The following is a 65,930-nucleotide window of genomic DNA, read 5'->3' as shown; positions in this document are numbered from 1 at the left end:
GGGGGGCCAGTTCTGCAGGGAACCTCGAGACTAAATTGCTGCCCCTGGTTAAGGGGGGGTGTGTGTGGATGCCACCTCACTGCCTTTGAGCAGGCTGGAGATTTGAACCAGGGGGACCCTGCGGAAAAGCCCCGGTGTCTAGCTCCCTTGCTGGGTCCCAAGGCCACAGACTCCGTCAGCCAGATGGGAGGGGAGATGGACAGGCTCCCACTCCTGACCCCAACCTATATGTCTGTGTGGAGTTTCCTGGGGCCAGGCCCCTCAGACCCCCAGTGGGAGTGGAAGGTGATGGTCAATGGGGAGACATTCCTGGGGTGGTGAGATCTGGGGACAGAGAGAACTGGTGTCAGGCCCTGGGTGGTGCAGCCTCAGAGGCTGAGGGGCTGGGTGAGCTGGGTGAGGGTCCCAGGGACGAAGCCCCTCGCCCTGCCGATGGCCCAGATCCCTGTGCAGACCCAGGAGGGGTGGGCCTGGCTGGTCCTTGGGGTTCTCCGGGACACCAGCTGAGAGACCCTGTTGTGGGGCGACTGTGTCTCTTTGGGACAGGATCCAGGCCCTGCTCCTGTAACGGCCAAGGGTTTGAATTTGAATCCAGGGAAATGGTCAGTGAAAATGCAGATGACCTGGCTGGCAGCGGGGAGGAGCTGCTAGGCTCAGGCTACCTGCCTGCCTGTAACCAGCCCCCTGGGGCTGGGTGGGACAGAGGGATGCTCCCTGCCCCCTTGCACACCGGAGAGGGGGCTCCCGCTGGCTCTGATGCAGTGAGGAAAGCAGGGAGCTCTCTGCCTACCCCCACTGGGACAGCAAGGACAGCGCTGAGCAGTGGGAGCTGAGACCCCAGCGGAGACCCAAGGGGCCTGGCTGGCTTGGGACAGGGGGGCAGGGAATGAGACTTGGGGCCTTTCCCCTCCTGGGGGTGCTGGCCCTGATCCGGACCCCAGAGTCGCTGCTGTCCAGGACACGGCCCAGCCTGCAGTGATGCCGGGGGTCCCGAGTGGGACCCTGTCCTGGGCTGGCTTCAAACGCAACTTGTCTGAAGGGGCCCAGCTGAGCCAGCAACCCCGAGCACTGTGTGGGGCTGCCCTGAAAGGGACGCAGGGCCCTTCCCTTCCTGGGGGCGCTGGCCCTGATCCCGCCCCCGGGCAGGGGCCTGGCTGGCTTGGGACGGGGGGCAGGGAATGGGACATGGGGACTTTCCCCTCCTGGGGACCCTGGCCCTGATCCTGCCCCAGGGTGGGGGACTGGCTGGTTTGGGACAGGGGGGCAGGGAATGGGACGTGGGGCCTTTCCCCTCCTGGGGGCGCTGGCCCTGATCCTGCCCCAGGGTGGGGGCCTGGCTGGCTTGGGACAGGGGGGCAGGGAATGGGACATGGGGACTTTCCCCTCCTGGGGGTGCTGGCCCTGATTCCGCCCCAGGGCGGGGGCCTGGCTGGCTTGGGACAGGGGGGCAGGGAATGGGACATGGGGACTTTCCCCTCCTGGGGGTGCTGGCCCTGATCCTGCCCCAGGGTGGGGGCCTGGCTGGCTTGGGACAGGGGGGCAGGGAATGGGACATGGGGACTTTCCCCTCCTGGGGGTGCTGGCCCTGATTCCGCCCCAGGGCAGGGGACTGGCTGGTTTGGGACAGGGGGGCAGGGAATGGGACGTGGGGCCTTTCCCCTCCTGGGGGCGCTGGCCCTGATCCTGCCCCAGGGTGGGGGCCTGGCTGGCTTGGGACAGGGGGGCAGGGAATGGGACATGGGGACTTTCCCCTCCTGGGGGTGCTGGCCCTGATCCCGCCCCAGGGCGGGGGCCTGGCTGGCTTGGGACAGGGGGGCAGGGAATGGGACGTGGGGCCTTTCCCCTCCTGGGGGCGCTGGCCCTGATCCGGCCCCAGGGCAGGGGACTGGCTGGTTTGGGGAGGCCCCTTCCCTGATGACTCTGACCAACGGGCCCATCCAGTGCGGCCTCCCGTCTCTGACAGCTCCAGGGAACGCGGCAGGAAATGCTGCAACTGGCTGGTTTGGCAATAACCGGGCTGAGGGTTGTTTCTACCCTGTCAGCTGCGGTGTGTGTATGTGCATACTCAAAGCCCGGGGCTGTGAGCTCCCCCCCAGCAGTGCCCCCAGCCAGGGATCCCAGGGCTGTGAGCTCCCCCCAGCAGTGCCCTCTCAGCACCCCCTGCATGCCCAAAGGGCCGGTGACGTCGTTCATGGCGCCGGCCAGCACCGGGCGGATGCGGTTCAGGGAGGTGTCGTTCCAGCCGGGACGGGCCCATTGGTGAGGGGGATGTGCCATAAATCGGGGCAATTTATAGGGTGAGTCCATGGGAAACTGCCCCCCCCCGTGACCTCTCCTTTATGTCCCTCCCCAGGGTGCGACCTACCCTGTAAACAGCCCCATAGAACAGCTCCAGGGACGGTGAAGGGTTGGTGGGGGGGCAGGAGAATCTCTGCCCTAGAGATGGGGGAGGGGGCAGGACTGGGGGGCACCAGGGGGACTGGGAAGTGAGGGCGGGCCAGATTCTCCCACCACTAATGATACCACTCTGCCTGGCCCCCCTTTGCCATCCCCTGCAGGCCCCACAGCACGTCCCAGGCTTTCCCAACCCACCCCCCAGGTTCCCACCAGCCCCCTCCCCTCCTCCATCCAGCCCCCCACTTCCCCTTCCCCTCTATTATCACACGGGCCAGCCACTCCCCTCCCCCATCCACCCCCCATCCACTCCCCTCCCCTCCTCCATCCAGCCCCCCACTTCCCCTTCCCTACCGTTATCACATGGGGCCAGCCACTCCCCTCCCCACATCGTCCTCCCGTCCACCCCACTTCCCTCCTCCATCCAGCCCCCCACTTCCCCTTCCCCTCTGTTATCACACGGGCCAGCCACTCCCCCCCACCCCCATCCACTCCCCTCCCCTCCTTGGGCTGGGGGGGGCAGGGGATCCCTTGGCCCCCTGTGCTGGGTGTCCCCCCTGCGGGGGCACAGAGTATCCAAACCTGCCCCCCCATCCATCTGTGCCAGCCCCAGGCAGGGCGGGGGCGCAGGGGGGTAATTACCCTGCAATAAGGAAACAGCCCAAGGCCATTAACCGGTCAAAGTCCCATGGGTTGGGGGGTGGTGCATGGTGACGTCTGTTCCAGGGTGGCACTGCCAGGGGACCCAGGCGTCCGGGGCGTGGATGGGCAGGCACCCCTCCCCCAGTCACATTCCCTCTGGCCTATTCCCAGGATTGGGGGAGGGGTCACGAGGTGGCTCTTCATCTTGGGGACCCAGGTATCCAGGCCCTGCCCCCCCAGCCTGTCACATTCCCCGGTAGCCTGTCCCCCCAGGCGGGGGTTGTGTGTGTGGACAGGAGTCACTGGGGGGGGGGCAGACTCGTGTGGGAACCGAGCCGCACCCAGTCTCGGAAGAGCCGGCGGGGGGGTGGGGGAGGGAAGTTGGGGTTTGGCTCCTCGCTGCAAGTTTCACAGATGGAAACCTCCCCTCCCCCAATGGCCAGGTCTGCACGTCCGTCCATCTGTCTGGGGGGCAGGGATGTGTCCGTCCATCCGACCGTCTTGGGGGGGCAGGGACGTGTCCATCTGTCCGTCTGGTGGGGGTGGGGCCGTGTCCATCCGTCCGACCATCTGGGGGTCAGGGGCATGTCTGTCTGTCTGTCTGTCTGGGGGGGCGGGGGTGTGTCTGTCCGTCCATCTGTCTGGGGGGGCACGGAGGTGTCCTTCCACCCGGGGGGCAGGGGCGTGTCCATCCGTCCGACTGTCTGGGGGGCAGGGGCGTGTCCGTCTGTCTGGGGGGAGGGGTGTGTCTGTCCGACCGTCTTGGGGGGGCAGGGGTGTGTCTGTCCGTCCATCTGTCTGTGGGGGCAGGGAGGTGTCCTTCTGGCCGTGGGGCAGGGACGTGTCCATCCGTCCGACCGTCTGGGGGAGGGGTGTGTCTGTCCGACCGTCTGGTGGGGGCGGGGTCGTGTCCGTCTGTCTGTCGGGGGGGCGGGGGCATCTGTCTGTCTTGGGGGGGCGGAGGCGTGTCCGTCTGTCTGTCTGTCTCTGGGCCGGCTGCAGTTCACACCCCTGCGAAGCGAGTGAACCGTGACCCGCCCAGCGCCCCCCGTCCTGCGCTCCCTCTGCCTGGGGGTGTTAGTCGCTGGGGGGTGTCGGGGGGGTTCATGCCCAGCCCAAGGCAGCTTCCCCAGGGCCCGGCTCCCTCGTGCCCCCCGTGCAAGGGGGAAGGGGGGAGGGGTCTGGGTGGGATGTGGGGGGAGGTGCGGGGGGAGGGGTCTGGGTGGGATGTGGGGGCATGAGGGGGAGGGGTCTGGGTGGGATGTGGGGACACGAGGGGGGGGCTTGCACACTTGTGGGGCGGGGGGGCTGCCTTGGGCGCAGCCGCCCGGTTTCATTGGGGTTTTTTTTCTCCCAATTTCCTGCTATTGAAGCTAAACAAACAGGTGGCACAAGAGTTTTTCTTCCTGTCTGAAGCTGCTGAGGGTGCCCCGGGGTGGGCGGGGGCCAGGACTCCTGGGTTCTGGCCCAGCTCTGGGAGGGGGAGATGGGTGGGGTGGGGGTGATGTGCAGGGTCTGGCGGTGGCCGGATTTCCAGGTATCTGGTCTTCTCACAATTTCTACTTCTGCTCGTGTCCCCCCCGTGTCTTCCCCCCCGTGTCCGGCTTGTTCGGCCGGGATCCTTCCAGTCAATCTCTGTAAAGGGGAACCAGAGACACCAGCCATCCGCGCGCAGCCACCTGGCCAGCAAAACATCCACCAGCCAGTGCCCACTGCCAGCCGAGGGACCCAGGAGTCCGGGCTCCCAGCCCCGGCTCTAACCCACTGGACCCCACTCCCCTCCCAGAGCCAGGATAGAACCCAGGAGTCCTGGCTCCCCACCCCCCGGCCTTCTGCTCTCCCTTAGCCCCCCACCCCCAGCCCAGGGCCTGCAGCGGGAGGCTGCAGGGCAGGGAAGTGCCTCCCCCCAGCCCTGTCCCGGGGCCGGCCGTGAGTGTGTCTGTCTCGGCTCCCCAGGGTGCTCTGTGCCCTGGCCGTCACCCTGCGCCTCAGGCAGGGCCCCTGCACTGTGCCAGGCCCCCACTGCTCTGAGCTAGGCCCTGCAGCCCCCCCCCCCGCGCTCCCCAGGGGGCCCCAGCCGGCCAAGCTGAGCCCGGGCCCCGGCAGAGACGCCCCCTCCAGGGAGCGGCTCCAGGAAGCCTGTGACGACCAGCCGGCGCGTCCAAGTCCCCGGGGTGTCCTGGCCCAGCTGCTGCTGGTGAGAGACGCTCCCCAGGGCCCTTCCTCAGCAGGTCACGGCCCTGCAGCAGCCAAAGGGGCGTCCACGGAGACCCCCCCGGCCGGCCTGCACCGAGCTCAGCCGCGGGCAGCGCTGGGGGGGGCCTTGGGGTCACACCTGGAACCGTCCCCCAGTTCTGCCCCCTTTGGCGCTTGCTGGGGCGTGAGCGCACTGAGCTCATCCCTGCGGCCAGGGAACGGCGCCCCGTTACCCCCAGCCCCGGCTCCCACCGGCCGAGCCCCTGAGTCCAACCGGACACGAGCCCCGTGCCTGGGGCGGGGACCCGGCGACCAGCCCGTCCTGTGCCCGGGGTCCTGCCCGTCGCCCCAGTGTCCTCCCATCCCTGTGTCCGTCTGTGTGTCCCCGTGTCCGTGTCTGCTTGTGCCATGTCCCCGTGCCCCACCCCCAGCGGCGGCCCGTCTCTGCCCTCCCCCTCACACCGGGCTGTCCTGGGGGCAGTTTTGACATTTTGTTTTATTACAAACAGCGTCAATCACGGTACAACCCCCCCCAGTCAGCCATTCCCACCCGCTGCGAGCGACACCCCCCACCCCGCACAATCATCGCACCCCCCCCCCCCGAGCAACACAACCGCCCTGCACCTCGGAGGCTGTCCGACAGCAGCAGGCTTGGGGAGGGGCCTGCGGAGAGCTGGGGGCGGAGCTGGGGGGCACAGAGCTGTGGGCTGAGATGCTATGGGGTGACTCACTGCCTCACCCCTGCCCCGGGGCTGCCCAGATCCACACCCCGCGCCAGCCAGCACCGACAGCGCGGCCTGGGGTGGGGGTGTCACCTGTTATCCTTCAGCCCCACACACCGACCATCCCCCTCTGCATAGCACACCCCCTCCAGCCCCGACCCCTGTGCAAAGCAGAGGTGAACCCAGGAGTCCTGGCTCCCAGCCCCCTGCTCTAACCACTCGACGCCCCTCCCCTCCCAGAGCCCCTCAGGAGTCCTGACGGCCCTCACGCGGGGAGGGGACCACACTCATTGTGCCCAGTGGGCAGTGACCCTGCATGGGGGGGAGGGTGTAGGTGGGACTGGAGCTGCCCCCCAGCAAGTCCTGCATGGGCGGGGGGGGGGCGACGGCAGATGCTCCCCTGGGTGGGGGCGGGAGGGGTGGGGGGGGTGCAATAATTCCCGAGAGTCCCAAGCAAATCACAGTCATTTCTTTCTGATTTCCGAGTAGACGGTGCCGCTCTCTGGGCGGGGCTGGGACCCGGGTGGCGGCTTCTGGTCTCCTGCGGTGAAGGCTAGAGTAGAATATTGAATGTTCTCATCACCCTGGAAAACAGGAAAGCCAGATCAAGGACTGCACCAGGGAGAGAACCCAGGAGTCCTGGCTCCCAGCCCCCCCCTGCTCTAACCACCAGACCCCACTCCCCTGCCAGGTCCAGAGATAGAACCCAGGAGTCCTGGCTCCCAGCCCCCACCACTCCGTGCTCTAATCCTCCAGACCCCACTCCCCTGCCAGGGCCAGGAACGAACCCAGGAGTCCTGCTCCCAGTCCCCCCTGCTCCCCTCCCCTCCCACCAGCGGAATAGAACCCAGGAGTCCTGCGGCCGGACAGGAAGGCTCCTTACCAAGGTAGGTTTGTTGTCACCGACACCCTGGTCTGAAGGACAGAGACAGGAGACAGACGGGGTTAGAAACACGACAGTCCCGGGGTGCAGGCCCCCCCCTCCCCCCAGCCAAGCAGTGACCCACCCCCCAGGGGCAGCAGGGCCCATGCAGAGTTAGTGCCAGCAGGCAAAGCAGCACCAGCTGGGTTAGCGGCTGCAGCCGGCGTGGGGTCCTCAGGGTGGGGGGCTCCTTGCACCAGGGTGGTGAACCCGGGAGGGGGAGGAGGAGGGGAGGGAAGGGAAGGGGAAGCGGGCGTGAGGGGAGTGGAGAAGCGGGGGGGGATGGGGAGGGAATAAGCAGGGAACCCCTTGGCCACGTGACCCCCAGCCTGTGTCTCCGCGGTGCAGTCCCCGATTCCCAGCACCAGTGGGTTGGGTTGGGTTGGGCAAGGGGGGGCTGAGAGAGGAAAGGGGGGGGGGATCGGAGAAGCAGGGAACCCCAGGCCCCAAGTGCCCCCTCGCCCCATCTCCGCAGTTGCTCCCGAAGTTCCCGACACTGGGGGTGGGGGGCACCCGGAGCCCGTGACACCCACAGCCCAGAGCAGCCACGGGGGACCCGGGACCCAGCCCGGGGGAAGAGAATCCCAGACGGGCTCTTGGAAACTGGGGCGGCTGCGATGTCACTTCCTGTCTGGCCGGGGAGTTTCCCATCATGCCCCGGGGCTTGGCCGTCCATCACACTGTCACATGGGGGAGCAACAGCAGCACTGGCAGCGGTGCAGGCCCCGCCCACACAGCTCGCAGGCCCCGCCCATGCAGCTCGCAGGCCCCGCCCACGCGGCACGTGCCATGCAGCTGCGAGGGGCGGGGCTGCTACTTACTGTGGGCGGGCGCGGCCTGGCCTCCGACGGACGGGCGCTGCTTGGGCCCCCTGGGGAAACAGCAGATTCCACATGACGCCGGCGGGGGGGGTGTAGGGTGGGACAGGGCAGGGGGATGGGCCGTCCCCCATGCTAGAGACAGGGGGCAGCAACCAGCCGGCTTCCCCAAAACTGCAGATCTGTCCCCCGCTCCTCTCGTCTCTCCACGGCCCACCCACCCCCCCCCACACCTACTGAACCCCATGCCCATCCATCCCCCTCACCTCTCTATCCATCCACCGATCCTCTCCCACACGCCCCATTCATCCAACCATCCACCCAACCCCACATGCACCCACCAATCCATCCACCCCCACTTACCTATCCATCCACCCCCACAAGCACCTACCCTACCCCATATGCATCCATCTATCCCCCTCACCCCTCTATCCATCCACCCATCCTCCCCCATACATGCCATTCATCCCTCCATCCCCACACACACCTACTCCATCCATTCATCCCCATTCACATCCACCCATCCCCACATGCACCCATCCATCCCTACAACCACCCCCATCCATCCATCCCCCGCACTCCTCTAGCCATCCATCCATCAACTCCCATTCACACCCATCCATCTGCCCACCCCCCCGCACAAACCCACCCCACCACCCATCCCTCCTTCTTTCCCTCCCTCTCTCTTTCTCTTGCCTCTTCTCCCCAGGCCCCCACAATGGGGGCTGCTCCCTCCGGGATATGCCCCACACTCAGCCCCTGGCTCTCCCTGTGGGGATGGGTAGCTCCGGGGTGGCTCAGGGCGCTGGGTGCCAGCCTGGGCAGGGATTGTTCCCTAGGAGACCTGACACTGTTTCCAAGAAGCGTGTGGGGAGAGATCCCATCCTGGCGGGCAGAGAGGTGGAAGGACCCTTCACCACAGAGCGAGTGACAAGCAGAGACCCTGAAGTGCAGAGACCTGGGGCTGGGGGGCAGAGAGAGTGACCCCCTCCAGCACCCAGGGGCAGCTCCCAACCCCTCTCCTCACCAGCACTCGGGGCAGCCCCCAGCCCCAGGGACCCCCGGTTACCCGAGCTGTTACCCTCCAGTTTTGCAGAGCAGGAAGTAGAGCAGGCCCCCGAGCAACGCCGCCCCGGCCAGCGACCCGATGACGATCCCGGCGATGGCTCCAGGTGACAGGTCTGAGTTGGGGTCAGCGTCTGGAGTTGTAGATAATGGAAAAGAAGAGGGAGGAGGGTGTGTGTGACGTTATTGACATAAACGGGACCATATAGATCATTGTTGCAACCAAGGTCCAATAGTTGCACCAAATCTTGTACAAAGGAGGTCCAGTAAGGTGTCTATGAAAAGGTTGTGATTTGCTGGTTATAATTATGCCGTCTGTACGTGTGTATCATTTTGTAGTTGAAGTTATGAATATTGGCTACGTACTTGTATCTCAGTGTGTTTGATTCTAAGTAGCCTCAGTGAAGCATTTGCTCAGTTTCTTGAGAAAGGACTATTCTCAGTAAGTGCCCAATCAAGAAACACTTAACTGTCTCTAAGGTGCCACAAGTACTCCTTTTCTTTTTACTTAACTGACAATGGACTTTGGGAGATGCCAATCCACATCTGAGCTTTCCTGGGAACCTTCAAACTAACATGTAAACAATGGCGTTGGCCTGTAAAGAATTGAGTCAGGCATGGAGATGTGACTTGCCCATGTTACTCCAAACTCCATCTTGCTGCTGTGACTTTCCACAGTAAGAACAAAGGGGCATCTTTCCATGGGCAGAGGATATAAAAGGCTCTGGGAGCCCCTGCATCTTGTCTTCAATCCTGCTTCTGACCTCTGGAGGAACCTTGCTACAAACTGAAGCTCTGGACAAAGGACTGATGACCCATCCCAGCTATGGATGATCTCCAGAGACTTGATTTGAACCTGCCGTTTATTCCATCACTGCTACAAGCCTGAACCAAGAACTTTGCCATTACTGGTCATGACCCGGTTATGTAATTGATTCCATTTAACCAATTCTTGCTCTCATCTATATCTTTTTACTTTTATGAATAAACCTTTAGATTCTAAAGGATTGGCAACAGCGTTTTTTTGTGGGTAAGATCTGATTTGTATATTGACCTGGGTCTGGGGCTTGGTCCTTAGGGATCAAGAGAACCTTTTTTCTTTTACTGGGGTGTTGGTTTTCATCACCATTTGTCCCCGTAATGAGTGGCACTGGTGGGGATACTGGGAAACTGGAGTGTCGAAGGGAATTGCTTGTGTGACTTGTGGTTAGCTGGTGGGGTGAGACCGAAGTCCTCTCTGTCTGGCTGGTTTGGTTTGTCTTAGAAGTGGAGAAACCCCAGCCTTGGGCTGTAACTGCCCTTCTCCAAGCAATTTGTCCTGAATTGATACTCTCAGTTGTGTCCCGCCAGAGGCCGCATTGTTACAGTGGGTATATCAGGGAGCTCAGCCATGACCACCCCCCATGCCCCAGGCTTCCCAATGCTGTTCCCTCTCGGTGCTCAACGTGAGGCCCTGGGGGCTGGAACCCACATCTGACCCCTGCGCCGAGGCATTGGGGGCAGCTCCGCCAGGGGTCCCCTGAGCCTGAGGGGTTTGGGCCCAAGACAGGACCCTGGATGCGGTGGGCTGAGGGGGGGTCCAAAGGTCAGGAACTGGGAGGTCTCCTGGTGCTGCCCAGCCCCCTTGGGAGCAGGGGGGGGTTGGGGCTCCTCAGGGGTCTCAGCTCTATCACTGGCTGGTGTCGGGGGGATTCGGGAGACCATGGGGCTGGACGATGCATTGACAGATCCCCTGCCCCCCAGCCATGGGGGAGATGGACCCCAAGGCTAGCCCCAGTCTGGGCCCCCAGCACCTGGCCCTAGAGAGAAGCAGGGCTGAGCAGGAGTGGGAGGGATCATGTACAGAGGCACCAACACCAAAGGGTCCCCTGAGTGCCACTGGCAGCCCACAGCCCACCCCCCCACCCCCCCACCCCAAACCTGGCCCTAGCTCCAGTCCCAGCCCCACCAGCACCTCGCCCCCAGCAGGAAACACTGCTGGGGTCCACCCCCCAGGGACTCACTTAACCACACGGCGACAGATGCCCAGGCCATGCGGCTGGTGATGGGGTTGTGAGCCTGCCACACGTACGTGCCCTGCTGAGCCCAGGTGGTTAGTGTTGGTATCATTGCACGAGGGCGGGACAGACTCAAAGACACATGTCAGGGTCAGAGGGGACCCCAGGGGAGGGTGAGGTTTCCTGGTGGGTCTATCTGGGCAGAGTCCAGCCCATCTACACAGAGAGTTAGAGCATCAGTGGAGGGACGGTACCAGCAAAGGATCCCTGTATAAACAATCCCAGCGCCCCACCCCAGAAGTGATCACATTTCCATGGCGATGCCGGCAGGGCCGGGGGCAGCGCGGCCGGGGGACGGGGCTGCAGTTACTCACAGGCCACCGTCACGGTGCTGGGCTCGCTGCGTTCGGTGCTGACGGGGTTCCTGACCTCGCACTGGTAGGCGCCGGCATCGCCCTGGGTGACACCCGACACCGTGAGGGTCCGGTTGTCAGGGGACAGCCCCAGCCGGTCACTGGGCGCGAGGGACGCCCCGTCCCGGAGCCAGAGCAGGGTGTCGGCGTGGGGGGAGCTGTTACACGTGAGGGTGAAGGTCCCGTTCTCCGGCACCTGGATTTGGTTTGGCGTCACTGTGGGCTTGGGCAGCATTTCTGTGCAGGGGACAGAGAGAGCGTCAGTGTGTGTCCTGGCCCTCCGTTCGCCTGGGGTTGGGGCCGTCGCCCTAAGGGAAAGGTCCTGCTATCCCTGTCCTGCCGTATCATGGGAAGGGTCCTTCACCCTTTGCACCTCAGACCAGGATGGAGCAGCCCATCCCAGACCCAGGCCGGGGGCGGGGGGGAGGGGCTCGCTGGTGCATCATGGGCAGTCAGCCAGAGCTGCTCTCGCTGACCCTGGGGAGATTAGGGTGACCCAGTGGGGGGGCAGGAGGTAACTCCAGCCTAGTGCTGCCCCATATTCCTCCAGAGCCCCATAGCTCAGCAAGGGCCTCACAGCCCCAGGCCCCTGGGTTCTCCCCACGAGAGTCCAAAGGGGAGGGGGTGTCCGGACTCCAGGGGTAGCGCCAAGGAGACTCCTCCAGTCTGTACCCCCTTCCCTGGGGGGCTAGGAACATCCCCTCCCATCTGTTCCCTCAGGGCACCCCCAATCCCCTTGTCCCTCTCTGAGCTCCCTGTCCTGCCTGCTGGTTAATTCACTCTCCAGCACCCCTTGCTGGGGGGCACCAAGCAGCGCGGGGGCCGTGGGGGGCAGGTGCACCAGGAAGGCGCCGGTAAGTCACAGGAGAGAAACAACAGAGCGAAGGAGGAAACCGGCTCAGAGAGAGGGTGCCTCCCCGCACCCCCCACCATCTGCCCCATCTGCTACCCACCCCCAGGAGACAGCGCTGGGACACAGAGCCAGTGTGTGTGGGGGCCTGGAGCCGACAGCAAGTACAGACTGATATCCCCCCACCCTCAATGCCATGGCCACAAGCCCGGCCCAGGTGGGAATCAGCCGGAGGTGCCAGGTGGGCAGGAGGTTGCTGTCTGAGCTGCAGTGGGGCGTTATGGGGCATCCCATGGAGGACAGAGACCGTTGGTGGGGGGGCCGGGGGCAGAAACAGAACGGCACTGGGAGGGAGAGACAGGCACAGAGCATGGCGCACAACACGCTGATCGCAGGAACTGGGGCATGGCTTGGAAGACGACAGGTAGCGTCCGGCCCAGCTGCAGCACGGCTGGGAGCAGCCCCCACAGGACAGAGCCCACAGGGTGGAGCTGAGCCCTGGACAGGACCAGAGCGCAGGGGGATGTGGCTGGAGAGACAGTGAAATAGCCGAGAACGCCCAGCCCGGGGAGCAGGCTTGGTACATGGCGTGCCAGGTGACAGGGGGTGTCTGATCCAGACTGGAGACTGATGGGAGCGTCCCCTGGAGAACAGAGCCCAGGGGGTGAATCCAGAACTGAGCTGAAGTCCCCAGACCCGGCCGCGTTGATGGGGAGAGCCCAGGGCGCAGGAACGGTGCTGACCCGTGGGGTTGGTGCACAGAGTGACAGGTGACAGGGGACGTCCCATGCAGACAGGGAGCCTGGCTGGAGAAAGGACAGATCCGGAGTGGCCAGGGCGCAGGCTGGAAAGACAATGACGGAGCCCCTGGTGCTCTGTGGGCCTCAGACAGAGGCAGGCATGGGGCGCGGTGCCTGGTTACTCACCGAGCACCTTGATCTCCACTTCATCAGTGAGGCCGGTGACAGAGTTGTCAGCCTGGCACTTATATGTGCCCAGCTGATCCAAGGTTGTGAGGTTAATGGTCAGGCTGCTCCCGGTCTGGAGTAATATGGTGCCGTTGAAAAACCAGCGATAGCTCGGGGCTGGGACGGAGTCGGCGACACACGTCAGGGTCAGAGAGGATCCAAGGGTCAGGCCGATGGGTCCTGGAGGGTCTATCCTGGTGGAGTCTGGCCCATCTATATACAGAGGAGAGGATCATTGGGAGGGAGGGCACTAGCAGGACAAGTTATAAACAGGTGCCTGCCCCACTCCAGAGGTGGCTGCATCTCCGCGGCTGGGCGATGCCGGCAGGGCCGGGGGCAGCGCGGCCGGGGGACGGGGCTGCAGTTACTCACAGGCCTCCGTCACGTTGCTGGGCTCGCTGCGTTCGGTGCTGACGGGGTTCCTGACCTCGCACTGGTAGGCGCCGGCATCGGCTTGGGTGAAATTCAGCACTGTGAGGGTCCGGTTGTCAGGAGACAGCCCCAGCCGGTCACTGGGTGCGAGGAACACCCCGTCCCGGAGCCAGAGCACGGTGTCGGCGCTCACAGAAGTGTTGCACGTGAGGGTGAAGGTCCCATTCTCCAGCACCTGGGTTTCGCTGGGCATCACCGTGGGCTTGGACAGCATTTCTGGGAACAGAGAGAGCGTTACCGTGTGTCCCTGGCCCTCTGTTCGCCCAGGATCTGGGCCACCGCCCTGCGGGACCGGGGAAAGGTCCCAGCACTGCCGTCTTATGGCATTGTGAGGAGGTTCCCAGCATAGTCATCCAACAGCATTGTGGGAAGGGTCCCGGTGTCGCCGCCATGCGGGACCATGGGAAGGATCCCGGCATGGCCGTTCTGAAGCGTTGTGGGAAGGGTCCTGTCACAGCGACCCCGGGCGATGCTCTGGAACTGCTCCCCATGAAGCCAGTCAGGACTCTGGGGAAGTCTCCTCTCTGGGAGCAGCCTGTCTTCAGGACACAGTTCACCCGGCTTCCCCCTTCCTGGGTCTGACCTCGGAGCATTCAGCATCCTCTGCCCCTCCGTGCGCTTCCCCCAGCGAGTCCACTCAGGCGGGGCTCCTGGGGAAGCCAGAGGGTCCTGCCCCCCAACTTCGCAGTCAGACGTGACTCTCAGCCAGCCAGTAACCACAGAAGGTTTATTAGACGACAGGAACATGGTCTAAAACAGAGCTTGCAGGTGCAGAGAACGGGACCCCTCAGCTGGGTCCATTTTGGGGGGCAGTGAGCCAGACAACCACGTCTGCACTTCACTCCATGTCCCAGCCAGCCCCAAACCGAAAACCCTCCAGCCCCTCCTCCTCTGGGCTTTGTTCCTTTCCCGGGCCAGGTGGTCACCTGATTCCTTTGTTCTCCAACCCTTCAGCTCTCACCTTGCAGGGGGGAAGGGCCCAGGCCATCAGTGGCCAGGAGACAGGGTGTCGGCCATTCTCTGTGTCCAGACTCCTGCACACACCTGCCCTCTAGGGCTCTGCAATGATCATACACCCTTACTCCACCCCCTACATACTTAAGAACTGCCTAGGGGAAACTGAGGCACCCCCACACTATTCAGAGGAAGCATTAAGAACAGTCCCACTTCGTCACATCTCTCCCCCCTTTGAGATCGAACTGAGCGGGGTCACTTTAGCCGGTGACCTGGGGAAGTTCAAAGCCACCAACGTTCCCATGGATGCCCCAGCATCTCTCCCGTTCCTTGGTAGGAGTTACACCAGGCCCTTCCAGTTTCACGCCCTCCCTTAGGTCAGGGGTGGTCGATAGCACTCGCAGGCCGCATGTGGGAAGGTTTATGCAGCCCCTGCCCTTTGGCCACCCCAAGAATGTCTCCCCATTGACCATCACCTTCTGCTCCCACTGGAGATCCGAGGGGTCTGGCCCCAGGAAACTCCACACAGACATATAGGTTGGGACCAGGAGTGGGAGCCTGTCCACATCCCCAACCATCTGGCTGACGGAGTCTATGGCCTTGGGACCCAGCAAGGGAGCTAGACACCGGGGCTTTTCCGCAGGGTCCCCTTGGTTCAAATCGCCAGCCTGCTCAAAGGCAGTGAGGTGGGCATCCACACCCCCCCCCTCCTTAACCAGGGGCAGCAATTTAGTCTCGAGGTTCCCTGCGGAACTGGCCCCCCGGGGTCTATCCCCACTCACCCCCGGGGAGGTCCCCTAGGCGTCTCCGCTCCCCCACCGCCAGTTCATCCTGCTGCTGCTTCTGCAGCTCTTTCTCGGGCTCTCGCTGTCTCCCACAGTCCTCTTGCTCTCTCGGACTCAGCTCAAATCCCGTCCGTCTCGATCCCCCGATGGGGAACCCGATCGTGAAGACCCTCGTCTGGTCGGGGACAGGAGTCTTGGCGATGCCTGGCTCCCACTCCAGCTGCTCCCAGATCCTGCGATAGCCCCATTTGGGGTCAGGAATCTGTTCCTTAGAGCGGTCATCCTCCTCCAGCTGCACGATTAACTCTGCTTTGGTGAACTTCCCAATGCTCAACCCTCTCTTTTTGCACAGGGTTACAATGTCCTTCTTAAGGAGACGGTGACAGACCATCACTCTGCTCTTCCCAAGTTGTTGTGGACTCACAGGCCCGTGTGTTCTCAGCTCCCCACGGTTTCCAGAGAGAACCCCTAGTGTGCCAGCCCTTCTCGAGGTCACCACCTCTTTGCCAGGGTCGAGCTGCAGACTCCTCCGCCCCTGGGACCGCTCACTGCAATCCCCAGGGGAACCCTGTTACTGCAAAAGTCCTTCTCTCTCCCCGGGCCAAGCTGCAGGCTCCTCCGCCCCTGAGACTGCTCACTGCAGTTCCCAGGGGGACCCCATTACTGCACAGTCCTTCTCGCTAGTCACACACTCCCAGGGGTTAACCGCCCCCCGAAACCGCTCCTCTCTGAGCCTTCAGCAGGCCTGGTCCTCGTCAATCCCCCTTCGTTTTACTGCTCCCCAGTCACTTACTGCAGGAAGTGCCATCCACGGGGTGCAGTACATCCCACCGCTCCCACCAGTTGTCACGGAGTCCCTGGGCGATGCTCTGGAACTGCTCCCCATGAAGCCAGTCAGGACTCTGGGGCAGTCGCCTTTCTGTGAGCAGCCTGTCTTCAGGACACACAGCTTCCACCTTCCTGGGTCTGACCTCGGAGCATTCAGCATCCTCTGCCCCTCCGTGCGCTTCCCCCCAGCGAGTCCGCTCAGGCGGGGCTCCTGGGGAAGCCAGAGGGTCCTGCCCCCCAACTTCGCAGTCAGACGTGACTCTCAGCCAGCCAGTAAAACAGAAGGTTTATTAGACGACAGGAACATGGTCTAAAACAGAGCTTGCAGTTGCAGAGAACGGGACCCCTCAGCTGGGTCCATTTTGGGGGGCAGTGAGCCAGACAACCACGTCTGCACTTCACTCCATGTCCCAGCCAGCCCCAAACTGAAAACCCTCCAGCCCCTCCTCCTCTGGGCTTTGTCCCTTTCCGGGGCCAGGAGGTCACCTGATTCCTTTGTTCTCCAACCCTTCAGCTCTCACCTTGCAGGGGGGAAGGGCCCAGGCCATCAGTGGCCAGGAAACAGGGTGTCGGCCATTCTCTGTGTCCAGACTCCTGCACACACCTGCCCTCTAGGGCTCTGCAATGATCATACACCCTTACTCCACCCCCTAGATACTTAAGAACTGCCTAGGGGAAACTGAGGCACCCCCACACTATTCAGAGGAAACATTAAGAACAGTCCCACTTCGTCACAGGTCCTTTGCACCGCAGAGCTGCGGAGATGCACATTTGCTTTCTGGGGTCCAGCAGAGGGTCCCTCTCCCCAGTGTCGTGTCTCACAGTTATTGGTGCTTCCCTGAGACTCTGGCTTCCGGAGCCCCGTGATTTTCAACAGACTCATGCCTGTGGTTGCTCCAGCTCCCAGGCTCTGGCGTAACAGCAGGATTTTCAAGCTGATGATTCAAGCTGATGATTTTCAAGCTGTGATGGTTTGGGCCCAACTTGAGGGCTGCAACCCCACAGGGTGATTGGTGCTGGTCCCCAGGCATGTGGGTGCTGCCAGGATTGCCCTGTGGGCACAGCCCAGTGCCAGGTCCTTGCCGTCCTCTCTGACCTGGATGGAGCTGCCCATCCCAGACCCAGGCCCTGGGGGGGGGAGGGGGGGGATGACCTCCCTGGTGCATCATGGGCAGTCAGCCAGAGCCACTCTCACTGACCCCGGGGAGATCGGGCTGACTCAGTGAGGTGAGGGGGTGGCCTAGCACTGCCCCTCATTCCCACCCAGCCCTATAGCAAAACAAGGGGGACCTCATGGCTCCAGGCCCCCTGGGGTCTCCCCACATCCCATGAGAGTCCGTGGGGAGGGGGCATCCAGATTCCAATGGCAGGGCCAAGGAAACCCCTCCAGTCTGTACCCTCTTCCCTGGGGGGGCTGGGAAAGTCCCCTCCCATCTGTTCCCCCAGGGCACCCCCCATCCCCGTCTCCCTCCAAGCTCCCTCCCATGCCCGCTGGCTAATTCACTCTCCAGCACCCCTTGCTGGGGGGCACAGAGAGGTGCGGAGGGGTTGGGGGGGCAGGCGCAAGAGGAAGGAGTGGGTAAATCCCAGGAGAAAATCAACAGAGCGAAGGAGGAAACAGCGGCTCAGAGAGACAGCGCCTCCCCCCGCCCCCATCCACTACCCACCCCCAGGAGACAGCGCCGGGGCCAGCAGTGCCCAGATCTCAGGTGGGGACACAGACCCGGTGTGCGGCTGGGGGCCTGGAGCCAGCCTGTAGGCTGATAGCGGGTTGTGACATTACTGACATAACCTGTGACCGTGTGGATCATTGTTGTAACCACTGTTATGTATTTGCCGCAAATATTGTACAAAGGCTGTTGTGTAAGGTGTCTACTGAAAGGTTATGGTTGGCTGGTTAGGGTGATGCTGTCTGTGTGCGTGTATCATTTTTGTATTTAAAGCTGTAAGAACTGGCTCTGTCCTGTCTGTATTTCAAACATGTGCTGTGCTTCTGGGGGACACCCCAGACAAGTTGGGGTCAGCTCTGCCCAGCCTGCTGGACGGCCCATTAAGGACCATCAGCGACACACCTGACCCACTGAGAGAAGGCAGACACGCCTGGGGACTCAGCCAGGCAGGCAGGGCCCTGCCTATGGACAGGACTCTGGGGTGTTTCCAGGCCATGGGATGGACAGATTGTCCTTGGGACACAGAAAGCAGAGACCACACGGCAAGAGACTATACAAAGGTGCTGCAGCTCCTCCATCTGGTCTTCAGTCCTGCTTCCGACCTCTGGAGGGACTTGGCTACAAACAGAAACTCTGAAGAAAGGACTGAAGGACCCATCCCAGCTGGGGATGTTCTCCAGAGACTTCATAGATACTAAGGTCAGAAGGGACCATTATGATCATCTAGTCCGACCTCCTGCACAACGCAGGCCACAGAATCTCACCCACCCACTCCTGCAATAAACCTCTCACCTATGTCTGAGCTATTGAAATCCTCAAATCGTGGTTTAAAGACTTCAAGGAGCAGAGAATCCTCCAGGAAGCGACCTGTGCCCCATGCTACAGAGGAAGTCGAAAAACCTCTGTGACGAAGTGGGACTGTTCTTAATGTTTCCTCTGAATAGTGTGGGGGTGCCTCAGTTTCCCCTATGAAGTTCTTAAGTATCTAGGTGGTGCGATAAGGGTGTATGATCATTGCAGAGCCCTAGAGGGCAGGTGTGTGCAGGAGTCTGGACACAGAGAATGGCCAACACCCTGTTTCCTGGCAACTGATTGCCTGGACCCTTCCTCCCCTGCCCCCCAAGGTGAAAGCTGAAGGGTTGGAGAACTAAAGAATCCGGTGACCTCCTGGCCTGGGAAAGGAACAAAGCCCAGAGAACATTCCACACAAAGATGGACTACAAGCCGTCAAGAACACTATCCCCGATAATGTCACGGCTAACCTGGTGGCTGAACTTTGTGACTTTGTCCTTACCCATAACTATTTCACATTTGGGGACAATGTATACCTTCAGATCAGCGGCACTGCTATGGGTACCCGCATGGCCCCACAGTATGCCAACATTTTTATGGCTGATTTAGAACAACGCTTCCTCAGCTCTCGTCCCCTAAAGCCCCTACTCTACTTGCGCTATATTGATGACATCTTCATCATCTGGACCCATGGAAAAGAAGCCCTTGAGGAATTCCACCATGATTTCAACAATTTCCATCCCACCACCAACCTCAGCCTGGTCCAGTCCACACAAGAGATCCACTTCCTGGACATTACAGTGCTAATAAACAATGGCCACATAAACACCACCCTATACCGTAAACCTACTGACCGCTATTCCTACCTGCATGCCTCCAGCTTTCACCCTGACCACACCACACGATCCATCGTCTACAGCCAAGCTCTGCGATACAACCGCATTTGCTCCAACCCCTCAGACAGAGACAAACACCTACAAGATCTCTGTCAAGCTTTCTTACAACTACAATACCCACCTGCAGAAGTAAAGAAACAGATTGATAGAGCCAGAAGAGTTCCCAGAAGTTACCTACTACAGGACAGGCCTAACAAAGAAAATAACAGAACGCCACTAGCCGTCACCTTCAGCCCCCAACTAAAACCCCTCCAACGCATTATTAAGGATCTACAACCTATCCTAAAGGATGACCCAACACTCTCACAAGTCTTGGGAGACAGGCCAGTCCTTGCCTACAGACAGCCCCGCAACCTGAAGCAAATACTCACCAACAACCACATACCACACAACAGAACCACTAACCCAGGAACTTATCCTTGCAACAAAGCCCGTTGCCAATTGTGCCCACATATCTATTCAGGGGACACCATCACAGGGCCTAATAACATCAGCCACACTATCAGAGGCTCGTTCACCTGCACATCCACCAATGTGATCTATGCCATCATGTGCCAGCAATGCCCCTCTGCCATGTACATTGGTCAAACTGGACAGTCTCTACGTAAAAGAATAAATGGACACAAATCAGATGTCAAGAATTATAACATTCATAAACCAGTCGGAGAACACTTCAATCTCTCTGGTCACGCAATCACAGACATGAAGGTCGCTATCTTAAAACAAAAAAACTTCAAATCCAGACTCCAGCGAGAAACTGCTGAATTGGAATTCATTTGCAAATTGGATACTATTAATTTAGGCTTAAATAGAGACTGGGAGTGGCTAAGTCATTATGCAAGGTAGCCTGTTTCCTCTTGTTTTTTCCTACCCCCCCCCCCCCCAGATGTTCTGGTTTAACTTGGATTTAAACCTGGAGAATGGTCAGTTTAGATCAGCTATTACCAGCAGGAGAGTGAGTTTGTGTGTGTATGGGGGTGGGGGGGATGTGAGAAAACCTTGATCTATGCAGGAAATAGCCCGACTTGATTATGTAAAGAGTTGTCACTTTGGATGGGCTAGCACCAGCAGGAGAGTGAATTTGTGTGGGGGGGTGGAGGGTGAGAAAACCTGGATTTGTGCTGGAAATGGCCCACCTGTTGATCACTTTAGATAAGCTATTACCAGCAGGACAGTGGGGTGGGAGGAGGTATTGTTTCATGATTTCTGTGTGTATATAAAGTCTGCTGCAGTTTCCACGGTAAACATCTGATGAAGTGAGCTGTAGCTCACGAAAGCTCATGCTCAAATAAATTGGTTAGTCTCTAAGGTGCCACAAGTACTCCTTTTCTTTTTGCGAATACAGACTAACACGGCTGTTCCTCTGAAAGCCCAGAGGAGCGGGGCTGGAGGGAGTTTCAGTTTGGGGCTGGCTGGGACATGGAGTGAAGGGCAGACGTGATTGTCTGGCTCACTGCCCCCGCCCCCCCAATGGACCCAGCTGAGGGGTCCTGTTCTCTGCACCTGCAAGCTCTGTTTTAGACCATGTTCCTGTCATCTAATAAATCTCTGTTTTACTGGCTGGCTGAGAGTCCCGTCTGACTGCAAAGTTGGGGTGCAGGACCCTCTGGCTTCCCCAGGAGCCCTGCCTGAGCGGACTCGCTGGGGTAAGCGCACGGAGGGGCAGAGGAGGCTGAATGCTCCGAGGTCAGACCCAGGAAGGTGGAAGCCGTGTGAGCTGTGTGTCCTGAAGACAGGCTGCTCACAGAAAGGCGACTGTCCCAGAGTCCTGACTGGCTTCATGGGGAGCAGTTCCAGAGCATCGCCCAGGGACTCCGTGACAACCTCCAGGGCCCCTTCCAATCTGCCCTAGAGGAAAATTCCTTCCCAACTCCAAATACGGTGATCAGCTAAACCCTGAGCATATGGGCAAGATTCACCAGCCAGATACCCAGGAAAGAATTTTCTGTAGTAACTCAGATCCCACCCCATCTAACATCCCATCACAGGCCAAATATTTACCATGAATATTTAAAGATCATTTAATTACCAAAATCATGTTATCCCATCATACCATCTCCTCCATAAACTTGTTGAGTTTAATCTTAAAGCCAGATAGGTCTTTTGCCCCCACTGCTTCCCTTGGAAGGCTGTTCCAAAACTTCACTCCCCTGATGGTTAGGAACCTTCGTCTAATTTCAAGTCTAAACTTCCCAATGACCAGTTTATATCCATTTGTTCTTGTGTCCACATTGGTACTGAGCTTAAATAATTCCTCTCCCTCTCTGGTATTTATCCCTCTGATATATTTATAGAGAGCAATCATATCTCCCCTCAACCTTCTTTTGGTTAGGCTAAACAAGCCAAGCTCCTTGAGTCTCCTTTCATAGGACAAGTTTTCCATTCCTCGGATCATCCTAGTAGCCCTTCTCTGTACCTGTTCCAGTTTGAATTCATCCTTCTTAAACATGGTAGACCAGAACTGCACACAGTATTCCAGGTGAGGTCTCACCAATGCCTTGTATAACGGTACTAAAACCTCCTTATCCCTACTGGAAATACCTCGCCTGATGCATCCCAAGACCGCATTAGCTTTTCTCACAGCCGCATCACATTGGCAGCTCATAGTCATCCTATGATCAACCAATACGCCAAGGTCCTTCTCCTCCTCCGTTACTTCTAATTGATGCGCCCCCAGCTTATAACTAAAATTCTTGTTATTAATCCCTAAATGAATGACTTTACACTTCTCACTATTAAATTTCATCCTATTACTATTACTCCAGTTTACAAGGTCATCCAAATCTTCCTGTATGATATCCCGGTCTCTCTCTAAATTGGCAATACCTCCCAGCTTTGTATCATCTGCAATGTGACAGCTCAGAGGATACCAGGATCCTAGAGAGAGATTTAAAACTGGACACTTACAGACCTTTATTTTCTTCCCTCCAGCATAGCTGTAAATACCGTTAAAATTTTGTTGCAAACAGCTGCTGCTGATGACACTATAAAAAGGCAGATAAAATAACCATAGCCTGGAAAAGCTTGTGGACATGCCTGTGTGGAATTGTTACCTGGGAATCTATGCTATCTGCCTATTGGTCATGATAGGAAAGTGATCACTTCAGCCAGACTGATGAAACTGAGGAGCAGATTTCTCCCTCCACTGATCTGTAAACACATTCCCAGGTGCTTTATAGCATGTTTGAGGATTAGAATCACAAAACACGTAACTAGTGAGCATTATTTTCACACTATTAAACCAAAGATGCATTTCTTTAAACAGGAAAAAATATTTTCTTCTGAGCATTCATTCTACTGCAGCCAAAACATCTTTGAATTAAAAGGGAAAGTGAACCATAATCACGTGATTGTAACACAAAAGCAGCAAACATCTCGCATTGGAACACATACCTCTCCAGTAATGTCAGTTTGAGAACAAGCAGCAGAGTGTTGGTGAGGGAAACAGGAATCGTGGCGTGAACTAGAATTGCGCTAGAGACCCTGCACAGAATCTCCATGAGGCCCTTCACTTAGGAAGGTCCCTGCTTATATATTTTTTAAAATAATCCCTAAAGAGAAAGAAAAATCAATGTTGATTTGAACCTGCAGTTTATTCTATCACTGCTGCAAGCCTGAACCAAGAACTTGGCCGTCACTGTCTGTCATTGATTCCATTTCACCAATTCTAGCTCTCGTCTGTATCTTTTTCCTTTTACGAATAAACCTTTAGATTTTAGATTCTAAAGGATGGGCAACAGCGTGATTTGTGGGTAAGATCTGATTTGTATATTGACCTGGGCCTGGGGCTTGGTCCTTTGGGATCGAGAGAACCTATTTTCTTTTACTGGGGTATTGGTTTTCATCACCATTTGTCCCCATAACGAGTAGCACTGGTGATGATACTGGGAAACTGGAGTGTCGAAGGGAATTGCTTGTGTGACTTGTGGTTAGCCAGCGGGGTGAGACCAAAGTCTGCTCTGTTTGGCTGGTTTGGTTTGCCTTAAAGGTGGAAAAACCCCAGCCTTGGGCTGTAACTGCCCTGCTTGAAACAATTTGTCCTGAATTGGTCCTCTCAGTTGGGTCCCACAAAAGCCAGCATCGTTACACGGGTACAGACTGACATTGCATCCCCACAAAGCCATGGGAAAAGCCTGGCCCTGGTGGGAATCAGCTGGAGGCGCCAGGTGGGCAGGAATCTGCTGTCTGAGCTGCAGTGGGGCGTCCCACAGAGGACAGATGCCCCGGAGGGGCAGGGGGCAGAGCCAGGTCAGAGCCAGGAGGGAGAGACGGGCACAGAGCAGGGCTCTTGATGCACTGATTGGACGGGTCGGGCATCACTTGGAAGACGACAGGTAGCGTCCAGCCCAGCTGCAGCACGGCTGGGAGCAGCCCCCACAGGACAGAGCCCACGGGGTGGAGTTGAGCCCTGGACAGGACCAGAGCGTAGGGGGATGTGGCTGGAGAGACAATGAAATAGCCGAGAGCGCCCAGTGCGGGGAGTGGGATCGGTGCAGTCAGTGACAGGCGACCGAGCGGAGTGTGATCCAGACTGGAGACAGACCGGAGCGTCCCCTGGGGAACAGAGCCTGGGGGGTGAATCCAGAACTGAGCTGAAGTCCCCAGACCCGGCTTCAGAGACAGGGAGGGCCCAGGGCGCAGGAACGGTGCTGACCCGCGGGGCTGGTGCAGAGAGTGACAGGGGACAGGGGACGTCCCATGCAGACAGGGCGCCCGGCTGGAGACAGGACAGATCTGGTGTTACTGGGGCACCGGCTGGACAGTCAGTGATAGAGCCCCTGGTGCTCTGTGGGCCTTACGTTCCCCTGCATGTCACTGGCCCCCAATCACAGGTGTCTCGGCGTTTAGGTGGGAATTCACCTGAGGTGCGAAACTGCCTGAGACCTAAGGAAGGTCGTTTCTATCACATGGCATTTACAGGGCCTTTGCCCAGCAAGCGGGGTCGAGGCCTCAGAATTGCCAGTGAAGCAGCCTGTTAACTCCAAAGCAGGAGCCGTCGAGGGAGAGTGGAAATGCCCAGCCTGTCTGCGCTGGCTGCTCACCCGCGCCCACGTGGGCGAAGGGCCCGGCAGCTTGTCGCTCGCCTGGGAAGAAGATCCATAAACACGGGGCTAAGGGAAAGATCCTGCGTCTCGGGCCTGAGGAATTCGGAGCCACAGGACAGAGGCTCCAGGACCCTTTTGGGCCACGCTGAGAGACGTACGGAAAACGAGCAGAGCATGCAGCCCGGCTGCCACTGGACCGACAAACCCGGAGTCGCTGTGATGTACGGTACCTGCGTGAGCCTGGCAGGAACTCGTCCCTTTCTCGCAGCTGGGAAATCTTTGGGTAGTTTAGTCGAGACAGTGTCTGCAGCGTTGTCTTTGGGGCGAGGTGAAAAGCATCCACAGACCGGGGTAAGTGACGGGCCTTTGGGGCCGGGAGCGACCCAAGGGGGTGGCTCTGGGGTTTAATAACCTCTCCTCACGCAGCCCAGTTTGCGGGGTGGGAAGATTGGCTCCTTGGAAACCCTGAGGCAGTGATGCGGGAGTGCACACTCGTTACTGGGCGGGGGAAATCTAATCACCGAGCACACCGCCAGCTGGGGGGTCTGCCCTGTTTTCTGACACTCTGCCGGAGACTGGCACTCGCAGTGGGGAGCCGCTCCAGCCAGCACGACAAGGGGGACCCCTGGGGGTCTGGCACATCGCAGGGTCCCTCGAGGGGCTGCTCCGGAGCTGGGGGTGCAGCAGGGAGCCTGGGGCTCCGTGACCCCATCCCCAGCTGGGAGCTGGTGGCGATGGGTGAGGGCGGCTGACAGGGAGACACTCGCACAAGGAAATAAACGGCAAATGTCGGCACAAACAAGAGCGAAGGAGGAAGCAGCTGGGCAGGTGCAGCTCCCCTCCCCCAGCAGGGCTGCCCCGGGCAGGGAGTGGAGCCACGGGACAAAGTCCCTGGCATCCATCAAAGACACGGCACGTCTGGCTGGGAGGCAAAGCCAGGGCGGGCACACGGCAGGCGCCCATGTGGCTGGCATCCCGCCTCCCCAAGCCGTACGAATCCTGCAGCGGTCCCCCTGCCCATACAGCTCTCCCCTGGGGATCCTCTAAGCCCTGACCCCTGCCAAACAGCCAGAGGTGCCAGGATCTCAGTGCATGGGGGAAACAAGCCACTTCCAATAAACGCCCAGCGCTCCGCTGACATGAGCAACCGAGTGTGGGACCCGGAGATGGGGGAGCACAGAGCACCTGGCATGGGGGGGACGGGGGGAAACTGGAGAAAGGGGAATGGGGGGCACGCAGAGCCATGGGCATGGCAGGCATGGGGGAAATCACATCCAGTCAAGACCCTGGATCCAGACAGTGAAGACACGGCCCCAACCAGGAGCTTGATTTACATCTTGTGATTTACATGCCGATCTCATGATCGTTTTGGTCCAGTGCCAAGGTCCATGAGCTGCACAGCTGCCAGGTCGGGGCAGTGAGTGACAGGAGACCGGCAGGAAGCTGGACAGGACCAGAGCGCAGGGGGATGTGGCTGGACAGACAGTGAAATAGCCAAGCACCCAGCGTGGGGAGTGGGATCGGTGCAGGCAGTGACAGGCGACCGAGCAGAGTGTGATCCAGACTGGAGACTGATGGGAGCGTCCCCTGGGGAACAGAACTCGAGGGGTGAATCCAGAACTGAGCTGAAGTCCCCAGACCCGGCTTCAGAGACAGGGAGGGCCCAGGGAGCAGGAACGGTGCTGACCCACAGGGTTGGTGCACAGAGGGACAGGGGACGTCCCATGCAGACAGGGAGCCCGGCTGGAGACAGAACAGATCCGGAGTTGGCGGGGCACTGGCTGGACAGACAAGTGTGTGGGGCACGGTGCCCAGCTACTCACCCTCCACCTCGATATCCATCCTAGCCGTGAGGCCGGTGACGGAGTTGTGAGCCTGGCACTTGTACGTGCCCAGCTGATCCAGGCTTGTGGGGTTTACAGTCAAGATGCTCTCGGTCTCGTTCGTGTCGGTGCCGTTGAGAAACCAGTGATAGCTCGGGGCTGGGACAGAGTCGGCGAGACACGTCAGGGTCAGAGGGGACCCGAGGGTCAGGCCAATGGGTCCTGGAGGGTCTATCCTGGCGGAGTCTGGCCCTTCTGCACATGGTGGGAGGAGATCGGGGGGGATGGCACCAGTAGGACAAAGTATAAACAGGTGCCATGTCCCACCCTACAGTGGCTGCATCTCCATGGCTGGGTGATGCCGGCAGGGCCAAGGGCAGCGCGGCCGGGGGACGGGGCTGCAGCTACTCACAGGGCACGGTGACGTTGCTGGGCTCGCTGAGGTTGGTGCTGACGAGATTCCCGACCTTGCACCAGTAGGCGCCGGTGTCGGCCCGGGGGGCATTTGGCACCGTGAGGGTCCGGCTCTCCGAGGACAGCCCCAGCCCCTCACTGGGTACAAGGTAAGACCCATCCCGGAGGCAGAGCACGGTGTCAGTGTGGGGGGAGCTGTTACACGGGAGGGTGAAGGTCCCATTCTCAGGGTTGGGTATGGCGTCACCGGGGGCCTGGGCAGCATTTCTGTGCAGGGAACAGAGAGAGCGTCAGTGTGTGTCTCCGACCCTCCAGTCGCCTGGGACCAGGGCCGCCATCCCACGGGATTGTGAGAAGGGGCCTTTGACCATTTCCACCACAGACAAGGAACGATGGGGTCTCAGATGGAGGCGTCGGCCAATTCCTGCCGTGTTGGGTGCCCTCTTTTAAATCCTCAGCTCCTGGAGTCCTGTGATTTTCAGGAGAATCTTCACTTTCATTTAACAAAGAGCAAGTTTGTGGTCCTTTTGACTGGGGTGAAAATGTGGAAACCGCAACCCGAAGAGACCCTGGGTCCCGACAGCGAAGGCACGGCTCTGACCAGGACCTGGATTTAAAGCCTGATTTGTATCCCGATCTCATGAATGTCCAGGTCCGGCTCCGAGGGCTGTGAGCTGCACTGGCCATCAGGTTGGTCCAGTGAGTGACAGGAGACAGGCAGGAAGCTGGACAGGACCAGAGCGCAGGGGGATGTGGCTGGACAGACAGTAAAATAGCTGAGAGCGCCCAGTGCGGGGAGTGGGATCGGTGCAGGCAGTGACAGGCGACAGGGGGTGTCTGATCCAGACTGGAGACAGACCAGAGCGTCCCCTGGGGAACAGAGCCTGGGGGGTGAAACCAGAACTGAGCTGAAGTCCCCAGACCCGGCTTCAGAGACAGGGAGGGCCCAGGGCGCAGGAACGGTGCTGACCCGCGGGGCTGGTGCACAGAGGGACAGGGGACGTCCCATGCAGACAGGGCGCCCAGCTGGAGACAGGACAGATCTTGTGTTACTAGGGCACTGGCTGGACAGACAGTGATGCAGCTCCCAGGGCTCAGTTTGCCAGTAGACTGAGGCCATCATGGGGGCACGGTGCCCGGCTGCTCACCCTGAACTTGGATCTCCAGGGTGGCGTTCCTTGAGTTGAGGGGGAAGACAGTGATGGCCACACAAGTGTAATTCCCAGAGTGGCTGACGCAGAGATTGGTGACCTGGAGCTCAGAGCCGGAGCCACTCACCTGGAGCTCATTGAAAAGCCAAATGTACACTAGAGCCGGGCTGGGGTGGTCTCGGCGGAGCAAATTGAGGGCGGAGCCCTCAGCATAAACCTTCTGGCTGGGGGTGATCGTGGGCCCACCTGGAGCGAACACAGGAGAGCCGCGTGTTGGGGAGAGGGGGCTGGGGGGAGGGCAGGCTGCTCTGGCTGCAGAGAACTCGCTGCCCAAGGGAACTAGATCCAACAGTTACCCGAGGCACAGGGGAGCAGCCAAGGGGGGGCGCATGTCCCGGGATGGGGTAACATGCTCCTGCCCCGTGGAGCTCCAGCCTGGCCCCACACTGGGGAGTAAGCACCAGCTGACCCCAATCCTGCTGGGGGGGAGGGAGCGTCCCATGGTCACAGGGGCTGTAGGGTGAAACCGGGATGGACCCCGAGCCCGACGGACAGGACGTGGGGCAGAGACGGAGACAGAGCAGGGAGCACGGGCTGTGCTGAGGGCAGAGCGGGGGTGAGAGACGTGCACCAGGCTCACGTCCGATTCCCACGCAGGGCAAAGACAGGGAGCCGAGGGGAGGCAGGACGGGTCACAAGCGCCCAGGCGCTGGGCACAGACAGGCAGAGACGGCAGCGCGGGCTGCGCTGAGGAATGGAATCCGGAGCGATGGACGATCCAGATTCCAGACACCTGGGAACGGCCCACGGAGAAGAGACCCCACGGGGGTGAAACGGGAACTGACCGGGCACCGAGAGAGCCGGTGCTGGGTGCAGAGCCGGGGACAGCGGGCGCACGAGGCGCTGATGGGAGCGGCCGGTGGAACGAGTGACCGGCTGACGGCTGATGCAGCTCTGGCGAAGCACAGACGCTCGGGGGTTAGACCAGGCCTGGCCAGGAGGGAAGAGCAGGCGCTGGGGAGAGCCCAAGAGAGCCGGCACCCCCTGCGCGGTGGGCGATATCGGCGCAGTGAGGGAGGGAGAGGACGGCCCCAAGGGGTGGCGAGGGGGCAGGACAGAGCCGCACCGACCCGGCTGATGGCAGACGGGGTGTTGGGGGCAAGGCGCAGGCTCTGCAGTGCAGAGCGACGGGGTCATTCATCAACGGGCCACAGTCCGGCTTCGGATCCCGCGTCAGGAGAGACGGGGCCAGCGACGTGGGAACGAGTCTCAGACTGGAGCCCCGGGCCCGGCTGCTGAACGGGGCAGCGTGGACAGCAGGGCTGGCAGATGGTGACAGGGCACGGCTGGATCCAGACTGGAGACAGGCGGGAGCGTCCCCCAGAGAACAGAGCCTGAGGGGTGGATCCAGGCCAGCCCCAGAGCCCTGGCTGCAGAGACAGGGAGATCCCAGCGTGCGGGGACGATGCTGACCCATGGGGTCGGAGCAGGGAGTGACAGGGGACGTCCCACGCAGACAGGGAGCCTGGCTGGAGACAGGACAGACCCGGGGCAGCTGAGCGCCGGCTGGCCAGACGGACAGAGCCCCCAGCACCCCACGTGCCCAAGACAGAGGCAGGCGTGCGGCGCGGTGCCCGGCTGCTCACCCAGCACCGCGATCTCCAGGTCAGCCCTGTCGTAGCGGCGCGTGAGGACGCTGTCGGCTCTGGGGTTTCTGTGCCCGAGGGGTTCACAGAGAGACTGAGGATCAGAAACTCGGACAGCGGCCCCTCTTCCTGGGTCTGCATCCCACCGTGACACCACGCGCCCCCCACGGCCAGGTTAGTGTCCGCGACCCAGGGCAGGCTCAGATTAGAGCCTGCAGCGTAGAGCTGCTGATCGGGGCTGATCACGGGGGTCAGGCCCGAATGGAGCAAACACAGGGTGGTCGCGCACCTCCACAGGGCAGGGAGAGCCCCAGCACCCGGCACCAAATACCCAGAGCTGGCGCCAATGCCCAGGGCTGCCCCGGGGCCCAGGGACCCGGCCTCCTGAAGGAACACAGTGGGAAACAGATTGGAGGGCGAAACCCCCGCTCCTGCTTTATGGGAAGATCCCTCGATCGACGGCTAACTCGGGGCTGATCCGTGAGCTGGCTCAAGTACCCGTCAGGCCCGGTGAGGGATGGTCTGAAGCCTCTCGGGTGGTTATAAGCCCCCTGCTGAGCTGCTGGGCTCTGTGACGACTGATCCCCTGGTCACTAAATCAGGGGCAGAGAAAAGCCACAGAAGCGATTCAGGGCGGGCGGAAATGCCTTGGAGCGAGCGACTGGCAGAGCTCGATGTGTTGAGCTTCTCAGAGTTCTGTGTGAGTGTGTCTGTCTGATAACAGCGCGTCAGCCCCCACATGGGGAGATAACACCAGACCTGGGAGCAGAGCAAGGCCGAGCGAGAAGGAACGGCTGGAAGTTCAAGGCAGACACGTCCCAGTTAGACAAAGGCCCAGATTTGTACCAGCCAGGGTGACCAGCCGCTGGGCGAACGCCCGAGGGCAGGGTGGATCCCCCGTCTTGGATCCAGGCTGGGGCCTCTTCCTCGAGCACAAGTGACTGGGCTCCATACTGCAATAGCAGGGGCTTCTCTGGCCTGCGCTAGGCAGGAAGCCGGACTAGTTGGTCAAATGGCCCCCACTGGCCTCAAACGCACCAAGTCTGTTAATTATTAACCGTTTACAGCGACTCTGAGGGTGGCGCCTTCCCGTTCCTGTCACCGAATCAGCTGGCGCTGGCCGAAGGTTACTGACAAGGCGCACAAAGGGAGGGGGATTAGCAGACGGGTTCAGGGGTGACAGGTACACGGGGCACAAAGGACGCGGCAGGACCTGTTCTTGGTGGTTATCGGCCACCCACTGCCCTGCCGCTCTGCCCATGATAACAGATCCACCCAGCTTCACTGCCCGGTGCAGGGATTCTCTGCTCTGAGCTCCTGCTTCCCCAGCAAGTTACCCATTAACCGCCCCCGCCTGCTTATCCTATAACCTGCCAGACCCCGACTTGTGGGGAGGCGGGACCCGGGCTCACAGAGGGAGGGGCTCCAGCTCCCTGGTGACCAGGGTGGGGGCCCAGGGCATATGGAGGAGAAAGATTGGGGGGCTTGGAGACTCTGTGGGGCCGCAGTTCCATACCCCCCATAGAGTATCTCACTCTGGGACCCAGGGTGGGTCTAGCCAGGCACCAAGGACCCAGCCGCCCCCCACCCCAGGGTGACACAGCTGAGAGTAGGAGGACTTGTGGCACCTTAGAGACTAACCAATTTATTTGAGCATGAGCTTTCGTGAGCTACAGCTCACTTCATCGGATGCATACTGTGGAAACTGCAGCAGACTTTATATATACACAGAGAATATGAACCAATACCTCCTCCCACCCCACTGTCCTGCTGGTAATAGCTTATCTAAAGTGATTTCCAGCACAAATCCAGGTTTTCTCACCTCCCCCCCCCCCCCACAAATTCACTCTCCTGCTGGTGATAGCCCATCCAAAGTGACAACTCTTTACACAATGTGCATGACAATCAAGTTGGGCCATTTCCTGCACAAATCCAGCTGAGAGTGACCTCGCCAGCCTCCCTTCCCCCGGTCAGCCAAGCGCCCCTGCCAGGTGAATGGGGGAGGGAGGCCGAGGGCAGCGTCTCTGCTGTGGAGCAAGGACTCCCCACCCCCGCTGCTCTCCCAGCTCTTCCCATCAGACCCCGTCCAGGGTTCCCACCCCAGACTCAGCCCATCGTGGGGCCCCCTCCCTGCATCCGGCCAGAGGCTCCCCAGGAGAACAGGGGTTTGCAGCTTCCCAGCCCCGGCTGTGCTGCAGGGCTTCTGTGCTACGGGGCAAGGGGTCGGGCTGGGGGGCTCTGGGGGCAGGCAGGGGCTGTCAGCCTCCAGCCAGACGTGCTTCGGCTGGGGGGCTGGCAGGGCTGTGTGGCCTGTGCTGGAGAACTGCCCTGGGGCAGAGCTGCCCTACACCAGGGATGGATTTGGTCCATTGTGTTTTAGCAGGTTGATCTGTTACCTGGATGAAGGTAACACACAGTGGCTGATTGTTCTGGGCGCCGCCCAGACCCCAAACCAGACCAGGCCCCTCGTGCCAGGCGCTGCTCAGACACAGCGAGACGGCCCCTGCCCTGAAGGGCTCCCAGTCTAAGCGGCCAAAGGCAGGATCGCTCTCCGTGTTACAGCTGGGAACTGAGGGCTGGAGAGTGGCAGGGACAGGCCCAAGGGCACCCAGGGAGTCAGCGGCAGAGCTGGGAATCGAACCCAGGAGTCTGGGCTTCCACAACCACAGAAAGATGAAACTCCAGGTTCTTTGCTGAGTCCCACGGGGCAGCAGGCCCAGGGGGCAGTCGATGGGCACACAGAGCAGGAAGGTTCCCTCCCAGGGAAGCGGCGCAGAGAGATCTCCGGGGTTACCCAGGAGAAAGCAGACCAGGCCAGAGGACCCCGGAGCCCAGATGCCCCGGTGAGGGGCCCGACAGAGCAGGGGGAGCCGGGAGGCTGAGGCGCAGCTGGGGATACTCTCAGAGCGAGTCGATGGAGGTGAGGTCGCTGGTGCTGACCCGGCTGGAGGCTTCGCACGACCAGGCCCTGGTGTGACTGCAGGTGACGCTGGCCAGGGTGAGGGTGCGGCTGTCCGGGATCAGCGCCAGGCACTCGCCCAGCCAGGGGGCTGCCTGGCCCTCAGCCAGCCTGGCGCCGGGGCAAGGGGAGGACACGCAGACGAGAGCTACGGTGTCAGCGAACTCCACCGGGCAGGGGCTGCGCACCCCGCCTGGGGCAGAGCCAGCAGAAGGGGTGGACGGGACAGAGGGCTATGGGGGGGCAGCGCTCTCCCCCCTCCAACACCTGGCACAAGGAGTCCAGCCGCCCTCGCACCATCTCAGGATCCGCACAGGGACACGCAAGAGCCTGCCCCCCCCCCCCCCGAAAGCAGATGGGCCGGCTGCACAGAGACACAACTTCTTTCTGCGGCTACTTCCCTGGGCAAGCAGCTGCTGGGAACGGGCCCCATGGTGATTAACCAGGGATGGGTAGACCTGGCAGTCACCCCCCCAGAGCTCCCAGGGGTCCCCCATCATCCACAGCAGCAGGGCTCCCTCTGCCCCCAGTTATCGTGGCCCCACGTGCCCCTGGAAAGTGAGGCACAAGGTGACGACAGCTCCTGGCTTCCAAACAGTGATGGGCACTGGCTCTATGGCGGCACGGGGGGGGCTCCTGCACCCCCGATCCTCGTCCCACAGCCCCCGTCAATCTCCTGATCTCACCCACACTCCCACTGGGGACTGGGCAGCAGCGCTGGACTGAGGCAAGTGGGACCAGGATCAGGTCCTGTGAGCGTGCTCCTCCCCCCAAAGTGGGAGGGGAACTGAGACTGAGAATCACATGGTGCGAGCCAGGGGGCGGGGCTTGCACTAGGGTGTGCGAAGATCTTTGCACCGATCACACTGCAAGATAGACTCCAGTGGTAGGGGGGCAGGGTGTGCTAGAGAGAACCGCCCCAGGGGGAACAGCAGCCCATGGACACCTGGGGATGCAGGAGGTGTGGGGGGCCCAGAGTCTGGGGCGGGAACCACCAGCCAAATACAGAACCTTGATCTCGAGCCCTGGTGGCCCGATCCTGGCCCCAGGTGAGGACACACAGATGGGGCTGGGGGAGGGTCCCAGAGAGCCCCAGCTCCCCATGGAGCCAGAGGGAGAAGGGGTGAATCTGCCCCTTTCAAATACCCCAGCGCTCAAGAGTGGGTGTCACACCAGCACTGGTCACACACAGGGAGCGGGGCCCTGGCACTCCCTGGCACAGATGTGCCTCCAAACCCCCAGCACAGACCCCCTTCCCCAACCCGGACTCCCCCCCAGCATGGGACACCACCCCCTCACACCCAGCCTGGACCCTGCTCCCATGCCCTGAAACCACCCCCCCTCCACTGCCCCCCAGGGCCAGCCGTTTCCCTCCCCCCAGCGCCAGGGGCCACGTCCCAGAGCGCCATGAACAGGGACTTGTGATGGTGCAGCCTGTCCCGCTCCCCACCCCCACGCCCCCGCCTGCAGCCCGTCCCCCCCCAGGCAGAGCCATCAGTGCCAGCTCCCCGGGGCAGCACGACCCGGCTCTGCCATGGAGACGCTTCTCCCCCGGCAGGTTAATGCTCACTCAGGCTGGCAAGGCAGAGATGCCGGGATGGGGGGAGACACTAGGGGGGCCCGGAGAGGCTGTGGTGGGCAGGAGGCAGTGGGGTGGGAGGGCACTGGGATACCAGGATGGGGTGGGGGTGCCAGGGACACCAGGGGGAGCTGGAGAGGCTGGGACAGGCAGGGGGACACTGCAGACACCAGGACGGGCTGGGGGCACCAGAGACCCTGGGGGGAACTGCGGCCCCGGAGCGTGACTCCTCCGTGCCCAGAGCAGGGCTGATGCAGGTGGCATGAGGGAGAGCTCCCCCCACAACACACATAGCCCCCCTCACCAGAGTGTGCCCCAAACCCCAGGGGATCTCAGGGTCTCTGGCCCAGCCCTTGGCCCCTTTGCCACTGCTGCCACTGAGGGGCTGGATCCTACTCAGGGGCCAGAAACCGAGCTGAGACCCAGCAAATCCATTTCACCCCGGACCCTGAACGGGCATCGGTGGGAACGGCGGGTTCTGGGGGGTGCTGGGAAGCCCAGGGATCCCCCTATGCCCAGTGAGGCTCAATCCCACACTGCTGGCACCTCAGGGAGAGCCAGGACGGGGGGACCCAGAGCCCCCCATTTCTGGGGTGCACCATCTCCCAGGAGAAGCAGTGGGCAGGGAGTCCCAGGCTACCCCTCGGTGTCTGTGTTTGGGGGCGGGCTCCCCCCATGTCCCAGCCAGGCTCATCCCCGGGGAGAGGCCCAGAGCCCATCGCTGGGGCGGGGATGGGGACGGGGCAGGGCCCGGGGGTGGCTCTTACCAGAGACGGGCAGATGCACCGTGGTGGTGACGGCAGGGCTAGTCGGGCTCTGAATATCCACCGTGTAGCTCCCCATGTCGCTGAGCCTTAACCCCGCGATGTGCAGGGCGCAGCCCGGCCCCGCTGTCTCCCGCCCCGTGTGGGCCAAGTCGTTGTTCTGGACGGGGGGTGGTCCTGGGAAGTAGGTGAGGATCCGGCTGCTTGGATCCGTGGTCGCTGATCGGAACCAGATGCAGGACGTGAAGTCCTGTGGCGGATTCTGGGGGGCCAGGCTGACGCCCCCTCCCACCGCGGGGCTCGGCGGGGTGAGGACGATGGTCACCGGGGTCTGGGCCGGCGCCGGCTGGAGGCAGGAGCCCAGGACGGAGGCTGCGGGGGAAGGAGAGTCTCAGCTGGGCAGCGAGGGGCCGGGGCGCGGGGGGTCAGTCGGGGTCTGGGGGGGACACAAGCAGCGAGCGCCCGCCCAGGGGGGACCAGCCGCCCGGCTACACCCGGCCAGAGAGCGCGGGGCCCGGGGTAGACCCTGGGCCGGTCCTTGCCCGGCCTCCAGACCCAACCCCCGGCCGGGGGAACCGCCCCGGGCTCCAGCCCTCGCTCCCCAGTCGCAGAGCAGAGGGCGGGGTGCGGATCGGGCGGGGGGGCAGGAGCTGCCGACGGCTCCATGGAGATGGGGGGTATCCCCAAAGCCGCTGAGAGAGTCAAACATGTGACCCCCCGGCTCTGACACCCCCAGGTCAGGGTGGGGTTAGAGCGCGGGGTAAGTGGGGGAGGGCTGGCGCCCCCATCCCACTGGGACAGGAAAGAGGGGGGATGAGCTGGGGCGGGGGGGAGTCCCCTGGGACGCAGCTACGGGCAGGGAAATCTGGTGAGAAAACGCCCAGAGCCCGGAGGGTGCAAATCGGAGCTGTCCATGGGACACAATATCCCCCCACTGGGGGCTGGGCCCGGGGAGACAGACAGAGAGAGGGGTGGGGTGGGGGTAGGTAGGTGTGTGGGGATGGACAGGCAGGCAGGCAGATTACAGCCGGGTGATTGGTCTCCCTGAGGCCAGGATCCGACCAGACACCCAAGAACAATTCAAACACCAGCTGTCAGGCAGACGGGGGCGGGGGTAGGTTCCCTGGGGGGCCACAGGGGACCCCGTCCTGGGACTAACACCCCCGAAGGGGTGACCCCCACCCTCTGCCCCAAAGCTGCCAAGCCTGCCCCCCATGCCCTGCTCTCACCTGCCAGCAGCAGCCCTTTCCAGGGGCCGCCCCATGCGGGGGGATCCCAGCTCCCGGACAGACGCCCCATGGCCCTTCTCCTCCCCGGGGATCGCTGCCTGCCGTGGCCTTGGAGAGAGCCGAGTGTGGGTGCCCCGCCGGACGCCTGGGTTCTCTGGAGCAGCTGTGCCAGCTGCCAGGGCTCCCTGACTGAGACTCTGGCCAGGCGGGGTGGGGACGAGACAGCTCCGGTCCGCCCTCCTCCCCCTCTCTGGGGGCAGGGCTAACTCCGAGCCAGCCTGTGACGAAGTGGGACTGTTCTTAATGTTTCCTCTGAATAGTGTGGGGGGTGCCTCAGTTTCCCCTAGGCAGTTCTTAAGTATCTAGGGGGTGGGGTAAGGGTGTATGATCGTTGCAGAGCCCTGGAGGGCAGGTGTGTGCAGGGGTCTGGACACAGAGAATGGCCGACACCCTGTCTCCTGGCCACTGATGGCCTGGGCCCTTCCCCCCTGCAAGGTGAGAGCTGAAGGGTTGGAGAACAAAGGAATCCGGTGACCTCCTGGCCCGGGAAAGGGACAAAGCCCAGAGGAGGAGGGGCTGGAGGGAGTTTCAGTTTGGGGCTGGCTGGAGTGAAGGGCAGATGGGGTTGTCTGGCTCACTGCCCCCCAAAATGGACCCAGCTGAGGGGTCCCGTTCTCTGCACCTACAAGCTCTGTGTTAGACCATGTTCCTGTCGTCTAATAAACCTTCTGTTTTCCTGGCTGGCTGAGAGTCACGTCTGACTGCGGAGTTGGGGGGCAGGACCCTCTGGCTTCCCCAGGACCCCGCCTGGGCAGACTCACTTTGGGAAGTGCCCGGAGGGGCAGAGGAGGCTGAATGCTCCGAGGTCAGACCCAGAAAGGGGGAAGCCGGGTGAGCTGTGTGTCCTGCAGACAGGCTGCTCCCCGAGAGGAGACTTCCCCAGAGTCCTGCCTGGCTTCATGGGGAGCAGTTCCAGAGCATCGCCCGGGGACTCCGTGACACAGCCCCTCCCACCTGCCCAGCTGTTTGTGTCCCTGGACCTGTGGGTCCCGCTCTAGGGCAGGGGCAGCTGGGAGCTGTGCAGATCCGGTCGCCCCATCGCAAAAAAGAGATACTGGAATTGGAAAAGGTTCAGAAAAGGGCAACAAAAATGATGAGGGGGATGGAAGGGCTGCCATGTGAGGAGAGATGAATAGGAGTGGGCCTTTTCAGCTTGGAAAAGAGACGGCTAAGGGCGGATACATGCAATCATGACTGGTGTGGAGAGAGTAGATAAGGACGTGGTATTTACTCCTTGTCACAACACACGGACTAGCGGCCACCAACTGAAACTAACAGGCAGCAGGTTTAAAACAAACAAAAGTAAAGTATTTTTTCACACAACGCACAGTCAACCTGTGGAACTCCCTGCCAGAGGATGTTGTGAAGGCCAAAACCATAACAGGGTTCAAAAAAGAACTGGATAAATTCATGGAGGACAGGTCCACCGATGAATGGGCGACAGGGGATGGATCACTGGGCAATTCCCAGGTTTGTTCATTCCCTCGGGCGCACCCGGCACTGGCCGCTGTGGGCAGACAGGACACTGGGTACATGGACCTTTGGTCTGACCCAGTCGGGCCGCTCTTCTGTTCAGTGCCGGGTCTCGGGGATCCCTCTGGGGATCCCACATGCTGTGGCTGGCCCAGATCAGACCGGCAGAGAGTCACACTCAGCACAGGTGTGTCAGCACGTGGGGCCACACTCACAGAGAGACACACTTGCCCAGTCTGGGTCTCTGCAGCACCCGGTACAATGGGGGGGTGGGAGGCCCGATCTCTCTTTGTGCAGTGACCAGAGCGATGGGGCCTGACCTTAGCCGGGGTCAGTGCAACGCCCAGCACAACGGGGAGCCATATCTCCATCAGGGTCTGGGCAGCGCCCGGCCCCACGGGGCCCCGATCTCAGTCCGGGGGGGTCTGGGCAGCGCCCGGCACCACGGGGCCCCGATCTCAGTCCGGGGGGGTCTGGGCAGCGCCCGGCACCACGGGGCCCCGATCTCAGTCCGGGGGGGACTGTGCAGCGCCCGGCACCACGGGGCCCCGATCTCAGTCCGGGGGGGGACTGTGCAGCGCCCGGCACCACGGGGCCCCGATCTCAGTCTGGGGGGTCTGTGCAGCGCCCGGCACCACGGGGCCCCGATCTCAGTCCGGGGGGGGACTGTGCAGCACCCGGCACCACAGGGCCCCGATCTCAGTCCGGGGGGGTCTGGGCAGCGCCCGGCACCACGGGGCCCCGATCTGAGTCCTGGGGGGTCTGTGCAGCGCCCGGCACCACGGGGCCCCGATCTCAGTCCGGGGGGGTCTGGGCAGCGCCCGGCACCACGGGGCCCCGATCTCAGTCCGGGGGGGACTGTGCAGCGCCCGGCACCACGGGGCCCCAATCTCAGTCCGGGGGGGTCTGGGCAGCGCCCGGCACCACGGGGCCCCGATCTCAGTCCGGGGGGGTCTGGGCAGCGCCCGGCACCACGGGGCCCCGATCTCAGTCTGGGGGGGTCTGGGCACCACCACGGGGCCCCGATCTCAGTCCGGGGGGGTCTGGGCAGCGCCCGGCACCATGGGGCCCCGATCTCAGTCCGGGGGGGGTCTGGGCAGTGCCCGGCCCCACCACGGGGCCCCGATCTCAGTCTGGGGGGGTCTGGGCACCACCACGGGGCCCCGATCTCAGTCCGGGGGGTTCTGGGCAGCGCCCGGCACCACAGGGCCCCGATCTCAGTCCGGGGGGGTCTGGGCAGCGCCCGGCACCACGGGGCCCTGATCTCAGTCCGGGGGGGTCTGGGCAGTGCCCGGCCCCACCATGGGGCCCCAATCTCAGTCTGGGGGGGTCTGGGCAGCGCCCGGCCCCACCACGGGGCCCCGATCTCAGTCTCGGGGGCTGAGCAGCGCCAGGCGTGATGGGGTGCTAATCTCCCTCTGGGGGTTCTGGGCACTTCCCGGCATGACGGGGCCCTGATCTCACTCGGGGTCTGTGCAGCGATGGCGCGATGGGTCCCGATCCCGGTGGGGTCTCTAGGCGCGCTGTGACAGACACATTCGTGCTGTAACCGGCCGGCCCCCGTGCCCCAGGCGACGCCCAGGGGCTGGCCAGGCCCAGACTCGCCTGGGATGGTTCTGTGCTGAGTCACACAGCGGGCACGGTGCTGTCGGGTGGGAGGGGCCCTGCATGGGGGTGGGGGGGCAGGATCTTCCCCCCTCCCCCGGCTGGGGGCCCTGGGGTTTTGTTTCCAGGGAACCGGAGGGGTGGGGTTCCTCCCATTTCAGTTCCCATGCACTGACCCCCCACCCCCAACGCGTGACGTGTCTGAGCCCAAAAGTCCCCTGCTCCAAATAGGATCCAGCCCCAACCCCTGGGTGCCCCTGCCACCCCACCCCCAGCCCTCCGGGTGTCCCCAGCTCTGCAGGCTCCAGGCCCCCCCATGCCCCACCTGGGAAGCCCAGCCCCCCTGAGTGCACCCTGGGGCACCCACTGCCCCTCATGCCCCCTGCAGTCTTCCCACCCCTGGCTGAGGCAGCCTGCGCCCGCTGGGGGCTGGCCCCAGACTCCGGGTGGCACCGGGACCGGGTGTGGGGGGTTCCCTCTGGGGGGTTATTTGCTCTGTGCCCCATGCCCTGGGGAGGGGGAAACAGGGCTTCAGATCCACCCACCGATCCCCTCCAGGGAGCACAGCGGACCCCTAGCCTGGGAACCCCCCGAACCTGCTGCTGCAGAGGCACCTGGAGCCACAGTCCCACAGCGCCACCCAGGGGGGAAAGGGAGAATGGGCACGAGGGGGGGTGGCAGCCAGGGGGGAGAGGGAGAATGGGCACGAGGGGGGGCGGCACCCAGGGGTGAGAGGGAGAATGGGCACGAGGGGGGGTGGCGGCAGCCAGGGGGGAGAGGGAGAATGGGCACGAGGGGGGTGGAGGCAGCCAGGGGGGAGTGGGAGAATGGGCACGAGGGGGGTGGCGGCACCCAGGGGGGAGAGGGAGAATGGGCACGAGGGGGGTGGAGGCAGCCAGGGGGGAGTGGGAGAATGGGCACGAGGGGGGTGGCGGCACCCAGGGGGCAGAGGGAGAATGGGCACGAGGGGGGGCGGCAGCCAGGGGGCAGAGGGAGAATGGGCACGAGGGGGGGCGGCACCCAGGGGGGAGTGGGAGAATGGGCACGAGGGGGGGTGGCGGCAGCCAGGGGGGAGTGGGAGAATGGGCACGAGGGGGGTGGCGGCACCCAGGGGTGAGTGGGAGAATGGGCACGAGGGGGGGCAGCAGCCAGGGGTGAGAGGGAGAATGGGCACAAGGGGGGTGGCGGCAGCCAGGGGGCAGTGGGAGAATGGGCACGAGGGGGGTGGCGGCAGCCAGGGGGGAGAGGGAGAATGGGCATGAGGGGGGGCGGCAGCCAGGGGGGAGAGGGAGAATGGGCACGAGGGGGGGCAGCACCCAGGGGTGAGAGGGAGAATGGGCACGAGGGGGGGCGGCACCCAGAGGGGAGTGGGAGAATGGGCACGAGGGGGGGCGGCACTCAGGGGGGAGAGGGAGAATGGGCACGAGGGGGGGCGGCAGCCAGGGGGGAGTGGGAGAATGGGCACGAGGGGGGGTGGCAGCCAGGGGGCAGTGGGAGAATGGGCACGAGGGGGGGCGGCACTCAGGGGGGAGAGGGAGAATGGGCACGAGGGGGGGCGGCACTCAGGGGGGAGAGGGAGAATGGGCACGAGGGGGGGCGGCAGCCAGGGGTGAGAGGGAAAATGGGCACGAGGGGGGGTGGCAGCCAGGGGGGAGAGGGAGAATGGGCACGAGGGGGGGCGGCAGCCAGGGGGGAGAGGGAGAATGGGCACGAGGGGGGGCGGCAGCCAGGGGGGAGTGGGAGAATGGGCACGAGGGGGGGCGGCAGCCAGGGGGGAGTGGGAGAATGGGCACAAGGGGGGTGGCGGCACCCAGGGGTGAGTGGGAGAATGGGCACGAGGGGGGGCAGCAGCCAGGGGTGAGAGGGAGAATGGGCACGAGGGGGGTGGCGGCACCCGGGGGGCAGTGGGAGAATGGGCACGAGGGGGGTGGCGGCAGCCAGGGGGGAGTGGGAGAATGGGCACGAGGGGGTGGCGGCAGCCAGGGGTGAGAGGGAGAATGGGTACGAGGGGGGTGGCGGCACCCGGGGGTGAGTGGGAGAATGGGCACGAGGGGGGTGGCGGCACCCAGGGGGGAGAGGGAGAATGGGCACGAGGGGGGTGGCGGCACCCGGGGGTGAGTGGGAGAATGGGCACGAGGGGGGTGGCGGCAGCCAGGGGGCAGAGGGAGAATGGGCACGAGGGGGCTGGCGGCACCCGGGGGTGAGTGGGAGAATGGGCATGAGGGGGGTGGCGGCACCCAGGGGGGAGAGGGAGAATGGGCACGAGGGGGGTGGTGGCAGCCAGGGGGGAGTGGGAGAATGGGCATGAGGGGGTGGCGGCAGCCAGGGGTGAGAGGGAGAATGGGCACGAGGGGGGTGGCGGCACCCGGGGGTGAGTGGGAGAATGGGCACGAGGGGGGTGGCGGCACCCAGGGGGGAGTGGGAGAATGGGCACGAGGGGGGTGGCAGCACCCAGGGCGTGGGGTTTATGCTGTGTCCCTCCTGGATCATTGAGCGGGTTCCCTGTCTCGCCCTGGGCGGGCCCTGTGTTCCCCCAATGCAACTCCTGGGGAACAGGGTGTCCTAGGACTCCTGGGTTCTACTCCAGCTCTGGGAGGGGTGTGGGGGCTAGTGGGTTAGACCCGGGGGTGGGGCTGGGGGCCAGGACTCCTGGGTTCTATTCCAGCTCTGGGAGGGGAGCGGGGGCTAGTGGGTTAGACCCGGGGGTGCGGCTGGGGGCCAGGACTCCTGGGTTCTATTCCAGCTCTCACTTTCATTTCCCGGAGCTGGGGGGTGCCCGGGGTGCCAGGAAGGCTCTGGAATGGGGAAGCCCTGGGGCACTTGCACGCTCCGGGAATTGGCCCAAAAGTCACCATTCTGCACTAATCCTTCCTGCTCGGTTCCCATCAGTCATCGGGGTGACAGGACAATGGGTCCCTCCCGCTGGCCCAAACCACAGCCAATGGGCGCCGGACTGGCAGCCCCGGGGGTATAAAGGCTGCGCGAGCCCCAAGCAGCGCTGCCAAAATGGACCGAATCCTGTGCCTCCTCCTTCTGCTGCTGTCTGTAACCATCACAGCCTGCTCGCCCCATGTGCCAGGTGAGAGGGGACGGGGCCCTGTGTAAACAGCCCCCACGCCCCACCCCAGAGCCAGCTGCACCTCAGCACCGGACAAGGGGGTCCCTGTGTAAACAGCCCCCACGCCTCACCCCAGAGCCAGCTGCACCTCAGCACCGGACAAGGGGGTCCCTGTGTAAACAGCCCCCACGCCCCACCCCAGAGCCAGCTGCACCTCAGCACCGGGCAAGGGGGTCCCTGTGTAAACAGCCCCCGCACCCCACTCCAGAGCCAGCTGCACCTTAGCACCGGGCAAGTGGGCCCTGTGTAAACAGCCCCCGCGCCCCACCCTAGAGCCAGCTGCACCTCAGCACCGGGCAAGGGGGGCCCTGTATAAACAGCCCCCGCGCCCCACCCCAGAGCCAGCTGCACCTCAGCACCGGGCAAGGGGGTCCCTGTGTAAACAGCCCCCATGCCCCACCCCAGAGCCAGCTGCACCTCAGCACCGGGCAAGGGGGTCCCTGTGTAAACAGCTCCCGCGCCCCACCCCAGAGGGGCTGCAGCTCAGCACCAGGGGAGGGTTTAGCTTCCCTTCTCCTGTCTGACGCAGGTGGTGGACAAGGAGCGGAGGGGGAGCTGAACCCCACCAGACGGAGCGCGACCGGAGCAGGACTCTGTGAGTGCCCAGGTCAGTGTCCCCTGTCATGGGGTGAAGTTGGGTTGGGGAGGAGCCACACCCCCCCCCCCCATGTGATGTCTCCTGTCATTTCAGGCTGGTCGGGATCACGGCGCCAGCTTGCAGGAGACCTCAGGGTTGGGGCCAGACACAATGGGCTGTGCCCGTGTGACGGCATCGTCCCCCATGGCCAAGGCAGGGGTGAGAGCCGCTCCCAGCGTCGGGGGGGGGGGGTTGGGGGAGCACGGCCGGGGAATGGGATCTGCTAACGGGGCAGGGGCGGGGTTAGGGGCTAGTAACGACAGAGGCAGAGAACGGCGCCAGGGAACGAGGGACGGGGATTTGAGTCTCATTATAGGGTGCAAGGAATGGGGTTTGGGGCTGAGGTGGAGGGGGGCAAGGATTGGGGGATGGGATTGAGGAGAAGAGGAGAAGAGGGATTGGGCTCTGGTAACAGGGTGCAGAGAATGGCGTGTCGGATGGGGTGGGGTGCAGGTCTTGGGTCTGGTAACAGTGCGCAGAATGGGGCAGGGGATGAGGTCGGGTTTGAGATTGGGATCTGACACTGAGGGGAAGAAGAGGATGGACTGGGGTCTGGTAATGGGGTGCAGAGAGGAGGTTTGAGATTGGGATGGGATGCAGGGATTGGGGTCTGGCATTGAGGGGAAGGGGGAAGGCTTGGAGTCTGGCATTGAGGGGAAGGGAGGTCTGGGGTCTAGCTGGGGGAAGGCAGGAGACACCCCTGCTAAGCCCCCCCACTCTCCGTCTCTCCCGCAGGGCGTCACCCCCAGGGCCAGGGGAGACGGGGTCAGCATCACGGCCGCAAACAGCAGCGGTGCCGCGGGATCCCAAGCCGATGCCGGCAGCTGGGCCTGGCCAAGGGGCTGCTGCTGCCCCTCTAGCTGCCCGTCCCCGGGGCCCTGAGCGGAGCCAGTGGAGGGCATCTCACCTTTCTCCCCGTGTCATAAACATACAGCTAAGGGTCGCATAAAATCCCTCCTTTACCTGTAAAGGGTTGATAAGCTCAGGTAACCTGGTTAGCACCTGACCAAAAGGACCAATAATGGGAGAAGATACTTTCAAATCTGTGGGGGAAGGTTTTTGTTTTGAGCTGTGTTTGTTCTCTCAGGAGACAGAGAGACCAAGCAAGTAATCCAGCTACTAGTGAATGATCCGTCTAAAATTACAGGAACAAACAAATAGCAAGGAAATGCATTGGAGTATCTTTTGTTTTAGCTTGTGAATTTTCCCTGTGCTTAGAGGGAGGTTTATCCCTGTTTTTTGTAACTTTAAAGTTTTGCCCAGAGGGGAATCCTCTGTGTTTTGAATCTGATTACCCTGTAAAATTACCTTCCATCCTGGTTTTACAGAGGTGCTTCTTTTACTTTTTTTTCTTTATAATAAAGTTCTTTTTCTTTTTTTTAAGAATCTGATTGGTTGTAAGCAGGGGAATAGTCCCGCTATTGTGTGGAACTTTCCTGGCTTCTGCACGACCCCGGTGAAGTGGGCTAGCGAAAGGATCTGAGTCCTCGCTCCCACTTCCTTTACCCAGTGGCCTCCCTGCCCTTGAGGACTCCCCTTTCACTCTCCTGTCTGGCAGAGTCCTCGTAACCCCCACAAGGCTGGGCCCAGGATTCCTGGGGGGCTCGACCCCCAACCCTGCTGTGGTCACCTAGGACAGGGGCTAGTGTGTCCCCACTCCAGGGTACTCTCTCTGCCCTGGGCCCTTCTCTGACCCACTGACCATTACATACAAGTTAAAGCAAATGCAAGTAATTTAATCAACAATTAATTTTAAAAAGAATAAGGGGAAATGGGAAAGGTTAAAGGAAACACATCAGCCTGCTCTGTGGCAGGGAACATCACAAAGAGCGTCTCTGGAACTTCAGGGCAGTTCACAGTTTGCTCCTTGTAAGTCCCAGGCCTCCTGCTCAGGCGCTGGCCGTGCTGCAGGGATACTGTGGGTTGGACACTTGCTCTGGTGGTGGCCACACGCTCTCAGGCTCTAAGTGGCAGGACCCTTCTGCCCAGCGTCACCCCCGCCCTGTCGGGGTTACGATCCAAGCCTGGCCTGCAGAGCCTCTGGGCTGAGGCGTCTCCCTGTGCTGGGCCCACTGCCCAGGGTCCCCCTCGCTCTCCTCAGCTGCTCACTGCACCCAGCTCCGGACTGCTCCAGCCCCAGCCCCACCACTCGGCCTCTGCACGGCTGCTGCTGCTCTGCCCCCAGCTCCCTGGGCTGCTTCTCTGGCCCCCTGGCTCTGGCTACTGCAGCTCTGCTCCCAGGACAGGTCTGCTCTGCAGGCTGCTTCTGTGACTCTGCTCCCAGCACTGACCTGCTCCCTGGGCTGCTGTTCTGGCCCCTCTGGCTCTGGTTGCTGCAGCTCCGCTCCCAGGGCAAGTCTGCTCTCCCTGGGCTGTGCCTCTCGTCCCTCTGGATCTGGCCCAGCTCTGCCCCCCAGCCCAGCTCAGGCCCCTGCTTTCTCCTTTGCTCGGCCCCACTCTGTCTGACCCAGGCAAATCCAGCTCACACGGAGGACGGGGCCTCCCTGGCCTCCTGACTCCCTGATTAGCCTGCCTGCCCTGTCATTCAGGCTGACCTGGAGCATTGGCCTCTCCCCATTGTTCCTGGGGGCTGTCAGGCTCAGGGTCCTGATTCCCCATCAACCCTTCCCCCTTTTTAGTACTGGGAGCTAGCAACTAAAACACCCCCCCAACTGTTAGTAAGGGGGCAACAGTCCCCTTACAGGTTTTAGTGTCCTAAAAACCCAGGGATTTGGTTTGTGCTCACCTGTACCAATTGGTGAGGATATTATTCTCAAGCCTCCCCAGGAAAGGGGGTGAAGGGGCTTGGGGGGGATATTTTGGGAACAGGAACGCCAAGTGGTTCCTGTTCCTGAATCTCTGCCTAGCTCACTTGGTGGTGGCCGCGATCCCGCCCGAGGACAAGGAAGGATTCGTGCCTTGGGGAAATTTTAACCTCAGCTGGTAGCAATAAGCTTGGGGGGTCTTTCATGCGGGTCCCCACGTCCGCACCCCAGAATTCAGAGTGGGGAGGGAACCCTGACACCCCGTCAATAAAAACCCAGTCGAGGGGATGCTCCCGCCTGGTGTCTGGGTGCGGCTCCTTCACCCCGACCTCCGACCCCACAGCCGGGGTCAAAATCGCCCACGGCCGCCTCCCCCGCAGGGCACTGCGCCATCCCCTCCCCCGCTCCTGGGGCACCACCCGGGGGGGTTCTCTCCTCGCGGGGCGTTAACCCTGGAGCCTAGTGATGGCGGCTGGGGTCAGCCAAGGGCGCGAGGAGGGGAGGGGCCCGGGGTGCCCCGACGGGGGGTTGGAGAGGGCGGGGTAGGGGAGCCCCGACGGGGGGGTAGGGGAGGGGGAGCCCGGGGAGCCCCGACGGGGGGTTGGAGAGGGCGGGGGAGCCCCGACGGGGGGGTAGGGGAGGGGCCCGGGGTGCCCCGACGGGGGGTTGGAGAGGGCGGGGGAGCCCCGACGGGGGGGTAGGGGAGGGGCCCGGGGTGCCCCGACGGGGGGTTGGAGAGGGCGGGGGAGCCCCGACGGGCGGGTAGGGGAGGGGGAGCCCGGGGAGCCCCCCCAGCACCGGGGGGGGAGGGGCGGCCCGAGGGGAGGGGCCCGGGGTGCCCCGACGGGGGGTTGGAGAGGGCGGGGGAGCCCCGACGGGCGGGTAGGGGAGGGGGGAGCCCGGGGAGCCCCCCCAGCACCGGGGGGGGAGGGGCGGCCCGAGGGGAGGGGCCCGGGGTGCCCCGACGGGGGGTTGGAGAGGGCGGGGTAGGGGAGCCCCGACGGGCGGGTAGGGGAGGGGGAGCCCGGGGAGCCCCGACGGGGGGTTGGAGAGGGGGGAGCCCCGACGGGGGGTAGGGGAGGGGGAGCCCGGGGAGCCCCGACGGGGGGGAGCCCCCCCAGCACCGGGGGGGGAGGGGCGGCCCGAGGGGAGGGGCCAGAGGAGGCGACAGTGAGACGCGCTGGTTTTGCCAAGGGGTTAAAGTGACCCAGGGTCAAAGGTCACGGCTCCGGTGGGGTCGGAGGTGAAGCGGAGCCGGGTCAGAGGTCACCGCGCGGGGGCGGGGCCAGGGCGGTGACCCGCAGGGGTCAGAGGTCGCGGCCCGCAGGCGGCGCAGCGCGGGGGGGCTCGACGCGGTTACCCCGGTAACAGACGTGGCGCCACCGGCGCCGCTGCTGATTGGCCGGCGCGCGTCACGTGCCCGGTCGGAGCCGGCGGGAGCCGGAAGCGGGACCGGTCCGAGGGGCGGAGCCGGAGCCACAGGTGGGAGCGGGGGGGCGGGTCTCCGGAGCGGCCCCCCCCGCGCTACCGACGGGTAAACTGAGGCCCGGGGGGCGTTGCCCCAGGTCCGCGGGCGGCAGGGCCAGGAGGGACCCAGGCGTCCGGGCTCCCCGCCGGGGGGGGTAGGAGGGTCCGTCCCGCCCCGCTCGGCGCCGGCTGCAGCCCCCGGCCCCGCCCCCGGGCTCGCGCTCGCCCCCCGCCCCCCCACGGCTCGCCAGGCCCCGCCCCCGCCGACCCCAGCCCCGCCCCCAGTCTCCGGCCCCGCCCCCGCCGCGGGTCCGCACCAGGGTCCGCACGTGTCGGCCGGAGCCCGCTGCCCCCAGGACGGGGCTGCTCCGCCGGGGGGTCAGGCCTGGGCTTGGCCAGCGCCCTGGCTGCCTCGGGCAGGGTCCCTTCGGGGCCGGGGCGGGGGCCAGGGCTGGGGCGCGGGGCTGGGGGGACTGGGGCAGGGCTGGGGCAGGGGGGCGGGGGGGTCAGGCCCTGGGCTTGGCCAGCGCCCTGGCTGCCTCGGGCAGGGTCCCTTCGGGGCGGGGGCCAGGGCTGGGGCGGGGGGGACTGGGGCAGGGCTGGGGCAGGGGGGCGAGGGGGTCAGGCCTGGGCTTGGCCAGCGCCCTGGCTGCCTCGGGCAGGGTCCGTTCGGGGCCAGGGCTGGGGCGGGGCGCGGGGGCGGGGGGGTCAGGCCCTGGGCTTGGCCAGCGCCCTGGCTGCCTCGGGCAGGGTCTGTTCGGGGCGGGGGCCAGGGCACAGGGTTGGGGCACAGGGGTGGGCGGCTGGGGCACGGGGGTCAGGCCCTGGGCTTGGCCAGCGCCCTGGCTGCCTCGGGCAGGGTCCGTTCGAAGGGCTCGATCCGAAGGCCAGGGCGGCACGTCCCTCGCGCTGCGACATTCAGAAGCCCGGGCAGGTGTGAAAGCCGCTCAGGACCCGCCTCGCAGCGTGGACGGCGCCTGGGCCCATCGTTGCTCGCGTCCCTTCCTGCCCTAGGCCCTGTCCCCACCCTCACAGCGGGGGCTGGTCTTGTCCGAGGCGCTCTGACGCCGCTCAGAGGAGCGTCTCTCTCTCGGCCGTTTGTTTCAGCACATATTTTCCTTGATGGGGCGCCAGTGTCCTCCACTGCTGTCGCTCCTACCGGAGTTTCCAGCCTTCCCGCTTTGGCCAGGTCATCCGCTCGCTCGCTCCCAGATACACCCGTGTGTGAAGGAGTCCCGTGAAAAGTCACTCTCCTCCCTCGCATCCCCGTCCTCTGAGCCGCCCTAGGGTTCGCAGCGACCTGGTTTTTGGGAAAGGAACCGAGGGTCTTCACCTGCAGGTCGACAGACAAGACAACACCAGCATCTGTGTCTGCTCTTGATCTTCGGTCCGAGGAGCCTAGTCCTTGTTTGCAGTGCCAGGAGAATTCACGTCAGCTGTATAATTGGAGCTGACGTACCCTGAGCGAAGGGTCTTTCTTGTGCTCTCTCTGCTAGCCACGGGATGAGGACACCACAACCACCATGCTGGAAGGATTTGTCTGTTGAGCCATCAGTGGACATGGGTCTCCACTCGCCTTGTGACTGATACTCTTGGGTGGTCTTTTCTGCAGTTTTCCTTAGTGGGGCCAAGTCCACATGTTTCTTTGAGCTCAGCTCCAGAAGAGAGAGACATTTACTGAAATAAATCAGTTCCTGTGGAATAATTACTGGGCACACCACATTCTTCGTTCCCCCTCCCCTTCTAACATCACCTACTGCTCCCGTTTTCTCAGTGGCCTTGGCACACCTTTAAAATAGGATGATCATTTCAGCCTGTGCTTGGGTTTCCAATTCCTGCGCAGACGTGAGCAGTGATGACTTTCAGGTGGGAATGAGATGATTTCCTTGCTGAATTAGTTGTTCTCGTCCACGATTCTCAGGAGGCTGAACATCAGACTCTTGGTCGTAAACTGCTGTTGGAGAGGATCTTACAGCTCCAGCTGTCGTGTGAATTTTGGCTGACTGCACAACTTCCATCTTGGCAGGGTTGCTGTGATCAAACCAGAGAGGCAGATTCAAGTATTGGGTGAACTATCCAGCCGCATGTTGTTTTCCGTACCCTAACACCTAACAGTTGGTGTCGGCAATACACTTTAGAAGGTTTAGTCTCTTCTTGGCTTTGGCTGCCATCTTTCTGACTTGTGGCCCAAACCCTAGTTCCATGTCCAAGGTCATTCCAAGGTATACTGGCTCGCTCTCAACGCTAATATGTGCTCCATCCAGTGTCAGTTTCAGACTGTGGTCGAACCTCTTACGGTTTTGCTGGATTCGGCTGAAGTTTATGTTCGTTTGCTCATCTGGTTACAGTTCCAAGTCCTCATTCAGTTCAATCTCCAATACATCTGTTTCCGACCCTGACACACAGCATGATCTCGCCTGCACACAGGCATACAGGTGATGTCACGTGGCCGGACAGTCCATAGGAGTCCAGAAGGAAAAGAGGACTTAACACTGAGCCCGAAGGAACTCCCGCGCTGAGGTCTTGCCTTCAAAAAAGTACCATTTAGTCTTCCTGTTGTTGTCCTGTACTGCAGGAAATCTCCTATCCCGAGGTACATTTTGCCACAGATTCCCCTCTCGCTATTTCACTAAGACTCTGTCACATGAGGTCCAAACAGGCTGAGATCCAAACACTCCTGTTGATGATTGTGGTGGCTGGCATGGGAATCCATCAATAAGAGGCTGACAGAAGGCTCCCAGGGACCCTGTAACTGAGTGTGAGGCCTGTCTGCCATTGGGACGAGTATCATCTTTCCTCCTGTTGGAAGCCCCCACAGAAGCCATGATTGGACCATGTGTCCCGTTATCTGTAGAGGTGACTGGCTAAGGATACAGGCTGGTAGCTGCTTGGAGAAGATGGATCCATGCCAGACTTAAGAACAATAACTGCTGAATTCCACTGATTAGGGACCGTCCCTTTTATCTATGATTTGTTGATAAATTCCAGCAACTTGGCTTTAGCCTTCTTCCCAAAGTGCTTCACCACATAACCATAGGGGAGGTCCAGCCCACGGGATTCTTGGTTTGAGCGTATGCATCCGATAAAGTGAGCTGTAGCTCACGAAAGCTCATGCTCAAATAAATTGGTTAGTCTCTAAGGTGCCACAAGTACTCCTTTTCTTTTTGCGAATACAGACTAACACGGCTGTTACTCTGAAATCTATTGCATCTTCTAGCTCGTGTATGAAAGAGATCTCACTAAAGCCAAGGTACTCAGTGAAATGTGTGTGCACGTTTTTAAATTCTCTTTGTCTTTCCTCCTGGGTAGTCCATCTTGTATGATTTGCAGCGGCTCCATCCTTGTCCTTGTGCGCCTGCTAGTCTTGGTACAGTATTCACAGACTCTGTGTCACCTTTTGCCTCTGTACCTCCATTTGTCAGGATATTGGTGTGTGAGGATGTGACTCAGCAGGGAGTGGGGAGTGTTGACCTGGGAATGTGCCCTGGGGATGGGAGACCTGAGAGCCTGTCACCTGAGCCCGGAGGGGGAGGTGACACCTCTGCCCAGGAATGTGGACAGAGACTGCAGCAGGGAACCTGCTGGGTGGGTTTAGTTTTCAGGTTGGGGCTGGGTGGAGGAACACAGGGAACCCCAGGGCTGGGGTCTAAGCTCCCTGCTCCCCCAGAAGGACTTGACTGAGGGGTCCTGGTTGTACCCACAAGCTCTGTTTTGGACTGTGTTCCTGTTGTCCAATAAACCTTCTGTTTTACTGGCTGGCTGAGAGTCTCAGTGAATCCCAGGAAGAGGGGTGCAGGGTCTGGACTCCCCCACACTCCGTGACATGGTGTTCTTTAGATTGCAAGTGTTGGTCTGTTTGTTGTTGATTTTCTGCAGTGTCATCTATAAATCCTTTCTCCCGTGAGGATTCAGCTATTCACAAGTCTCTTCCTGATGCCTTTGTCTACATTCAGCTGTTTTCAGAGCGACTTCTTTTGAAAGTTCCTTCCATTTCCATCTGGCCTTTTTGCCTCCAAGGGTCTGTTCAGCCTCCAGTCAAACTGGATTCCTTCCCTTCTAAAATCTCCCATCCCTGTACCATTCTAGCGTGGGATCCATTTCTGCCTCTTGGCTTGCTCCTTTTTGCTGATTTCTGCAGCGCAGATTGGAAAACCTTCCTAGGTGTTTAAAAAATACTCTTCTCATGTGTCTGTGAAATGGGACCAGTCAGCTTTATGGATGTTCCACCTCCTGTCAGTCACCGGAGAGCTCACTCTCTCCCTGTTCTAACGAGCGAGTGCAGGTTGATGATTGCTTCTAGCGTCCTCCAGAACATCCCATGTGCATCCCAGTTACAGCCAGAGGGACTGTGTGCCGTATGATCGCCATGTGTAAGTCATGGCGCCTTCATTCAGCTCAACTAAAACCTTGTCCTCTCTCACAGAGTCACCAGGGCGATGCTCTAGAACTGCTCCGCTTGGAGCCAGTCAGGACTCTGGGGGAGCCTCCTCTTCACCGTCGCCAGGGAAAGACGTTTATGGAGCTTCGGTCTTCCTGGGTCCCGCCTCAGAGCATTCAGCATCCCCTTCCACACCGTGCGTTTCTCGCAGCGAGTCCGCAAAGGTGGGGCTCCTGGGGGAGCCAGAGAGCCCTGAACCTCAACTCCGCAGTCAGACGTGACTGTCAGCTAGCGTAAAACAGAGGGTTTATTAGTCAACAGGTACACAGCGTAGAACAGAACTTGTTAGCTCAGAAATCAGTGACTTTCAGCCAAGTTCATCTTGGGGGCACCCTTGGCCATTCCAGTCCCCCACAGCAGACTGCCCTTGACCCCCGCTGCCCGGCCTCCAACATGCCTGTTGCTCCTCCTCCCGTCTTTGTCCAGCTTCCTGGGAAAGTGTCACCTGGTTGTATCCCCATCTTGGGTCTGGGGTTACGGCCATCATCTACATGCAGACTACTGAGCAGCCTCCCCTGCCCCAAGGGGCTCAGCGGAAGTCACACACCCAATTCCCACCACCTAGGCATTGGTGCAGCACGCAGGGAAACTGAGGCACACACCGTATTAGTATAGGACAGTAAGACTCATGTGCAACATAACAAGGGGGGAAAACCCCACTTTGTCACATATCTAGCACAGCTCCAGCTGAATCAGTTCTGTTCCCGCAAACTGCGCATCCAGCGTTGACACCTCCCCAGGTGATTGTTTGGCTGCCGTTCCCCAATGATTCGCTTTACCAGTTGGGGTGTCGTCAGGGTGACAGACGTTCACCTCCTGGACTCCCACATCTCTTTTGTTTGGAGCATCTCCCGAATAACCAACCTCAGGCCTCCCCCAGCTCGCCCCGTGCAGTCGTTTCTCAAGCAGCCGGAATTACATTTTGTTTCTTGAAGAGCAGCAACGTGCGTGTTTCCCCCCTACAGAACTTTCGCAGCTTCCCAGCTGCGGTTCCGGGTGCCCGCTGAATTCCAAGGCACAATGTTAAAGGTGGCAGTAGCGTGATTGTCGACACCTCCCCAGAGGCCACAAGAGGTGACGAGTCAGTTTCTCTGTACGCAGTATCCCCACGTTTCCGAACTCTCTTCTGAAGCTTCTGGGGGGTAGAACGGGGTGTTCTCTCCATTGCCTGCCGCGTGGCATGGTCCGTTCCACTCCGTGTCTAAGCTGGCATGGGCCAGTCAGAGCAACCCAGGCCCCTGGCAAAGAAGTGGCCAGGTCTTTTGTCATCAGCCAGCCAGGAAACGAGGTGTTGTCTTCGCGGCTTCTTGCAACATTGTCTCTCTGCACAAGTCATCTTGTGCCATCCCTGCTGGGGTAAGACAGGTTAGGCAACAGCATTTGCATAAGACTCGCTCGGCCACCCGTCCTCCGACCACACATCCTCCTGCTGGTGGCTTATCTTCACTCAGTAACTGACTTCCACAGGCCGCTCTGCGCTGGGCAGGCTGGCTCCTCGGGCCAGCTGGCCCCACCCTGGCGTGCGAGCTGGCAGCAGGAGTGATTGGTTTGCCGTTAGTCCCATCCCTCTCTCGGAGAGCTCTTCCCTTGTTTGGCAGCTCGTCACGCTGCCGCTTGGTCCGACGCAGGTCAGAGATAAGTTAATGAAATCACCTCTGTCCCGGTGCTGGATTACGCTCTGCACCGCTGTGAGAAGCTGGTTAGAGAGTTGTGTGCAGAAGCCTCTCTGTGCAGGCACCGGGCGCCTGGTTAATGGAGCGGCTTGTCTCAGCGCGGGTGGTGACTGGGCTGTCGGTTACTTAGGTCTGTTGCTTGAGCTTCTCTTTAGTGTAAAGACAAGCCCCGTGCGCCCTGGGCAAGACACGTCCGATATATTCCTGACCGATTGCGCTTCTGTCCCCTCAGTCGGCCTGCGCTGAGCTATCTGCCGTATCCCTCCAGTCCCAGCTGCTCCGGCAACACAGCGGCCTCAGTCCGAAGGGGCCCGTGGCAGAGCATTCGGAGATCCTGACGTTCCCCTGGAGCTTCTTACATCTTCATTGACGCGTCTGTTGGGTTTCTTTTATCTGGGCCTAAAATTCGTCCTTCTGGTGCTGCGTGGGGAGAGCCACATCTGACGGGCGTCTCGTGTCCTTCGAGGTGTTCGGGTGCTGGGGGATTGAGGGGGCATGGGGCGTGGCATGCTGGTGCTGTCGGGGGGAGTGGGGCATGCCACACCGGGTAAGCTTGCGGAGAGGTGTGGGGCAGGGACCTTTCTTTATTATGGCTGGGGGGAGGGGTTTCTAGCTCCTCTCTCTGGTCGGTGCACTGTGGGGAAGACCCCTTCCTGCCTCCCGTGGGGAGCAAGGTCCCTTTGTTGCCCCAATGATCTTTGCTCCATGGCCACAGATGGGCACCCTGGGCACAAATGCACCTATCCCTGTGACGTTTCTCTGCCCCCCAAGTCTGGGATCCTGGGGTGGTGGTGGGGCAGAACATGACCCCCCCACCAAGGTTCCCTCCCCCACGGAGCTGTGCTGTGGGGCGGGGCTGCCCCTCGGGCAGGCAGGGGGCACAATGAGCGCTGTGTGCACCAAGCTGCCCTGACACCAACAGCTCCTGGCTCCCTGGGCGGGCCTCTGTCCCTGGGAGTCACAAGGCCGGCAGCCACTCACGGTGCCCGCCTCCCCCCCGACAGCCTTGGGGGGCACAGCAGCTGTCAACAGCACACCCTGGGGGGCAGTGCCGGGCGGGGGAGGGAGCCGTCCCCGGGGGGGGCAGTGCCGGGGGGGGAGCCATCCCCAAAGGAAGGGGGCAGTGCATGCAGGGATTGGAGGCCGGCTAGCCATGGGGATGGGAGCTTCTGCCCCAGGCCCACGGGTATCTCAGCCCTGTGGAGGGTAGGCTGTGGGCTGGCCAAGGTAGTGCGTGTGTGGGGAGGGGGGCAGCTTACCTCATGGGCAGGTGCCAAATACTGGGACCACCTAGGATAGGAACCCCTGACCCTCTGACACCCCCCTCCTAGGGGGATAGACACTAGATAGAGAGACCCCAGGCCCCCAGCGTCCTCTGCCCCAGCCCCTCCTGCCCCCGCCCTCTGGACCCCACGTGCCCCCCATGCCCCCCTCAGCCCCTCCTGCCCCCGCCCTCTGGACCCCACGTGCCCCCCCAGCACCCCCTGCCCCAGCCCCTCCTGCCCCCCATGCCCCCCTCAGCCCCTCCTGCCCCCGCCCTCTGGACCCCACGTGCCCCCCCAGCCCACCCTGCCCCAGTCCCCCCTGCCCCAGTCCAGCTCCCAGCTGTTTGTGCACATTCCTGCCCTGCTCCCAGAGCTTTCCCAGCTGCCAAGCAGGGCCAGCCCCAGCCCCACATCTCCTTAACCCCGTCAGCGCTGGCATCAGGGCAGCCAGAGAGGGGACCCCGTCCCCCGCAGGTTAACCCATCCCGTGCCTGGGCAGGATGTGCCCAGGGGTCTGATCCTGGGCTGGCTGGCCCAGCTGTGGGGCTCTGTCTAGAGGTCAGTGCCCTGCAGTACCCCTGGCTGTTTGTTTGCTCGGAGCCGGGCCCCAGGGACCCATGGGTGAGGCCCTGTTTGGCAGGAGCCGCAGCCCCTGCTGGAGGGGGGTTCTGGGGACTGGCGCGAATGGAGGCTCCCAGCTATGGGGACGCCAGGTCTGGGTGAAAGGGCCCCGGGGTGTGGGGGTGAGATGTGGGCCTGCCTGTGAGCCTGCCCTGGGTGGGGAGCGGGTGGGAGCAACTTTGCTGCTCTAACCACTAACCCTACCTCCCCTCCCAGAGCCAGGGAGAGAACCCATGAGTCCTGCCCCCCGCCCCGCTCTAACCACTCTCCCCACTCCCTGTCGGTGCCTCCCACCCCCTCCCTCCCATGGGCTCAACCCCTCCCGGGGGGTGGAGCCGGCTCCCTGGCTCCCTGCTGGGCTATAAAGAGCTGGAGGGAACAGGCTCTGCCACAGCCCAGCCAGGGGAGCAGGCACTAGCTGAGGGTGAGTGTGTGTGTGGGAGGGGGTCTGGCTGGAGGGAACAGGGCTGGGGTCCTGGCCGGGATGTTGGGGGGATGAGCACAGGGGGCTGAGAGTGAGTGGGTGTGCGTCTGGGGTCTGGCTTGCGGGGGAATAGGGCTGGGGTCCCCGCTGGGGCGTTGGGGGGATGAGCACAGGGGGCTGAGAGTGAGTGGGTGTGCGTCTGGGGTCTGGCTTGCGGGGGAATAGGGCTGGGGTCCCCGCTGAGGCGTTGGGGGGATGAGCACAGGGCGGGGTTGCTATGTGGGGATTCTGAGGGATGAGTGCAAAGTGGGTCCCAGCTGCGGTGCTGGGGGCAACTATGGGGGCAGCTTTGGCGGGGTTCTTGGGGAATAAGTACAAGGGGGTCCTGGCTAGGGTGTGGGGGTGAGTATGGGGGGGCCTAACTGGGGCTGAATACTGGGGGGCCGGCTGGGGGTATTAGGAATGGGGGGGCCCAGCTGGGCACTGGGAGGGGTGAGTGGGGGGGTACTTACTCCACCCACCATACCCCCCCATTGCAAGCCCTCCCCCCAAGTCGCCCAGCTAACCCTCTCACCCTCCCTGCTGAGGTCCCCCCAGCTAGCCCTGCCTGTCCCTGATTGGGGCCCCCCAGCTAACTCCATCCACCCATCTCCCCGCAGGCCCCGCGCCATGGACTCCCGGCCCCTGTTCCAGGCCCTGCACGCGCTGGCCGAGGACAACGTGGCCTTCTTCCGGCAGAGCGCCTCAGAGACGGGGCGCCGGTTCGTGGCGGCTTTCACGGCCATCCGGGAGCACGCCCGCTGCCTGGAGCCGGTGCTGCGGCACTTCGCCAGCATCTACCACGTCTTCGACCTGGACGAGGCCACGCAGGCCAACGGGTACCGCAGCCTGGCGCAGACGGCACGCTGCTGCCTGGCCCACGTGCTGCACAAGAGCCGCTATGTGGCCGCCAACCGCCGCAGCATCTTCTTCCGCACGGGCCACAACGCGGCCGAGCTGGAGGCCTATTGCGCCGCCCTGAGCCAGCTGCGGGCCCTGCTGTACCTGGCACAGCACCTGCTGACCCACAACCGCCCCGGCTGCCTCTTCCACCACGAGGAGCGCGGCCTGACCGAGCTGGTGCTGCAGGAGTACAGCACCCTGCACAAGGGCTGCTTCTACGGGCGCTGCCTGGGCTTCCAGGTGGGGGCCTGGGGGGCAGGGGAAGGGGGGATTGAGGGGGAGCGGCAAGTCGGGGAGGGGCGACCCAGGGGCCGAAGGAAATGCATCCAAGTCCCTGGCAGCCAGACATGCTCAGGGATCCTGCTGTGCCCCCCCCCCCCCCCAGCTGTGCCCCTCGCTCTGGGCCCTGCTGGCCTGGGTGCAGGGCCCGCCTCCATGGCCCCACAATTGCTTGCCCCCCCCACACCATGGCCACGCCCATTACTCTGCCCCCTCCCCCACTGAACACCCATGGGGGGGTGAGCCGGCATCATGCCCCCGGGGTGCTCCCTCAGACCCGGTCTGGGGGTCCTGAGGGTGACCTTTGCCCTTTGCCCTGCAGTTCGCCCCCTCCATCCGGCCCTTCCTCCAGACCATCGCTATCAGCCTGGTCTCCTTCGGGGAGAACTACAGACGCCATGACTCCAGCCTCAGTGAGTGGGGTGCCCGGGGGGGTGGGGGGTGCACTGCTCCTACAATGCACTGCAGCCCCCGGGGTGGGATTCTGCTCCCATGATGCACTGCTGCAGGGGGGGCTGCACCCACAATGCACTGCAGCCCCCAGGGGTGCTCTGCTCCCATGATGCACTGCAGCTACAGGCTGGCTGAACCCACAATTCCCTTCTGGGTCCACTCAGCCCAGCCGGTCGCCCAGGGAACCCGTCTGGCCTGACTGCTACCCACAATGCTCTGCTCTGCCCACTGCCCTGCCCATTGGGGGCTGGACCCCGTGCATGGCTGCCCATGGAGCCTCGCTGTGGAGGAAGCTGGTGGGGGCAAGGGAGCGCTGCCGGGGGGCAGGCAGGGGCTGTGGGAGCCCCACAGGGCCAGGGGACAGCACCCCACCCCGATCTCCCATCCCCCCAGGCATGGCGGCCGGCTCGCTGTTCACCTCAGGGAAGTTCGCCATTGACCCGGAGCTGCGGGGAGCCGAGTTTGAGAGGATCACGCAGAACCTCGACGTACATTTCTGGAAGAGCTTCTGGAACCTGACGGAGACCGAGCTGCTGGCTGTGAGTGCGGGGGCTGGGGATTGTCCCTGGCACAGGGCTCGGGGTAGGAGCGGTGCCCAGCACAGGGTGCCGTGGGGTGGGGGCAGGGGGTGGAGCGGTACCTGGCACAGGGCACTGTGGGGCAGGGGATTGGAGCGGTGCCTGGTGCAGGGCGCTGTGGGGCTGGGGTGTGGGGTAGGAGAGGTGTGACGTTCCCCTCTGGCGTTATCTGGACCGGTGATCTGCTAGGTCCCTCCAATCCTTGACTCTGGGAGCCAGCCTGACCCTGCTCTGCTGTGAGAACCCCCACTCCCGGGCTGTTCACGTGAAGCCTCTGCCATGTCAGCTGCTCCTTGGATTGTGCAACCGAATGACACTAGCCCAGTGGCTCTCAAACTTTTGTACTGGTGACCCCTTTCGCATAGCAAGCCTCTGAGTGCGACCCCCCTAGTGAATTAAACACACTTTTTAATATATTTAACACCATTATAAATGTTGTAGGAAAGCAGGATTTGGGGGTGAAGGCTGACAGCTCACAACCCCCCAGGTAATATCCTCACGTCCCCCTGAGGGGTCCCGACCCCCAGTTTGAGAACCCCTGCACTAGCCAATATCTCCGGTCCCAGACACAACCCTAGGAACCTCCGTCTTGCAATGTCCCATTATGCCCGCTGGACACTGCAAACTTATACGAGTTTGTCAATTTAACAAAGAAATTGATACATACCAGGCTTGTTATCCCAAGGGGAGTCTCTGACAGCTTCAAGCCAAAGGCACTGCTTCAGGTAGAATAAACAAACAGATTTATTAACTGCAAAGATAGATGTTAAGTGATTGTAAGTCAAAGCATAACAAGTCAGATTTAGTCAAATTAAATGAAAGCAAAACGCATTCTAAGCTGATCTTAACACTTTCAGTGCCCTTACAAACTTAGATGTTTCTCACCACAGGCTGGCTGGTTGCCCTTCAGCCAGGCTCTCCCCTTTGATCAGCACTTCAGTCACTTGGTGGTGTCAGTAGATGTAGGTGGAAGAGAGAGGAAGAGCATGGCAAACGTCTCTCCCTTTTACCATGTCCTTTCTTCCCTCTTGGCTTTGCCCCCCCTTCAGAGTCAGCATTACCTCATCGCAGTCCCAAACTGGCGAAGTGAAGGGGGGTGACTCACTCGAGGGTCCAACAGATCCTTTGTTGCTGCCTAAGACAGCGTCCTTTGTTCCTGTGCGGCTGGGCTGGGTTTGTCCCATCCATGCCCTGACGAGGTGTGAACGGCCCCTCTGCTCCTGGAGAGGTTTTGCCTGGGCCGGCTTTAAGCCGTGAGGACACATTTCAGGCTCATAACTATATACATGAAATTATAACCTGTCACATGACTGTACCGATTACTATAACGTCACTATAACAACCATGCTCAGGGCATTACCAGCCTTCCGAAGACACCCGACATGACAAACTCTGCATTGGGTCCCCCACACTCACTTTATAAAGATGAACGTGGGGGTGCAGGGTGTTGCCCCGAGGTACAGAGTGTCACAAGCTGTGCCCAGCGCAGGGCGCTGTGGGGCTGGGACACAGAGGAGGAGTGGTGCCCGGCGCAGGGCACTGTGGGGCCAGAGGGCGGGGGTCGGAGCTGTGTCTGACGCAGGGTGTTGTGGGGCGGGGGGGTGGGAGCAGTGATCGGCGCAGGGTGCTGTGGGGCGGGGGGAGTGCAGGGTAGTGCACCTGCCTGGGGGTCCCTCTCACCCTTCCCTTCCCCCTTCCCTGCAGTCTGTGGCCAGCATGGCATCCACGCAGGTGCGGGTGAGCCGGGCGCTGACGGTGCCCCCTGAGCCCTTTGAGCTGCCGCTGGCTGCCGACCCCTCACTGACCATCACCATCAGCCCCCCGGTGGCGCACACTGGCCCCGGGCCCATCCACATGCGCCTTATCTCCCACGAGCTGCGTGAGGGACAAGTAAGGGGCAGGGGCTGCAAGCAGGGAGGGCTGGTGGGTGGGGGGCCAGTGGAGCGGGTGGGGGGCTGTTGCGTGGAAGGTGGGCATGGGGCTGGGAGCTCTGGGATGTGGGAGGGAGTGAGCAGAACCAGGTGGGGTCCAGGCAGGGCCGGGGAGTTCCAGGGCAGGTTACGGGGACCGGTGGTGGGTTCCAGAGACAGGGCGTATGGGGGCAGTGGGCTGGGTGGGGGTGTCCTGGGTGGGACACACATGAGGGGATGGCAGGGGGTCCCTGGCAAGGCAAGGTACAGAGTGTGATGGGGGGTCCCAGGCGGGGGGTCCCGGGCGGGGCGGGGTGCCGCGTGAAGCGGGGGGTCCCGGGCGGGGCAGGGCACTGAGTGTGATGGGGGGGTCCCAGATGGGGGGGGTGTGGGGGGGACAAGCAGGGGTCACAGGCAGGGCAGGGTACTGCGTGAGTCGGGGGGTCCCAGGCAGGGTGCGCGGGGGGACAGTCCGGGGGTCCCTGGCACACCGTCCCTCCTGCTCTCCCCAGGACAGCGAGGCCCTGAGCGCGCTGGCCCAGGCCGAGGGCCCGCTGGGGCTGGAGCTGTGGCGTAAGGCCGTGCCCGCGCCCCCCTCGCCTCTCCTGCTGGTTCACTTCCACGGCGGCGGGTTCGTGGCACAGACGTCCAAGTCCCACGAGCCGTACCTGCGGGGCTGGGCGCAGGAGCTGGGCGCCCCCGTGCTCTCCGTCGACTACGCCCTGGCGCCCGAGGCCCCCTTCCCACGCGCCCTGGAGGAGTGCTTCTACGCCTACTGCTGGGCCCTGCAGCACTGCCGCCTGCTGGGTGAGACGCAACTGGGGGGCCCCAGCACCCCCGTGGGGGGAGGGGATGGGGATCCCAGCACCCCCTGCTGGATGGGACGGGCACATGGGGGGCAGGACCCTGACGCTGTTCGCTGGGTGGGACGGGCAGGGGCTGGAGAGTGTGGGGCAGGAACAGAGCTGCCACCCCTGGTGGGGCCCCCCTGGGTTCCCTGAGGCCCTGGGCAGACCCCCGCCCCACTCACCCCATCTCCCCGCAGGCTCCACGGCGCAGCGGGTCTGCCTGGCCGGAGACAGCGCCGGCGGGAACCTCTGCCTCACCGTGACCATGCGGGCAGCCGCCTTCGGCATCCAGCTGCCCGACGGCATCATGGCGGCCTATCCTGTCACCCTGGTGCGGGCCGCGGCCTCACCCTCCCGCCTGCTCACCCTGCTCGACCCCCTGCTGCCCCTCAGCGTGCTCTGCAAGTGCCTTAGTGCCTACGCCGGTAGGGGGGGCTGCAGGGACTGGCGGGGGGTAGGGGGGCAGGAATGGGGCGGGAGTGATGAGCTGGGGGTGGGCTCCTATGGGCAGGGGCAGGATGGGAGAGGGGGCAGTGGGCAGTTACAGGGGGACAAATATGGGGAGACGGGTGGGCAAAAGCGGAGAGCTGGTGGGTGCGGGGGCGAAGAGCAGCTACCCAGATGCGCTCTCTCCCTGCCCTCCCCCCCGACACAGAGCCAGTGGAGGGCAAGCAGGGAGGGGAACCTGGGCCTGGTGGGGTGCAGGGGGCGACCTCGGTACTCTCTGTCCCTGCCCCCCAGGCACGGAGCCGGCGGAGGGCGAGCGGAGGGATGGGGCAGAGATGGGCAGGGGAAACCCAGCGCTCTCTGTCCCTGCCCCCCAGGCACGGAGCCGGCGGAGGGCGGGGGCAGAGGTGGGCAGGGGGAACCCAGCGCTGTCTGTCCCTGCCCCCCAGGCACGGAGCCGGTGGGGCAGAGGTGGGCAGGGGGAACCCGGTGCTCTCTCTTCCTGCCCCCCAGGCACGGAGCCGGCGGAGGGCGAGCGGAGGGGTGGGGCAGAGGTGGGCAGGGGGAACCCAGCGCTCTCTGTCCCTGCCCCCCAGGCACGGAGCCGGCGGAGGGCGGGGGCAGAGGTGGGCAGGGGGAACCCAGCGCTGTCTGTCCCTGCCCCCCAGGCACGGAGCCGGCGGAGGGCGAGCCCCCCGGGCTGGAGAAGCTGAGCCCGGTGAACATGGTGCGGCGGGATACCGCGCTGCTGTTACAGGACCTGCGGCACAGCGCCTCGGCCTGGCTGGGGGCACTGCTGGATGCCCCGGGGCGCAGCTATGGGGCCGGTGCAGGTAAGAGCTGGGCGGGGCCCCCACCCCTGCCCCCTGCCCGCCCCCTCTCACCTGCCCCTTGTCTCCACAGGGCGTGCCTGGTGCCAGCCCCGCCCCCCACCACCCAGCTGCTGCTTCTGCCCCGGCGCGTCTCCTGGGAGCCAGGATCCCCGCCCCACTAACCTACCCGCTGGTAGGACTGCCCCACCAGCCCCTAACTGCACGGGCCACCCTGGGGTCAGGGGAGCTTCCTGGGGGCTCTCGCCCACGGCGCTGCCCCTCAGCATCAGGGGCAGCCAGGCAGAGCCTGGTACTGCGTGGCATGCAGGAGTGGGACAGGGCAGCCTGGCACTGGGGCAGCCTGGAGCAGTGGGGCAGGGTGGGCTGGTACCGCATGGCACGTAGGTGTGGGGCAGGGCAGCCTGGGGTAGTGGGGCAGCCTGGCACTGCATGGCACGATGGCCGGGGGCAGGGTGGGCTGACATTGCATGGCACGTAGGTGTGGGGCAGGGCAGTCTGGCAGTGGGGCAGCCTGGAGCAGTGGGGCAGGGTGGGCTGGTACCGCATGGCACGTAGGTGTGGGGCAGGGCGGCCTGGGGCAGTGGGGCAGCCTGGAGCAGTGGGGCAGGGTGGGCTGGTACCGCATGGCACGTAGGTGTGGGGCAGGGCGGCCTGGCAGTGGGGCAGCCTGGTGCAGTGGGGCAGGGTGGGCTGGTACCGCATGGCACGTAGGTGTGGGGCAGGGCAGCCTGGAGCAGTGGGGCAGGGTGGGCTGGTACCGCATGGCACGTAGGTGTGGGGCAGGGCGGCCTGGCAGTGGGGCAGCCTGGAGCAGTGGGGCAGGGTGGGCTGGTACCGCATGGCACGTAGGTGTGGGGCAGGGCAGCCTGAGGCAGTGGGGCAGCCTGGCACTGCATGGCCGGTGGCAGGGGGGCAGGGTGGGCTGACATTGCATGGCACGTAGGTGTGGGGCAGGGCGGCCGGGCAGGGGGGCAGGGCTGTGGGGCACGTTGGGGTGGGGCAGGCGAGGGAGATTCGGGGGGTCCCCAGGCTCTCACGTCTCCCCTGGCTCACAGAAGCCGTGCGGAAGAGCGTCTCAGAGGCAGCGCTGGACGATGACTCAGCTGTCAAATCCAGGGGCTCCCGCAAGAGCCAGACCTGCCAGGATCTATCATACGGGGTATCAGCCCCCCCGACCTCTGCGCCTGCCCCCGCTCCCCAGGGCAGCCCCCCCAGCTTCTTCCTGAGTGGGGAGCAGCTGGAGGCAGAGGCCCCTGCGGACGAGAGGCTGCAGTATCCCGACGGCTTTGAGCCGCTGCGCTCGGACCAGCCCGCCGCCATCATCACTGTGGAGGCATCGCCCGTGGTCAAGAACCCCTTCATGTCGCCCCTGCTGGCCCCGGACAGCATGCTGCGAGGGCTGCCACCAGTCCATATCGTGGTGAGAGCCCGGGCAGGGGAGTCAGCTGGACGGGGGGCACTGTCCATAGAGCAGTGAGAGCCCACGGGGAGGGGGCACTGGTCCATGTAGCAGTGAGAGCCCCAGAGGCCTGGGAAGTGCGGTAGCCCCATTGACTTCTGCCCCCCCCACCCCCCGTGCAGGCCTGCGCCCTGGACCCCATGCTGGACGACTCGGTGATGTTCGCCCGGCGGCTGCGGGAGCTGGGCCAGCCGGTGACCCTGCGGATCGTGCAGGATTTGCCACACGGCTTCCTGAGCCTCTCCCAGCTGAGCCGCGAGACCCGCCAGGCGGCCGCACTCTGCACCCACGTCATCCGTGAGATCCTGCTGCCCCCGGAGCCCGCGCCGCCCACTGCCCCCACCCTCGCCCCGCAAGCACCGCAAGCTGCCGCGCACGCCGCCCTCGGGGGCGGCCACGGGCCGGGAGAGCCGGGCCACGGGCCAGGCGGCCACGGGCCTCACCTCGCCCAGCCTCAAGAGTCCGACCACAGCTCCCTTGGAGCCCAGCCCCCCACAGGCGGGAGCCCCCCACAGGCGGGAGCCGGGGCCCCAGGGCGGCCCGGCGGGCAGGGAGGTGGGGGCCTGAGCCGGGATTTGCTGGGAGCCCCTTGGTGCTTTTCTCTCTGTGGCTCCCAGGTGGGGGGAGGAGGGGAGGGGCCCAACCCTGAGAGCCTGGCTGGGTGCCCCCACAGCCCCTGGGGACTGGTCTGTAGTGGTTTATGCTGGACAGGCATTTGCTGCTGTCTGTAGCCTGAGGAGGGGGGTGTCTCCTGTCCCCCAGCCCCTCACCCTCAGGGGGCCTGGCCCCTCCTGGGCTCCCACACGCCAGCCCTGCACTGCGTGGGCGCCCCTGCACTCCAAGGGATGCCCCAGCTGCCAGGCCTGAGCTGAGGGTGCAGCTCCTGACCCCCCTTCTGCCACCCCATACTCCTGGGGGGTGGGAAGGGAGCTGTCTACCCCCCTCCTTTCCCTGTGTGCACGGGGGGGGTGCTCCAGCCCATCTGCCCCCCCTCCAAACTACTACCCCCCTGCCTGCTGACTCTGAGATAGCGCGTAAGGGTTGGGGGTGCACTCCCTGCCAGGGGGCTGTAGGGACCCCCACCCACAACCTCCAGTTTTGTAAATAAAAACTTTGATATTGAGCCAATTGTAGCATCTCTCCCAGGCCCCATTCCCTGCCCCTCTGAGCCAGCCCCTGTCCGCGAGGGGACAGGCCCAGGCCCCATTCCCTGCCCCTCTGAGCCAGCCCCTCCCTGCGAGGGGACAGGCCCCGGCCCCATTCCCTGCCCCTCTGAGCCAGCCCCCTCCCTGCGAGGGGACAGGCCCCGGCCCCATTCCCTGCCCCTCTGAGCCAGCCCCTCCCTGCGAGGGGACAGGCCCCGGCCCCATTCCCTGCCCCTCTGAGCCAGCCCCTCCCCCCGAGGGGACAGGCCCCCGGCCCCATTCCCTGCCCCTCTGAGCCAGCCCCTCCCCGAGAGGGGACAGGCCCCGGCCCCATTCCCTGCCCCTCTGAGCCAGCCCTTCCCCGCGAGGGGACAGGCCCCGGCCCCATTCCCTGCCCCTCTGAGCCAGCCCCTCCCCGAGAGGGGACAGGCCCTGGCCCCATTCCCTGCCCCTCTGAGCCAGCCCCTGTCCGCGAGGGGACAGGCCCCGGCCCCATTCCCTGCCCCTCTGAGCCAGCCCCTCCCCGCGAGGGGACAGGCCCCGGCCCCATTCCCTTGGAATCATCTGGGGCCTTAAATAAACAGGAGGGACAGTTCCTGGGGGGCTGGCCCCTCCCTCGTACCCCACCTCTTGAACACCCCACTCTATGGAGGGGGAGGGGCCACCTCTGTCCTCCATACGACACTCCCCCCCATCTCCTTTCCTGGCAAGAACCAAGGCCCTGTGTGGGGCAGCCCCCCCCTTTCCCAGTGGGGCAGGGGACGGGGGGCGCTATAGGGTTAAATGGGGGTTTTGGGGGTAGGTGGAGGCTGGGGCATGGGGTGTGGGGTTTTCTAGCGGGGGAGAGGGCAGGGGCATGAGGGGGGCTATGGGCTGGGAAGGAGGGTTTGCTCGGGGGCAGGGTGGGATGAGGGGGTCCCACTGCTGGAGGTGCTGTGGGGGGCAGCAGCCGTGGGTGGGGGTATGAATGGGGGGACGTGGGGGGTTGTTACGGGGGGATATTCTGACCTGGGGGGTAATGGGATCAGGGCACTGGGGGCAGCTCTGGGGGGGGGTTAGCAGGGGATGGGGGGCTATGGTGGGGGGATCATGGGCGAAGTGGGTTGTGGGGGGGGACTATTATGGGCTGGATTTTTCTCGGGGCCGGGGGTGCTGGGGCGGGACTATTTCCCCTCCCGGCGGAGGGATCCCTCTGCCCTCTCGGCGCGCGCAGCTCTGCGCCACCGCGGCTGGGCGGAGGGATCCGCGGGAAGAAGCCCCGGCCCGGAGGCCGCAGACCGGCCAAGATGGCGGCGCTGGCGCGGCGCGGGGTGGCCGGGCGGGGCCGGTGAGCGGCGCGCGGGGCCCGCGGGGCGGGGCGAGGCCGAGGCGGCCCCGGAGCCGGGACAGGAGGCGGCCCAGGTGAGGGCGTGGGGGAGAGTCGGGTCTTACGTAAAGGACGTAGGGGCGCCGAGGGATAAGCGCGCTAAGTACGCCAAGCACGTACGTCATGTTCGGGAATAGCAGTTCGGAAAGGCGTACTCTGAGATAGCGCGT

The 65,930-nt window shown here is 62.8% G+C and overlaps 2 protein-coding genes and 1 pseudogene across 5 annotated transcripts; 2 read left to right on the top strand and 1 right to left on the bottom strand.

The window, feature by feature from the left end:
- Positions 1-5,710: 5,710 nt before the first annotated feature.
- LOC140902438 (cell adhesion molecule CEACAM1-like) lies at positions 5,711-36,155 on the bottom strand. Of its 4 annotated transcripts, XM_073322505.1 has the most exons (9): positions 35,955-36,155; positions 34,729-35,097; positions 13,360-13,635; positions 12,946-13,200; positions 11,131-11,406; positions 8,776-8,893; positions 7,698-7,747; positions 6,838-6,869; positions 5,711-6,538 (listed from the first exon to the last, which is right to left on the bottom strand). In XM_073322505.1, the coding sequence occupies exons 1-9, from the start codon at positions 36,022-36,024 to the stop codon at positions 6,419-6,421; spliced, it is 1,566 nt and encodes a 521-aa protein (XP_073178606.1). In that variant the 5' UTR covers positions 36,025-36,155; the 3' UTR covers positions 5,711-6,418. The 4 variants fall into 4 exon arrangements, 2 of the variants coding, with proteins under 2 accessions (XP_073178606.1, XP_073178607.1); XR_012156066.1 differs by lacking the exon at positions 7,698-7,747 and having other exon boundaries at positions 6,408-6,538; positions 8,722-8,893; XM_073322506.1 differs by lacking the exon at positions 7,698-7,747 and having other exon boundaries at positions 6,408-6,538.
- Positions 36,156-47,000: 10,845 nt separating this feature from the next.
- LIPE (lipase E, hormone sensitive type) lies at positions 47,001-63,882 on the top strand. The gene is given in 13 exon segments (XM_073322683.1): positions 47,001-47,146; positions 53,423-53,656; positions 56,160-56,682; positions 57,044-57,134; positions 57,568-57,713; positions 59,457-59,642; positions 60,175-60,469; positions 60,708-60,935; positions 61,626-61,790; positions 61,861-61,962; positions 62,846-63,210; positions 63,372-63,584; positions 63,586-63,882. Coding segments are annotated over 11 exon segments (2,535 nt in total). The 5' UTR covers positions 47,001-47,146; positions 53,423-53,656; positions 56,160-56,169; the 3' UTR covers positions 63,817-63,882.
- A 1,783-nt stretch (positions 63,883-65,665) lies between these two features.
- Positions 65,666-65,930, top strand: part of LOC140903005 (uncharacterized) — a 3,335-nt pseudogene continuing 3,070 nt past the window's right edge.

This window comes from Lepidochelys kempii, chromosome 24 (genome assembly GCF_965140265.1).
Source record: "Lepidochelys kempii isolate rLepKem1 chromosome 24, rLepKem1.hap2, whole genome shotgun sequence".
Lineage (NCBI taxonomy): Eukaryota > Metazoa > Chordata > Testudines > Cheloniidae > Lepidochelys > Lepidochelys kempii.
This window is presented reverse-complemented; position numbering and strand designations above follow the sequence as displayed.

Bases quoted from the DNA above. Each gene is read 5' to 3' on its own strand.
- LOC140902438 (XM_073322505.1), bottom strand. From the start codon at position 36,024: ATGGGGCGTCTGTCCGGGAGCTGGGATCCCCCCGCATGGGGCGGCCCC. The intron at 35,098-35,954 runs GTGAGAGCAGGG...CTTCCCCCGCAG, and splicing joins GAAAGGGCTGCTGCTGGCAG to CCTCCGTCCTGGGCTCCTGC. The intron at 11,407-12,945 runs GTGAGTAACCAG...TCCCCTGCACAG, and splicing joins AGTGGAGATCAAGGTGCTCG to AAATGCTGCCCAAGCCCACA.